This window comes from Bidens hawaiensis, unplaced genomic scaffold (genome assembly GCF_021521415.1).
Source record: "Bidens hawaiensis isolate Kalapana, Puna unplaced genomic scaffold, B.hawaiensis_p1.1 tig00032912_1, whole genome shotgun sequence".
In the NCBI taxonomy this organism is placed as follows: Eukaryota; Viridiplantae; Streptophyta; class Magnoliopsida; order Asterales; family Asteraceae; genus Bidens; species Bidens hawaiensis.
In genome coordinates, this window is record NW_027495640.1 from 77,028 (window position 1) to 149,116 (window position 72,089).

At 36.9% G+C, this 72,089-nt stretch overlaps 4 protein-coding genes across 4 annotated transcripts; 3 read left to right on the forward strand and 1 right to left on the reverse strand.

Annotated features, from left to right (window-relative positions):
• Positions 1 to 12,359: 12,359 nt before the first annotated feature.
• LOC143584320 (lignin-forming anionic peroxidase-like) lies at positions 12,360 to 14,201 on the reverse strand. The gene is made up of 4 exons (XM_077066401.1): positions 13,939 to 14,201; positions 13,511 to 13,693; positions 13,241 to 13,406; positions 12,360 to 12,773 (listed from the first exon to the last, which is right to left on the reverse strand). The coding sequence occupies exons 1-4, from the start codon at positions 14,161 to 14,163 to the stop codon at positions 12,379 to 12,381; spliced, it is 969 nt and encodes a 322-aa protein (XP_076922516.1). The 5' UTR covers positions 14,164 to 14,201; the 3' UTR covers positions 12,360 to 12,378.
• A 2,460-nt stretch (positions 14,202 to 16,661) lies between these two features.
• Positions 16,662 to 20,543, forward strand: LOC143584324 (plant UBX domain-containing protein 7-like). Its single transcript, XM_077066406.1, has 11 exons — positions 16,662 to 16,766; positions 18,195 to 18,207; positions 18,343 to 18,445; positions 18,515 to 18,616; positions 18,694 to 18,889; positions 18,957 to 19,034; positions 19,129 to 19,197; positions 19,449 to 19,592; positions 19,689 to 19,812; positions 19,873 to 20,144; positions 20,220 to 20,543. Exons 1-11 carry the CDS (start codon positions 16,662 to 16,664, stop codon positions 20,319 to 20,321), a joined length of 1,308 nt encoding a protein of 435 aa, XP_076922521.1. The 3' UTR covers positions 20,322 to 20,543.
• Positions 20,544 to 29,988: 9,445 nt separating this feature from the next.
• Positions 29,989 to 33,700, forward strand: LOC143584321 (uncharacterized). The gene is made up of 7 exons (XM_077066403.1): positions 29,989 to 30,314; positions 31,189 to 31,783; positions 32,748 to 32,897; positions 32,993 to 33,064; positions 33,153 to 33,218; positions 33,282 to 33,320; positions 33,418 to 33,700. The coding sequence occupies exons 1-7, from the start codon at positions 29,989 to 29,991 to the stop codon at positions 33,580 to 33,582; spliced, it is 1,413 nt and encodes a 470-aa protein (XP_076922518.1). The 3' UTR covers positions 33,583 to 33,700.
• A 2,834-nt stretch (positions 33,701 to 36,534) lies between these two features.
• On the forward strand, positions 36,535 to 41,186 carry LOC143584317 (uncharacterized protein At4g15970-like). Its single transcript, XM_077066398.1, has 4 exons — positions 36,535 to 36,814; positions 39,288 to 39,656; positions 39,731 to 40,215; positions 40,901 to 41,186. The coding sequence occupies exons 1-4, from the start codon at positions 36,614 to 36,616 to the stop codon at positions 40,974 to 40,976; spliced, it is 1,131 nt and encodes a 376-aa protein (XP_076922513.1). The 5' UTR covers positions 36,535 to 36,613; the 3' UTR covers positions 40,977 to 41,186.
• Positions 41,187 to 72,089: the final 30,903 nt, after the last annotated feature.

Consider the following 72,089-nt stretch of genomic DNA (forward strand, 5'->3'; position numbering starts at 1 on the left):
CAACCCAGCTACCAACCTCCAGTTTACGCGCCTAACCCTCTGACAGCCTACCCAACACCTCCTGTAGTCCATAACTATGCCTTAACCAATCCCGCACTCCCTGCCCCGCCACCTAAGAAACCTTACACAGGAAATCAACCCTTTTGCCCAACCTGTAGACTTCACCACCCAACCCAAACCCCGTGTCGGCAATGTAACCGATGTGGCCGCGTTGGTCACTCTGCCGAATACTGTAGAGTCCCTCTCGCCAACCCAATTGCGCCAATACCACCAGTCTACCCGCAGAACCCACAACCAACCTACCAAAACCCACGACCCAGATCGTGCTTTAACTGCGGTGATCCCAGTCATTTCCGGAACGCGTGCCCGAGACTACAAGTGCAAATTACGCAAGCGAATCCGGTGAACCAGATTTCAAACCAAGTGACGCTGTGGACGAGCTTTTAACATAACCGCGCACCAAGCGCAAGCGAATAATGACGTAGTTAATGGTACATTTTTGCTTAACGGATTTTATGCTTCTGTACTTTTTGATACTGGCGCCGATCGAAGTTTTATTTCTCGCGCGTTTGAACAGAAGCTTGCGCGACCGCGCAACGATTTAAAAGAGAATTTTTCGGTTGAATTGGCTAATGGCGAAACTGTTTTAATTAACTCTGTGATTAAAAATTGCACGCTTAACCTTAACGGAAACGATTTTCTGATCGACCTCCTCCCCATGCCTCTTGGAAGCTTTGATGTTATCATTGGTATGGACTGGCTTACGCATAATCGCGCCGAAGTTATTTGCGCCAAGAAGTTGATTCGCATACCTCGAGAAAATGGTGATCTTCACATCTACGGCGAAAAACCCTCCCGCGGTCTTAAGCTTATGTCTTGCGCCGAAGCCCGAAGACTCATGCGAAAAAGGTGTATTGCATTCTTAGCTCATGTGGTTAAACCTGCTGAAGAAAAGAAGCTTCGCGATATCCCTGTTGTGCGTGATTTTCCTGAAGTTTTTCCTGATGATCTTCCTGGTATCCCTCCCGCTCGTGAAGTCGAGTTCCGTATTGATCTTGTCCCTGGTGCTTCCCCCGTAGCTAAATCTCCTTACCGTCTTGCGCCCGCTGAGATGCAAGAATTGGCAAGCCAACTTCAAGAGTTGACTGCTAAAGGATTCATTCGCCCTAGCTCTTCGCCCTGGGGTGCTCCGGTGTTGTTCGTTAAAAAGAAAGATGGATCGTTTCGCATGTGTATTGATTACCGCGAGTTGAACAAACTCACCATTAAAAACCGGTATCCCTTACCGCGTATTGACGACCTCTTTGATCAACTCCAAGGTGCCTCTTGTTTCTCGAAGATTGATCTCCGCTCTGGCTATCACCAGTTGCGCATCCGCGATGAAGATGTTCCGAAGACTGCTTTTCGAACTCGTTATGGCCATTTTGAATTCTTGGTCATGTCCTTCGGTTTAACCAACGCACCCGCCGTTTTCATGGATCTAATGAATCGGGTGTGTAGGCCTTTCTTGGATAAATTCGTGATCGTGTTTATCGATGATGTTCTGGTGTATTCTAAGACCAAGGCCGAGCATGAGCAACATCTTCGGTTGGTGTTGCAAAAGCTTCGAACCGAGCAGCTCTATGCTAAGCTTTCCAAGTGTGAATTCTGGTCTGATGAAGTACAGTTTCTTGGTCATGTTGTTAACAAGATGGGTATTCATGTCGACCCATCCAAAATTGAAGCAATCAAGAACTGGATTACGCCATCCTCTCCTACCGAGATCCGTTCCTTTTTGGGCTTAGCTGGTTATTACCGGCGCTTCATTTCGAACTTCTCGAAGATCGCTTTGCCTTTAACAGCTCTAACGCACAAGGGTAAACCGTATATTTGGGGCTCGAAGCAAGAAGAAGCCTTTCTGACGCTCAAGCGTTTGTTGTGTGAAGCTCCTGTTCTTGCGCTACCTGAGGGTAATGATGATTTTGTCGTGTATTGCGATGCATCCAACCAAGGTCTCGGTTGTGTTCTTATGCAACGAGGCAAGGTTATCGCTTACGCATCAAGGCAACTTAAGGTTCACGAAAAGAATTATACAACTCACGACCTCGAACTAGGTGCAGTTGTTTTTGCCTTGAAGATCTGGAGACACTACCTTTATGTACTAAGTGCATCCTCTACACTGACCATAAAAGCCTTCAGCATATCTTTGATCAAAAGGAACTCAACATGAGGCAACGCCGATGGAACGAACTCATCAGCGATTACGATTGTGAGATCCGGTATCATCCTGGTAAGGCTAATGTGGTAGCTGATGCGCTCAGCCGAAAACCCTGCCAACTTAACTGTATCTTGCCGCGCACCCAGCTTCACTTCGCGCCGATTCAAAGCAACCTTGAATCGCGTATTCGTGACGCGCAGCGCGCATCCATCAGTAATGGTAACCTTCGCGCCGAGTTAGCGTGTGGCGCGGAAGCGCATTTTGTGCCCAATCTGAGTGGAATTCTCTGCTATCTTAATCGCATCTGGATTCCCTGTGATGAGAATCTTCGCGCTGATATCCTGAGTGAAGCGCACAAATCTCGGTATTCTATTCATCCTGGCGCTGATAAGATGTACAAGGATTTGCGCATTACTTATTGGTGGCCCGGTATGAAAAAGGATATTGCTGTGTTCGTAGCTAAATGTCTGACTTGTTCTAAAGTGAAAGCTGAACACCAACGCCCATCTGGTTGCTCGAACAACCAGAAATTCCTACGTGGAAATGGGAATGTGTAGCGATGGACTTTATTACCAAGTTACCTTTGACAGCAAGCAAACATGATAGCATTTGGGTAATAGTGGATCGTTTGACTAAGTCTGCTCACTTTCTGCCCATTCGTGAAAACTACCGTGTTGAGCAGCTCGCGCAGCTTTATGTCAACGAGATTGTCTGCCGCCATGGTACTCCTTTGAGCATCATATCCGATCGCGATGGCCGTTTTATATCTCGCTTTTGGAAATCTCTCCAATCTGCGCTAGGAACTCGCTTGGACATGAGTACGGCATATCATCCTCAGACTGACGGTCAGTCTGAGCGAACTATTCAAACTCTTGAGGATATGCTCCGATCTTGTGTTCTTGATTTTGGAGGTAATTGGGATTCACACCTGCCTTTGATCGAGTTCTCTTATAATAACAGCTATCATTCCAGTATTGGTATGGCCCCATTTGAAGCACTTTACGGTCGTAAGTGCCGCTCCCGATTTGTTGGAACGAAGTGGGAGAAGCTCAAATCACAGGACCCGAACTTGTTCAAGAGACAACCGATAAAATCGCCAAGATCCGTGATCATCTGCTGACTGCCAGAAGCCGACAGAAGAGTTACGCAGATCGTAGGCGGAAGCCTCTCGAATTTCAAGTTGGTGATCTTGTTCTCCTCAAAGTGTCGCCCTGGAAGGGTGTTGTCCGCTTTGGGAAGAAATGTAAGCTTGCTCCTCGTTATGTTGGTCCATTCAAGATTCTCGCGCGTGTAGGAAAAGTTGCCTACAGACTTGACCTGCCGCCCGCGCTCAGTAATGTGCATCCAACGTTCCATGTATCCAATCTCAAGAAGTGTTTAGCCGACGAGAACCTTCACATACCACTTGATGAAGTTCAAGTTGACGAATCCATGCATTTCGTTGAGAAGCCTGTTGAGATTATGGATCGCGAGGTTAAGCAAACCAAGCGCAGTCGCATCCCTATCGTGAAAGTTCGCTGGGAGTCCAAGCGCGGAGCCGAGTTTACATGGGAAAGGGAAGATCAAATGAAGATCAAGTACCCGCACCTGTTCTCTGCGCAACCTACTTCGAGATAAATTTCGGGACGAAATTTCTTAAAGTAGGGGAGACTGTGACATCTGACCCGATCCGACCCGACCCAGGTACCCGTTTCCCTTATCCGATCTCTTTCTTTTGTGATTTAATATTTATTTATACTTATATTTTACTTTTAATAATAATATATAATTTCCTTCCCGCCTCTCCCTCTCTTTCTTTCCGCAGTCCCGTCCCTCTCCTCCTCTCTTTCCGCCTTCTTTTCCCTCTTGTCGCCGTCCCGCCCTTACGCCTTGTTTCCCTCTTTTTCTTCTAACTCTTTGCTTGTCCTTTGTTCCTTCCCGCCTAAGGTTGTCTGCGCAGCTCCACGCGCCAGACCCCTTACAAGGAATCCTGCGTGAAGACCACCTGTTTCAGCGATACGCGAGACGAACTCTTCCCGCAGCGCGCTAAGAATTGTAATTCTTCTCGCAGCGCGCTAAGAACGGTAGTTCTTCCCGCGACGCGCTAAGGATTTGTAGTTCTTCTCGCAGCGCGCTAAGAATCGTAGTTCATCCCTCGACGCGCGAAGAATTATAGTTCTTCCCGCGGCGCGCTAGGAATTTTAGTTCCTCCCGCGGCGCGCTAAGAAATGTGATTCTTCCCGCGGCGCGCTTAGAAATGTAGTTCTTTCCGCGACGCGTTAAGGTTGGTTCTGTCTGCCTTCGCGCTCGCGCTCTCTTGACCTTCTGTGTCTGCCTTCGCGCTCGAGCCTTCTCGCGCTAAACCCTTTGAGTTTTCTTCTGTTTAATCTAGCCGTTGCTTTTGTGTTGTCTTATCTTTTGTGCTGTTGACCTAATCTGCTTTATGTCTGAAAAGCCACTTTTGGCGCAGCATGCGCACCAACCCCATTGGTTGGCAGAAAAAGTGACTGACATTATCTTTTGAGATCTGCTTTCTCCATACTTGACCAGTACCTTTTTCTGAACCGCCCATGCCTTTTTACTGTTAACCTGTCAGCTTTTTCTCTTTTTCCCTGCTGCCATATCTTTTGATATCTTTTGCTTTTGGAATCTTTTACTTTTTGAGATCTTTTCCCCTTTTTCTAGGGATTGTGTCTCCTAGGGTTTCCCTATAAATAATAGTATTATTTTTCCTAACACTACACACACAAAACACTTAATCTCTCCTGTTCTCCTTGCTCTCCCTGCCGCCTCCCTCTCTGCCTCCGTCTTCCTCCCTGTTCTGTCCTGCTTTTCCGGTAATATATATATATTATATATAATAATTTACTTATTAATTATGCTAACTTATATCAAGACTTAAAACAAACCATTAAAACAATAATCTTATTTATAGGTTAACTTGTGCTTGTTTAAAGTTGGTTCTTGCTTTATCTTACACCGCATCGTTTATCATGTGAGTAATCTCGTACCTAATCCCTTTTTGCTTTTAATGTTTTGGGATGTTCATGTGTTCGTACAAACTTAGAGTCTTAAACTTGTTTATGAACTTTAGTCGCGCAGTATCCCATGTGTTGAGGACGTTTACTTGGCTGTTTATTTGTATGTGTGTATCATTAACCGCTTTGTTCGGCCTATTCCGAAGTTTTCATGGATCCATTAGATGAACACGGGAGACCTATCGTTTACGGTTTTCTTTGTTTACACTTGCACAGATGTTTTCTCGTTTTTGTGCTCAATTGGGAGCACGGATTGAACTATGAACTATGAGCTATGATCTATCTAGGCTTGATCACAATCTGATTGCACCCTTGTTAAACACCAGACATACACGTGTTGCGCGCAGATTTATTGTTATCTATGTATTGTATTAAACTTGATTTCTCACCAACACGCAAGTGTTTGACGTTTATTTTAACACATGTTCAGGTTTGCAGTAGCTGTTCTGGAGCTTGTGGACACGTAGGAAGTTTTCTTTATTTTGGACCTAGATTAAAATGTATCAAGACAAGTTTTTGCTGTTCGAATATTATGATTATAATATATTGATTTATGATGTTTTATGTTATCTGTGTTTACTCTGCGCGTGAGCGAATGAATGTATTTATTAAATATTGACACCCAATAGTGTCACGAGTAATGAAACAATATGTGGTGCCCCGATGTATAATCCGCCTTTGGTCGGGGTGTTACATGGATCTGGGAGATCTTGGCGAACCATTCCGCCTCCTGGTAATTGGAGGCGTGAAGGTTAGGAAGTGCCCTCCTGTTCTTGAACGTCATCGCGATGGGGACGACGCGAGCAGAGATGAAGAAAAACTCCCGCTTCCAAGACCGAAGACTGCCCTCGGTAGCGCAGATCTTCAACCCCTTGATCCGAGTGACCAGGGTATACCAACCCTGGATGCACCTCCAGGAGTAGAAGGTCATCAGGCGGTCGACGCGGGGCTCGATGCCCAGAATATGGCACACCCATTCAAAATGGCGAACCTTAGCAATCGCCATTGGGTGCACCTCCGTCAAGTGTACACCGTGTTTCTCCAAAACACGGTATACGAACTTCGTTAATGGGAATCGGAGATTCCAATATATAAAGAACGAGGCGTAGACCCCTATCTTGCCCTTAGGGGCATCGTACACCGTCTGGTGGGGCTCCGGAAACTCAGGCTCATAAGGCTCGAGCATGAACTTCTTGACGATATAGTGGTATAAATCGACAGAAAGAGTACACTGGCACTCGCCAGCAGTACTCTTATCGTCCTTATCAGATGTGGACGTCGGGTTCTCAAGGTATACATCGGACTCCTCGACAGTAACCTCGGGATCATGTGTAGAAGACGACATTTTTTAGATGTTAAAGAGAGCGATTTCAGGAGAATGCTCGACGGAAAAGTTAGAGTATTCGCCGGAAATCGCTTAGAAGAAGAAGAGTGAAGTGAAAGTATGGAATGAGATACACCCTCTCCCCCTTATATACTCATCGCAATGAATGCGATGAATTTAATGCGGAGGAGAGAGAGAGCGCAGGTGCAATGAAACGGCGACACGTGTGGATAAAGCAAGCTGGCAACAGGTGTCAGGATGGCGCGTGACTTGAAACTCGCGCCCACGCGCCTGAAAAAGCGTCCTGATTGACCACATGCTGTCATGTCGTCATAACTTCCTGCACGTCCTGAAACCGTCAGAAGACGCCAACGTCCCTTCAGCCGTTTGGACTGTCCTTACCCTTTCACCAACTCTTCGAATTTCAGAAAGATTCAAAAAGATTCAAAAATAAGAAGGAATATACCCCCTTACCTTGGAAAACAAGAAACCATAAGACAAGTGCGGGTACAGTGTCAAGGTGAAACCCTTCACATACTTAGCACTTGCAGGGAATTGAAGCCAAGATACCTTGGAAAACGAGGAACCGTAAGACAAGTGCGGGTACAGTGTCAAGGCGAAACCCCTCACATACTCAGAACTTGCAGGGAATTGAACCCAAGAAGGATCTTATGAGCCATGCTTGCGGAAAGAGAAATAACACCTCCGCATGGCGGGAACGTTGAGAACTAGATTGTTTGAAGCTTCAAGGTGGAATTGGTGGTTTAACATAACTGATCACTATGTCCAAAACTACCAAAACATCGTGAAGAATCTATACAAGTGAAACTCAACGCTCCCGACTTGCGAAGAGGTTAAACACCTACCCGCATCATAACCAAAGATCAGGCAGAAAAGTCGGGAATTTCTGCAAGTGACATTAGGAAAACCGCGGGAAGAATCCCCACGGAAAACCTTAAAAAACAAAAACCCCTCTTTAAAACCCCTTGCTTAAAGTCCAAAAGTTCACCTCACTTATTAACAATTCATGAGAAGAACAATGGACTGGGGGGACTTGAAGAGGTAGGTCCCCGCAAAGCCCAGTTGGACCCGCAAGACACACCTTAGAGGTACGTCTGCACAAAGATCAACTGGTTCCGCAGGACCCACCATGCTCAGAGAGATGAAGACCTTACACGCAGTAAGTCAGCTGTTCCCGCAGGAAAGCCTCCCAGTGGTACAGTACCCCGCCTGTTCCCGCAGCTGCGGATACAAGCCATGAGGGAAGGCTACCCGCACTAACAGTAAAGCTACACGCATAAGGCACTAACTCAATACTTCAGTAATGTCACCTGAAGAAGGAATGAGCAAGGCGGGAATATTCCCGCCCAAAAGAGCCAGTCCGTACGCTTCCAGAAGATCTTTTGTACTATAACTACCAGGATATGGACAAATAGACAAGATCTGACTAAAGCGACTCATGAACCAATCACAGGGTGACAGCTCACAGACAATAGTACCAGGAGGAGCACGCTCCAGTACAAAATGTTACTATCAGCCGCTGCCTACCCACCAACTCCCATCGTGGCACGAACATAGCCCGTAGTTGGTGGAAAAGAAATATTATACAGCTGGCCGTACCTGCTTGGAAACCTACCTTCGGCTATAAATACTCCAACACCTTGGAACGGTATCATCATCTCATATTATCTTATCTTCTCTCTAGCTATTTCTCTCAATATACACTTATATTTAGAGCAATCTAGTCTGATTCTCACGCCGGAGGGTGGTCACAAGGAGGAACCCCCCCTTCTCAGTGACGAGCTCACGGTGTCTGTTTTGCAGGTCAAGAAGAATAACCATCTTTGCCGGACCTAACCCTCGTGGGAAACATTTACTTAACCCTAAGATTATCCGTAATCTGCCGGGGTCACTTAGTGTTTCTTCAGTGACCCTCTCTCTCCATATATTATTCGGTTTCTCAAGAACTCTAATCCCCATCACTAATATACATCCTAAAGGGGAACTCGACCAAGCTGACAATCTTATCGTCTGGATCTGACTCATCAGCCGTTGCTACTCTCTCTGTTGTAACATGTATGTTTTAGTTATAGGTTTATCATATTATTCATGTTTTTCATTACCAACGTGAAGAACTGATCAACACAAATAATATCAATTATACACGTGATGATTTTTAAAAGCAATTATTTATGTTAAATCTTACTTTAGATTTTATCAAATTTCATCGGATCTTGTCAAAATTCCGTCAGAATTTAGTGTTCAAGTCAATTACTAGTTTAATTTGTAGCAACAATTTTATGTGTATCGATCTCCTTCATTGATCATGATTAATGAAGTACGAACTTTTAGTTAGTGAAATTGCATAATCTAACCATATTGCAACATAGAACAACAACATTAAGATTTGTTGAATATATCACTCCTATTTTTAGTCACATGTGATTAAATAGTGATCGATACCCTTGAATACATAACTCATCGCTCAAGTTTACATCTTTACGCCATTAGCTAACCTTCTTGCCTTGTGCGGGTTCTAAAATCTAACTCCGCTTTGCATTCGTCTTTATCATCATCTTCAATCCCAAGCTCCACCAATTCTATCTTATATATGCCAACTTTGTCATAATGATCTTATAACTGAAAACAAAAATAATATTTTTGATAAACACGGTATAACAGTAGCTACGAGAGGAGTTACGAGACCCATAAATAGTGGACAAAAATATCTTGACAGAATGGATCATGTGACAAACACCAAGGCGGTTTGGTCCAATTGGCACCCTAAATTCCATCATATGGACCAATTGGGTGGTGTTGATCGGTGTTGTTAATCCCGGCATTAAGGCAGCGAGTTTACGCTAAGTTGTTGGTTTCCGTCACGTCCGTTACGATACCGGAAGCCAAGGCTCAATATTATAAAAAAAATATATTTTAGGCCAACATTATTTTAAAGAAATGGACGATTGGCCAATTTTAGCATGCGTAGTACTAGAGATGGTCAAAAAAACCGGTTGGGCAACCGGTTTAAACCGGAAACCGGTTTTTACGAAAACCGGTTTTTTAAAAACCGGTTTGACCGGTTTACAAACCGCCGGTTCGTATTTCGGTTACAAGTTTTAGATCAAAAACCGGTTAATGGAAAAACCGGTTTTTTTTAAAACCGGTTATTATGAAAAAAACCGGTTATTAACCGGTTATTTTAAAAAAAAACCGGTTAACCGGTTATTAACCGGTTCTAACCGGTTTCTAAACCGGTCCTAACCGGTTAGACCGGTTAGGGTTTTGACATACAAAAACCGGTTATTAACCGGTCCGGTTATTAACCGAACCGGTTTTTTTCCGGGCCAAAAAAACCGGTCCGGTTAATAACCGAACCGGTTTTTTTTAAAAAAAAACCGATTTGTGCACCTTTACGTAGTACCCTAACAACATTATTGTAAAGAAACTGGCCTTTTGTGACCCCACAACATTATTGTAAAGAAATTAGCTTTTTATAAACTTGATAAATGTGTGTTGTACTTTAGCATTCAGTGGTCCATCCTAACAACTTATCTTCAAAGAATCAAGTTAGTTATAGAAAATATGATAGAAACTAAAAGCGTAACTTAACATGTTATACAATAAACGATTTTTACTTTTTTTTATGTATTTACCCTTTTATTTTTATATTCTAGAATGACTCATTGTATATTTTTTAGTTTTAACACACTCGCATTAACCACGTATATCTACGACTTAAGTCTATGTATAGAGGAAAGACACATTACTACTACAATGTTTCTTGATACGGTCATACAATATGTGCATACAACATTTGGGACAAACTGTTAACATTTAGAACGTGGGCATTGTGGCGATGAGTCGACAAGAATTTGGTCAGTCTCAGTTATGTTTGCCACGGTACCAGAACTAAAACAAAAAAGACAGGTAAAACCTGAGTGTTGTTAGTCCTGGACATTGTAGTGGTGAGTTGATGCGCATTCGGCCGGTCTCGCTTATGTTTGTTACCATACAGAAACTAAAATAAAAAGGTCGATAAAACCTAGGCGTTGTGACGGTGAGTCGATAAAACCTGAGATTTGTCGGTCTCAGTGTTGTGGCATTGAGTTGACATGAATTCAGTTGGCTTCAATTACGTTCATTACGATACCAAAATAAAAAAAACGAAAAGCGAAAATCCATGACGTTGAAACTGTCCAATGCCAGATCGCCACTTGGCATAATGAGATGCCTTGCGACACCAAGCTTCTATTTTATACATAGTAGATACTATATAACGGATAATAAGTATCCCAGACACAATGGCGTTTCTTGCGGTACCCAACTCTAGGGTTGTAAACGAGTTGAGCTTAACTAGGCTCGTGCTCTTTTCCTAAAGCTTGGGATCGGTTCGTTTATTTTTTTATTGATTCATACACATTTTTAGTTGTTTTTATATATCATTGAAAAAAGTAGCGTTTACAATAATACAAAATGCAAACTGACAACAAGTTGCGCCACAAATCCTTTTGAATAACAAAACTAAGTCGTTTAGAAAAAAACATTAATAGCACCTTAAACGACTCAAAGCAAGTTTCAATATGAATTTGATGCGACTCTGTTTTGAATAATATTTTTGTCGGGCGTAGATTAAAAAGAAAGCACACTCAACGTTATATTCATAATTTTATAAAATTTTATATTTTAAATGTTATAAAAGAAAAACTATTTGAGTTAAATTAATAAAATATCCAAAAACTCAACATTTTACAAAAAATTCGTCTTGGCAAATTTGCTCTTCAAAATACCCATCCCTTACATTTTGTTCTACAAAATACTCGACTCTGTAATTTTGTTCTCCAAAAATACATGTCCCAGACAGTTTAGGTGCTACACGTTAGTATTTTATAAACTACTCGTTGACACTTGACACTAACAATATACGCGTGACGAGTATTGGACATTTTTAGAATTTTCCCTACAAAATGTAAGAGAGTAAAATAGGACTTGCAATATTATATTTCTAAACCCAACTGAAATTAATTGATGGTGGTGGAAAGTCAAGATGGTCAACGACAATTGTTATAACATTGTGTTAAGAATGATGGATCCGTTGGTAGTTATCGTATCGACTTGCTAAACTTAAACTTGTATTATTCGTTTGGTTATAAAAAAGCGAAAAGCACACAAAAACAACCGTTTTACATACGTGAGACGAATATATAATATATTTATAATTTTTAATACATCTCTCATTCGTTACTAGTATCAAGAACCCAATTAATATTATATAAATAACATATATGTAAACCTAACATTAAATTTTACACCATGTTCAGTATCATAGTACTAAGGCTATGCGTAGTGGAAGGGCTATAAATTGGGACGAATTACGGAACGTGGCGCCCAGTCAGCAAAATGTATGAATTTGTTTTTGGGGTGTAATAATGTAAGGGCTACAAATAGTAATATAATATATATATAACACTAGTTATATAATAATAATAAAATCAATCTCCTCCCAGCGACAAATACCCCACGCCCCTGCCCATTTCGCCCAGGGGGCGGTGTTCCACCCCAATGTCGCCTAACTTTGCCCCTCAAATTCGTCCGGTACACATGGCCTAATGGGTTCTTACAATTTGGCATCAAACACTTAAAAATCAATCGTTTGTGACATCATGGTCACTAGCAAATGAATATATGCAAGATATTTGAATCAAAATTTACAGTTATTAAAAAGATCATATGGCAAAACTTATTAAAAAAAAAGACAATCCAAGATTTTTCTTCAACATGGGTTCAAAAAAAATGTGTAAGTAAATAATTAAAGTAATAAACATGTAAAATTTTTTTTCTTAATTGGCAACACTGCATGTAGTTCTTATGCTTCCTCTAGCACCAGTAAGTGGCTCAATCTCTCCCATTTTAACCATGGCTGCAGCAAAATCTGATGCAAATCTTGAAGGGTTGTTACTATATTCCAACACAATGCTATCACTCGAGCCACCGTTAAACAACACTTGATCCGATTGAAGAAGACCTCTTCTTTGAACAAGATTCCTAAAGTAATTATTATCAAATGAGTTTGGTGTCACCAAATCAAGTGGTGCCAAGTTTCCGTCTCCGGCTCCTCTATTCGCTGGGCAGTTGCGTCTACGTGTGCTAGCGAAATTCGCATCTATGTCCGAGCTGTTACTGTATATCCTCGCTCGAAATGCGACACACCGCGATTGACCAATGGTATGAGACCCTGGTTATTTAAAAATTTAGTTCATGTGTCATAAAAGAGAGACATAAAATGATTATAGGGTATAAGTTTATAAGTTCATTTTTATATAACTTTTACTACAAATTTAACATTTAGCTTACACATACTATATATAGCTACAAATTATAGGGTATAAGTTTATGGGGTTGTATCAAATACAAATTAAATTAACATGTTAACTGTTAGAATCAAGTAGTGTAATTATATATACAACATAGTGTTTTTATAGTATAGTGTAATTACACTACGATGTAATTACATAATTAAACTACTTGTATATATAATTACACTACTTGATTTGCACAGTTGACACGCTAATTTAATTTGAACGTTAGCTTTCCTGTAAGTTTATAAGTTCCTTTTTATAATTTTTCCTACAAATTAAACATTTAGCTTACAATTAATTATTTTGCTACAAATTATATAGAGTACAAGTTTAAATTTCTAACCAGATAAAGCAACCATTTCTCTTTCATTTAGACCCTTTGCCTCGAAATCTCTAATGAGCGACGGTAGATCCTGATCGGCTCGTGGAAGATCACTCTCAGCTCGTGCTCGGTTTGCATCAGGAGAATCTCTTCTGCCAAGTCCTACTGACCATGAAGGACCACCAACCTGAATATTTTCAAATAATTCATAATTATTAATACAAATATGCAAGAATCACAAGATACTAACTTTATATTGATGATTATTTATATATTTAAAGCGCATATTACCGCAACAGAAGCATCACGTGCTGCGACTGCTAGTATATCAGCACATGAAACTATCCCTGGACAAATGTTGTCAACTGCGGATTTTGCAGCATCTATAACTTCATAGCCTCCAACTCCAATATTGGACTGTGATGTCCTCTCAGTTGTCGTGGGATCGTTTAGTAAAATGGACGCATCGCAGCCCTGCAAGTTTAATGTTTTTACATAAGTGAAAAAATTCAAAAGAATTGAAAATTGAAAACTATAATGAGTTATACACTAACCAAGATAATGATAAAACTTTAATAACTATATTAATATTTGAAGTATAGATAATAAACTCGACTAACAACTATATTTTAGACGGTTATAAGTCTGAAAAAAATTTGACACAATTGTTGTAGTGGGGCCCGATGGTTAAACATCAAAAGGGAACAAACGAAACGAACCTGAACAAAGCAATCATGAAAATGAAGGCGAATAAGTAAAGCCGCCATGCGACGTTGACGTGACACTGCAGTCCTAATGGAAGTTCTAATGGTGGCGAGTGCATTTGGGCACGCACTATCATAAAAAGTAGGAGACAACTGCGCATTGATCTCCATATTATTTAATGAAAGAATTAAAATGATGACAAAAACAAAAATGGTATGAAGAAATTGATGAGAATCCATGTTATTAAGTAGCTGAAAATGAGCTTTAGCCTTGTGGTGTAAAGGTATATTAATTATTATTAAGCTTGGTTTGTATGAAATGAGTGTCATGACTTGAGATATATATATATATATATAGGTGACATTGTGACAAGTGGTTCAATTATTATTTCATTGTTGAATTGGCTCTTTAGACTAAGCCTAACGTGTGGAGCCATGGCATTTATAACATAGTTCACCTTTCTTGACACTAGAACTCAAATTTGCAATGACCAACTAATAATGCCTATGCATTAAATAGTTTCAAAGCAAGTTGTTGATCAGTGTGCGACGAGGTCCGGGTTGGAGTTTAGGATAGCCGTGCTAAGATATTATTAGAGTTTCGCCAATCGCTTGTCATGTTCACTTATGGTTTACATAGCATTGGACAAGGCACGCCGAGTATATAGGGTCTAAGGTCAACTCACATGTACCTTTTTATATATTAAGTATATTTAATCGTTTTTCGACAGATACTCTACCTACAATAATCCTTAATAGACTTAGACATAAAACCCGATTATGGACCTGACCCGGTGTACCCAACCCACATGTTACAAGCCTGGTTCAAGTTCATTAGAGAAATCGTACTCGGAACCAAACCGGACCCGGATCCAGTTCAATAGAAAAATCGTATACTGAATCGAACCAGTTCCACCTGTATTCGATCAAAACCAGGACCCGACCCAGTCAAAGCCAGATAAAAACCTGGCCAAATCAGTCAAAAACCTGACATATCCGGAACCGGTTTCTACCCGGTTACAATTTTTTAAAAAATTAGGTTTGTGCACTTTTAATCTAACCCCTAAGATTTTGAACCTATCTCTATGAGAAAATGAAAGACCCTTAAGGCCTATATCCAAACACATTTTATAAACCAGTAGCCCATCATCTAATAAACTAAAGCCCATTATTGTTAAAACAATAAGCCCAAAATCCATGAAGTCCACTTAAGAATCTCATTTTATTAGTTGTAAGCGTTATTTTTATTAAACTTTCCAATTGCTCATGAAGAATGACTAGATGATTCATGAATGTTTGATTGCGTATTTAGTTATTTGGTTGAGTCAACTCTTGATTAAAACTTAAATTGGTAATTGAAACTTGATTTTTCAATTATACTAATTGAAGCTTAATTGAAACTTGCAAGTTGATTTGAAATATAATGTTTGGTTATAAGTAACATGGAGATGTTTTTCAAAAGAAAGTAAATGAGAGTTTATTTCACTTAATCTACAGGGGTGGGATCAAATACAAATAAATTTTATCATTCGAAGCACATGGGTAATTACACTATAACAAAATACAAAACATAGTAATAATAATTAAGTTACTTGTGAAACATAGATATGAACACACGCCACCAGTCACCACCATGTCTAAAACCATTTCACCATCTTCCCCATCCATGGGTTGTCTCGACACACCACCAAGACACATCCGCCCACTATCAAGAAACCCTATTTTTTGGTCGGCGACGACCTTTCATGGTTAGTCGTGGTGTGTTGAACCACGAAGACAACATAGATGAATTAGAGAGAGAAAATATTAAGTGGGGTTAAAATTAAAAGATAGTGTAGTATGTGCATTAATGCTTGTACTTTAGATAAATAAAAGGACTAAAATACCCCTATAACTAACGGAAATATTTATTGAGTTAAATAAGTGGTGTTGCCTAAGACAAAAAACAAAAGCAAAATATTAAAAAGCCAAAAAATATACAACTATTGAACTACAATGGTTATTTAGACCAAATCATATGAAGTAAAACCGCATTTAACTCTTAATTTTAATCATTTCGGTTCTTACCTCAACCCTGTCTAAGCTCCTATCAATCATTCTTCCGTTTTAACGAAGACGTGATTCTTGAATCTTGAGAAAGAGATTCCGGTTTTAAGTTTCATACTCTTTAAAATAGACAAGACAGATGCTAAAGATTTAGAGCTTAAACGGTGAGTGTTAACCCTCAACAAACAATTTGTATTTATTTACTTTTATTATTCTATAGCTTAAACATAAAACCATAAACCTTGCCCATATATTATTTTTATTTTTGAAAAACAAATTCATGTCATAGACTTAAACTAATGACCTCCCAACTCGTTAGTTATTTAAAGGGTTTGTCTTTATACATTTTTTAAAGTCTAATAACTAAATGAAATATTTTAGGAATACAAATTTTAATTCCAAAATTCATTATCTAAATATATAATAGTAATAACTAATCTTAATTAACAACAAAATAATAATTTACATTTACATACAATAATAATACTTTGGGATCAAGTAACCCTGTTTCTTGTTTCCTTATAACTTCTCTATACTCTTTAATTTTTTTTTTTTCAGTTTTTCATCATTATAACTTAACTTCAATTCCGATCCAATATCCCATCAGGGTTTTGGCTAATTTATTAACTCTGATTGATTAATATAATATAATACATTGTTGAGCGAATAATAATAAATAATAATAATCGAAGATGAACGGTGGTGATGGTGTTGAAATTGATCAGCAGATGATGGTTTCTTCGTTTCTTGAAATTGCCGTTGGCCAGACTCCAGATATTGCTAGACAGTTCCTACAGGTGTTTGTTTGATTAATAATATAATATTATTTGTTGATTGATTATTAATTGATTAATTAAGAAGACTTTTTTCTTAGATTAGGGTTTTGAGGGGATGTGGGAAACATTGATTATGTGTCTGAGATTGTAGGTTGGTGTTTAAGAGTTTTTTATTTATTTTTGTTTATTATGGGTTGAATGGTATTATAATATTAGGGCTGAAGGTGTGTTTGAGTAATGAAGATTAGGGCTTTGCATTTGGGTATTTTGGTAATTTTTTAAGGAATTAGAACTTGTCTTGTTTAAATCACATAGGTAGTTAGTATCTTAAAAACAGGTTTTTTTTTTAAATTTTTATTTTAATTTTGAAGATTAGGGGTTTGAGCTGATATCGGTATGGGTGTGCGTGATGCAGTTCGGTGCAGTTTTAGGCTAAAACCAAAACTTCGGTTTTTGGAGTTTTTGAAACCGTTCGGTTTCAGTTTTCGTTTTGGTTTCGGTTCGGTTTCGGTTTTTGCCATTTGAGCTTGAAAATTTTAGGCCGAAAAAAAAGTTGACAAAAAATAATGAATTTAGGTATAAATAATTTTGTTAATTGTAAAATAATAGACTATTATACATTTGATAAAAAATATTGGAGTTACATATTTATTAAATTCTTATAAATTACTTAATATGAAATATAAAAAAAATGTAGGAATTTGGTTCGATTATGTTTTTTTTACATGCAAAACCAAAACCGAACCGTTAGTGCGGTTTTTACAAAAACATAAAACCAAACCGTCGGTTTTTGTTTCGGTTCGGTTTATCGGTTTCTTGTACACCCCTAGATATTGGAAACATTAATCTTTTTTTAAGGTTGCAGGTTGATCTCAAGAACCTTTTTTTTTATCATGGTTTGATTGTATTATTATGATATTAGGGCCTGAAGGTTGTATAACTATTATAGATTAGTGCTTTGCAGCATTTTGGTATTTTTGAAGGAATAAAATCTTGATATGTTTAAAGAACATAAGTAGTTACTATCTTCAAAAAGTTTTTTTTTTTTTTTTAAGATTAGTTTGGGCTGATATTGGATAATGGAAACACCAATCTTGTTTTAAGGTTGTAGCTTGATCTTCAAGAACCTTTTTTTTATTATGTTTCGACTGTAATATTATGATATTAAGGCTTGAAGGTGTATCCGTGTATAACTATTAAAGGTTAAGGCTTTGCATTTGGGCATTTTGTTTTTTCTGTTAAGGAATCAAAACTTGATATGTTTAAAGAACATAAGTAGTTAGTATCTTAATCGATTCATCAAGAAAACAGTTATTTGTTTAAATTTGTTATTGTTATTTATGTATTTGAAGATTATGGTTTTGAGCTGATAATGGTAGAACCAACCTTGTTTTAAGGTTGTAGGTTGATTTTGTAAAACCTTTTGTATTCATTTGTTATGGTTTGTAGTATCATGATATCAGTGCTTGAAGTTGTATAAATATTAGAGTTTAGGGCTATGCATATGAGCATTTTGGTTTTTTTAAGGAATTAAAACTTGTTTTGTTTAAAGAATATAAGTTGTCGTATTCATGATTCTGATTCTATGTACATTTAGGCTGGAAGCATGATGAAGCAATTCAGCTTTTTTATGTCGGTAATGACGGTGGAGCACCGACACCGCTAGAAAATGACGGGATTTTACCTGAACAACTTACAGGGTATGTAGATGTCAAATTTGATAATATTTTTGTTTATCTGTATTTTTAATTTTTTTAAATGTTTCATAGAGGCTCAGAGAATCCCGATAATGTCGAAAATGATGGCAGTGACGTTCGTGCACCTCTGCCCGTGAAAAGGGACGTTCTTTACGATGCCCCGTTGCTCTATGGGTATGTCGTGTTTTATATTAATTAGAAGCTTATTATTACACACTTAACACAAATATATATGATATTATTATTCGAAGAGGAAGATTCGGTTACAATCCGCTTGAACCACGTACAGTGGTCCCCTTCCGGAACTTTGATGACGAGTTAAAAAATGCGGGAGTATGGGAAACGAATCAAGGGGCTACTACATCAACACGTCGTAAATCACGAGATAATCTTGCTACATTATACCGCCCTCCTTTTGCTTTGATGTTTCACGGCCAGTTTGAGAAGGTAATTTTTTTATTTTTTTAATATTCATGGTTCGTTAACGGTTATATATTATTTGTTACATTGGCAGGCAAAAGAAGCTGCAAAAGCGCAAGACCGCTGGCTTATAGTGAACTTACAATCTACCAGAGAGTTTAGCTCGCACATGGTATATATTATTATCTACTACACACACAATATTATATTATGTAACACATTATTATTTGTTGTATGCCAATTTTGTTTATTTATTTTTTGTGTAGCTTAACCGTGATACGTGGGCTAATGAAGCAGTTTCTCAAACAATCACTTCCAATTTCATCTTTTGGCAGGTTATTTTCTTTATATGCTTCCTTTTTTTATTAATGTCGAATTAAGCTCTATTAGATTGATTTTAAGAAATAGTACATGTAATTACAAAATATAAAGTTATTTAATGTAGTTTTTTTTTTCTAATTTAAAAATGTGTTAGTTAGTGTTAACTAACTCCTGTGGAACAGTTATAATAATTGACCAATCACTTTCTTCGTTTATTAAAATGCAGAGTTTTGTGAACTTATGAAAATTATTTTTATGCATTTAGGTATATGATGATGCAGAAGAGGGCAGAAAGATAAAAACATACTACAAATTGGAGACTGTCCCTGTAACTCTCGTCATTGACCCTGTTACGGGTCAAAGAATGCGTTCGTGGCGCGGTATGATCCAACCAGAAAGTTTGTTGGAGGTACTTTGTTACTGTAATTAAATTTTTGGAAACTTAAGATGTGAATTTTTATAAATTATGTACTCAAATTTGAAAAAAATATTATTTTTGTGACAGGATTTGTTGCAGTTCATGGATGGTAGCCCGAACAATCATAATATCAGATTGTCCCACAAACGACCACGAGAAGATTCTCAGGCATCTTCTCAGGCCCCGCCTCCCAAAATCCAAACTGTGTCAGGTTGTGACTTTGACTCGAACCCGTTGACTTTGCCACCATTACTGACTTTTGATGATGCAGTGGTTGCAGATGGAACAGATGAAGAAGATGAAGAAGTGCGAGCCGCACGAGCGTTACCGATGGAGACAACGATGGGTAATAGCGTTAAAGAACCGTTAAAAGATTCGGATGTTATAAATGTTAACGAAGAAATTCAAAAATCTGAAAAATATAATTATCCACCGTTGCCTGAAGAACCGAAGGGTGACAGGAATTTGATTTGCAGAGTCGGTGTTCGTCTTCCAGATGGACGCAGGCTTCAGAGGAACTTTTTACGCGCTGATCCGATACAGGTAACATTCTTTTTACCTTTGACTTTTGACTATTGATCAATGATTAGTGATTAATTTGTGTTTTTTTTTTTGCAGCTGTTGTGGTCATTTTGTAATGAGAACTTGGAGGGTAGTGATGAAAAGCGGGTTCCGATTGACTCATGCGATTCCTGGTGCGGTGAAGGATTTGGACTTTGACTGCGAGTTAACATTTGACCAGTTAGGGCTGGCGAATTCCATGATTTCGGTCACTTGGGAATGAAGATGATATGATCGCTTTGCACCGAACAGTTTTGGTTTAGAATTCTGGATTCTTGTTTGACTTTTTTTGGTCATCTCATTGGAATTCTATTTTTTTGTTCATGGTTCTATTTATTCTCTGCTGTTTATGTATACATGATTATATGGTTATATATAATCTTTTTTGATCATTTTGATGTCACTTGTGATGTGATGGCATCATAATCATGAGTTGAATTCTAACAATTTAAGTATATTCTGTTTAACTATATTTCATTTGAATAACATATCAAGTGAAATCTGAATAGTGAAATGATCATTAATCATGCCTTCATTGTAAGAAGTAACTTTTATTAAATAGTAAAATTGAAAGGAATAAAAAGTTAATAAGAAAAAAAATGTAATTAAAGATACATTACATTATTAGAACTTCAAGCTTGATTATTTAAAAAGAGTTTGAGTTTGGATTTAGCTCGTTTAACTTGGAGAACTCAAGCTCGACTTGTTTCGAGCTCTATCCGCTTTGTCTCTACTTGTATATTATTCATTATTTTATTTAATTACTTTTATATGCATGTATAGTTATTTTCTATAATTATTTTTTATATATTTTTGGAAATATACTATTTAATTACTTTTTTTTATCATAATTTACTTATATAACAATATTTGTTATGTAATATATATATATATATATTTTAATTATGAGTACTTTGTATGTTTGTTTAAATTTCCTTGGCTACATTTATAGTTTTTTCTTGAATATATTACTTTAGGTCGTTTAACTTGGAGAACTCAAGCCCAACTTGTTCCGAACTCTATCCACTTTGTCTCTACTTGTATATTATTCATTATTTTATTTAATTACTTTTATATGCATGCATATAAATTTACTACAATTATTTTTTATATAGTTTAGATCTATACTATTTAATTATTTTTTTAATCATAATTTACTTATACAACAATATTTGTTATGTTATATATACATTTTTGTAATTATGAGTGCTTTGTAATTGTGTGTGTGTTTTAATTCCCTTGGCTACATTTATTGTTTTTTCTTGAATATATTACTATACATGTAAAAGAAAAGGGGTTTTAAGCAGGAGTTTAAGTGGAGCTTCTTTAGTTACCGGAAAAGATAAAATGTTTACCCTTATCTCATCTTTCTTAGACCTTATCAATAGTCATGCTATAAATAAAGGTTTGTATTCCATGTTTGTTTGTATATATCATTGGCATGTTTTTGATCACGAGCCTAATCAAGCTTGGTATAAGATACTGATGTCTCAAATCATGGTCGAGCTTAGGCTTGAGTTTGTTTAAACTTGACTCGATCGAAACTTTTAACGAACCAGTCTGAAGTAATTTTCAAACTTTTACACTATTAGTAAGCAAGAAAATATTGGTCAAACTACATCATGTGTAAGACGACCTTGTTCAATATATGCAATAAAATCACATGTTTATGCCCACAAAATTTAGTGGAATTTGGCAATCACAATAACAATTGTCGACAATTCTACACCATGTATAATTCCAATATTAAATTATTTATAATTAGTGCTTCAAAAAGAAATTATAAACAAATTAATAACCATAAAGCCAACACTTTATAATTTAATTAATTAATATTTAGTTAAAAGCGTTATTTACTAAAAAAAACCTAGATTTTGTTTTATATGAAACTTTCTGTTTGACTTGTGTTTACACATGTCTTACACTACCAACTAATTTAATAAATAAAAAATTAGTTTTATATTAGTGTTTTATTGTATCATTAAAACAAACTTAATAAATATTTGACCTATGTCTTATGTCTTGTGTGTTAATATTTATTTTGTTAGTTAAAACAACAAAATCGAGCTGTTTAATTATTTGTTAGTTAAAATAAAAAGGGCGTACCCGATGTACTAGGCTCGCACGTTTGTGCAAGGTCTGAGAAGGGGTTGGATCGTTTATGATTTGATGTACACACCCTTATCCTACATTATTTTGTGCAAAATGTTGTTTCCACGACTTGAACCTGTGATCTCCGGGTCATAAGTTTTAACCTTACCAGCTTCTTCAAGGCCCACCTTAAACTACCCCCTAAGCCCTAGATTAAATGTTTTCGTCTATTTCTCTTATGAGTTTTAATTAGTTTATTACAACTTTAATATGTTCAACGTTTGACGGAAGACAAGATGCAATTTGTCATGTACTACATAAAATGGAAAACAAAATATCATAATAAAACGGAACAAAAGATCAGATACGTTATAGCAAATGCCTAGATAAAACTCAAATATAACAAAGTTTATTATCATATATCAAAACTTGTCTCAAATATGAAAGACAGGCCTTTATCTACAGGCGATTGTAATGATCAAAATATTAGGTTTAAAAAATGTAACTGAATATTAAATTCGACCAAAATGAAATTTTAACATAATTAAAATAGAATAACTACTAATATCTACTGGTATAATTTTTTTTAAGAGTTTGTATTGAGAGAACAGTATTTACTGGTATAGTAAACTATATAAGTGTCGGTTCTGTACCGGTACCTAACGAAATGAAACAAAACCCACATCAATTAGTACGTCATAGTGCCTCTTATAACTTACTAACGACTGTTATTCTACACGTGTGGAGTTTAAAGAAGGCTAAAAAAAATTCAAGACAATGGCGGCCACTAACATTAATGGAATTTTAGATTCTTATCTTGTTACCAATAAATATATAAAAATATTAGGCACCAACGGTTGTCTATGATCTCACCTACTTTCTATACATTATTGTAGTACATAATGTTTTTGAACATGCATGCATTAGAAATATATACATGTACTTAGTAACTTAACATATATGTATGTATAAGCATCATTTATAGGATTTTCATTACATCGCTTGAATCGTATGACATATGGGCCTGCTTACAATAACTTACATGGCATATAATGCATATTAAATCTTTGCATTGGAAGCTTAAGCTTTCAAGTCAATAACTTTTTCTTAATGTCAATTAAGGGTGTGCATAAAACCGAAAACCGATTTGAAACTGAAAAAACCAAACCGAATTGGAAACCAATGGTTCGGTTTTGAGTTTTATTAAACACCGCAATATTGGTTTTGGTGCGGTTTTGTGTTTTGTGAATAACCAAAAAACCGAACCGTACCGAAAAGATAACCAAAAAAACTGAAAATAGCGTAATAACCGAACCAAATCGTAATCATTAAAACCGAACCGACCTATAACTAATTTTTTTAATTCTTCATGTGATTAATAATAATAATAATAACAATAATAATAATAACAAATAATACTCTATTAAATGTGTATCGTTTATGTTGAATTACTTTTTGGTTGAATTGTTTATGTTTTATCCACTTGAATATTTTTTTATATGTAACGTTTACTATTGAATTTATGACATTTTATTTATAATTTTGAATATAGGCATCTTTTTAAGCTATTAAAATTCTATGCACAAATAAACAATATTTTGTTAATCATTATTTTTTTATAATTTTTTTTAAGCCCAATTCAATATCTTGGGTCAAACTTTTTGGCCCAAAATACAAGTAGAAAAACCGAAAAAACCGAATTCAAAACCGAATTGAAATTGAAAACCCAAAAAACCGAAACCGAACGGTTTTGATAATTAAAAAACCGAAAGTTTGGTTTTCAGTTCGATTTTAACCCAAAACCGTACCGAACAACACCATGCACACACATGCCGTCAATTAACATATTTTAACTCCTACTCATGTATTACATATTTTTGTCAATCATAAGATATGAACCCGTAACACTTGAAAATATATAATCTTATTTAACACCTTGTTACCGCAAAATAAAAGGTCCTTGGGTTTCAAGCCAATAATTGGAGTGTCCCTAACCCCGCTTTCAATAAGAAACAAAGTGTTATAAACATTATACCACTTTATGAAAAGTTGTGTTTTCTTCTAAAAGTCAGAATAATTTGTATTCAGAATTATTTAATTCTTTTGTTTTATGATTATAATTTTCAATCTCTATTTAAGTCTTATAAGCTTCTATTATTGTATTTTTGAAATTTAGAAACTTTTAAAATTTTGAACTTTTGTTATGCGTGTTTCCAAAATTTATGAGAAAAAGCTAGCTACAAACTTTTACATTTGAATTTACAAGTTTGTATTTGAACTTATATCAATTTTTGTTAATTTATATAATAGTTACACATTCAACCCTTATTTAAAACTAACTACCTCATGACTTTTTTAGGAGCCATAACTTTTTCACACGTTAATAATTTTTTAAACAAATTACATCATAAAAACGAGCATTTTATTCTCTTTAATTTGAGTATGATATTGCTATACTTCTTTAACTTTAAAAAATTAACACACTACGTGATTATCAGTTAGGATCAGTAAAAAATCGAGTCAGATGAGCTCGAGTCATGTGTAAGACCAAATTAGGAGTCGAGTCAGATGAACTTGAGTCATGTGTAAGACCAAATTAGGGTCAGAACGAGTCGATACAAAAATGGTTAAATTAGTTCGATTCGTGTCGGTACGCTTTTGAGTCGAAAGGGGTCAGGTCAGAACATATTTCAGATTAAAACAGTGCATGTTCAGAAAGGGATTCATATTAAAATATGTTGGTTTAAAAAATTATATATTTGAAAATTACTGTATATTTCAGCTTTGTTTCTTGATTTTCGACATCATTTACAAGCTTACTGCTTTTCCATGAATTACACGTCTACATTTAGGTTATGTATGCACTATCTTCAGGTGAATCATGTACCGACACTGATTATGCGGTTGATGTTAAGTTGTGCGCTCATTCCACCGCACCACGCGGGCACCCAACTAGTTTTATTAAAAGCTTTTGCTACTCTGCCAAACACCTAAATATTTAAAAGTTACAGCTAACAGCTTTCAGCTTCCAGCCTTCAGCTTCCAGCTTACAGCTAACAGCTACCGGCTAGTTTTGCCAAACATACCCATAATGTTTTCATTTCTTAAACTTTTTTATAAATCGGTGATACTCGATTTGAATATTTAGTGACCCGATTTGAGAAAAATATGCATGAGTGACCTAATTGAAATACTTTTGAAAGTTAGTTACTATTTTATAAAATATTCCTTTTTTTATTTGTACAACCTAATATGACATAAGGTAATCACTACAAATTAGAAGATCGAGCCTATTAACATATACATAAGGCGGTGAACGTCTATGGAGAAACCGAGCAACACCGTGCAAAGAATTAAAGAATTTACTTATGGATCAATGGCCGGATATCGCTCATGGAAGGAATATTTATGGCAGGGTGATCATGACTAGATAAACCTATAACGTGTCATTGATTGAAAGATCGACTAGTAATAAATCACTAACATATTAAAGATTAATCAACTATGGGTAAAATTCCATGTCTATTTTTCAAAATTCTTGATCAACTTTGATTATGTTGGTAATTTTACCTTTTTTTGGATTTTAATTTATCAATGAGCAGGGGCGTAGGCTGCTTTAGGGAAACGAGTTCGGCCGAACCTGTACAAAATTTTGTTTTAGTTTTATATATTAGTGTATTTTGACATTGAATCCGTATAAATTTCAACATCGAACCCGTAGAAAACCCAAATCTAAGTGATAAACAATCGGTCGTCCGTCTCTTGAAATTTTCCGAACCCATAAGAAAATTTTTTTGGGCACGCCACTGTCTATAAGTGTAACTAAATTTGTTAGTGAAAGACATTTTCTGCAGTAGTTGACCAAATACACATATTATATACGAAAATGGAGAAATAAATAAATTAAAACGGCTCCAATATTTCTCTACTCATGGTTTCATTCAATATATATAATGTACTCTCCTAAGTTTTGATTTTTTTTTCTTTTTTGGTTTTTTACTAGTATAAGTTTGAGACAACACCTACATTAGAATCTCAGTCATTAATTAATTAAAACATGCCTTTGAATATACAATAAACCAGTGAAATTGTTGTCTTTTTTCTTTTAAACAATTAACAAAGCTCGGTCACTCGGGTATACCCATATTTTCTTAATATAGTTGTCCGCGCATTAAAATCTTTAACACAATGTTTAGTTATAAAATCTTACCGACCATGTATGACGTATGAGAGCCCTAACTCAACGTCCATTGTTTATATCCACAAGATTTATTAGTGGCTAGAAAACTTATATATATATATTTGCTTGAAGGCCTAACAAATTAATACTAGCCAATAACAAAACCCCCAAACTTATGCAACAACATTATACATTTATGGATAACATATGCCTTAGACAACTTATAAAAGTAAGCTTGTTTAATTGGTATATATATATTAAGTCGCCAAGCCAATAACAGCCCATGTTTCTCTTAGCTCGTCCATTCACTACCTAATTAAAGGTTAACATGTCAATCCCATTAATAAAATTCTATATTAAAAAGGTTGTTAAAAAGTGATAAAAACTTGAACTTGGCTGAGACATACCCGTATGCTAGTTCTTCACACAATAAAATAATTTAAAGCCATTTGACCTAACTAGAATTGAGGAGCCATGTGTCTTATATTGGCTCTCAACTAATGAACGGATGTGATTAACTTGGTAGTTACATATGTTGAAGCTTACATAGAATAAACACTAGATCATAAGTTGGAATTCCACCTAGGCTTGGGTCACTACAAGAAACATGTCACTAGCTAGGCCAAGGTTGTTTTGCTAACACCTTTAGGAGAAGTGTAGTAAAATGTCTTAATTTTTTCGAAGCATTTTATTAACACCGTGAAATTGCACTAATTTTTCGAAGCATTTCGAAGCCCTGTTTGCGGTGTGCGCATATAATGTATATATGTGTGAACCCTCGCGTGGGCAAAAGTGAAATTGCACTAATTTTGACGTTATTTTACTAATCTCATGAAAATAACGTTAAAAGTGGCCATAAGTTAATCAGGCATCATGTGGTGGCGTTGATAGCCGAAAGACAAGGGTACATGCACCAATCGGGGTGTCTCGATGGTTGAGTGTTATGCGTCTTATGTCCAAAGCTTGATGCAAAACTACTATCGAGCCGAGGGTCTCACCGGAAGCAACCTCTCTATTCCTAAAGGGTAGAGGTAAGACTGTCTACATCTTACCCTCCTCAGACCCTACCATAGCTTTGCTATTGGTGGGATATACTAAGTACGATGATGATGATAGATGTTTTACTTTGGGGGTTTATCGACTCTTTCAAAATTTTCAATTAATATATATTTTTGGGAATTATAGACTCGTTTCTAGACTCCTTTTACGTATTTCCATCCACATACGAGTCAACTACTTGAGTGTGTTGTTTATCACATCTTGTTTCACGTTTTACGTTTTCATCGGTTATAAAAATTGTTAATTGCCAATGAACTTGTGGAGGAATGGTAAGGAGGAGACTTGGTGTTCCATGTGACCCAAGTTCGATTCCTGCCTCCATCATTTAGTTTCGGCGGCACTAGGTGATGATGAGAAACTAGGCATGTAGGTGACGTTCACTAGTTGGATCCTTGACCGAACGAGTTTTACCTCACCACACTGTCGTGCCTATGGGCGATTATTCATGAACGTTGGCCTTAGGGAGGGTTTTCCTCGGATCAAGAGACGAGTGTGTCCTGATTTGGTAAATTTAGCCACTAGCTCATTTGAAGGATTTGCTAACTGTTAAAAAACAAAAATGAAAGTTATTACCATGCCATCCAGTAAAGAGTACCTTGGCAATTCTCATTTTGTTGGACGGTTAAAAAAACATTGGTTCCTCACCTCCAACATTATAGGTGTGGTTGTCTTACTCTTGTTATCAACATCTTTAACTTGATGTGACTTGACATCATCATTTCAAGATTCAATATTGGTTTTAATTTGGGGTTATATTCAAAGAGTATTCCTTGAAGTCCTTGGTTTATGATGGAATAACCTCTTCGTCTTGATAGGCAATATTCAATAACTACGGCTACTGGTAACCGTAGTAACCAGTAGTAACCAGCCGGTCAGCCACATGATTTTTGTGGACGTTTCCACTACCTAGAATGCGACATGTAGTTCTTTAAGGATAGTAGTGACTTTGTTAACACTAGTCTAAAGGCCATCAAAATGCACAACACAAAGCATCAACCCCACGAATCCACGATATCCACTACAAATCCAACATGACATGTCATCAAGATACTTACGGGTTCTAAACTTCTAATATGAACAGACATACGACAAAATTGCAAATGGCCATATATCACGCGAGATGGAAATGAATAAGACTATGTATTTTCATGAAAACGTTAAAAAAGGCCCAAATGACAGTTTATTATCATATATCAAAAGTTGTACAAAAGTTACAACTGATCTATGATTTGAATAATCAAAACATTATGTTCGAAACCAAAGATTAAGAAATCTTGAATACAGTAGAAGATGTATCTTAAATACTAAATTTGGTCAAAATAAGTGAATAAATAAGACCATGTGTAGTGAAATGGAGCCATATGGGGACATTTTGCGTCATGTGACGCCATGTCAACATCAGTGTTTTTTGTCAAAAATGGGTGTAGTGGTTGGGGAGCCCCTCTAATCATTAGCTAGTTATTATAATTTAAATTAAATATAAAAAATGTATGATTGATTGGAGTTTGTGGGGGTATAAGTCTGATTGGTTGAACCATTTAAGGGATGGACGCTTTCTACAAAAAGCCCAGCCCATGCTTTGGGGCTTTTTCACCCTCCAAAGCACCCCACTACTGGAGGTCTAATATCCTCGACTTAACTAAAGCGTAAAACAAAACCCGACAATCTAAAATAAAACCAATTGTTAAAAATCCTAAATGATGATATTTTTGAGAAGTTATGTACTAGTTTCTTTACTCTCTTTTCTCATTCTTCCCATTATCATACCAGCTAGTATCAGTCCCTCATAGCTTTGTACCAAAATCAAAGATACAAAATCTCTATATATAGTGATGTGTTTTCATTTGGATGAAAAATGATTTATTTGTTGGTTTCTCATGTCTTTTAGTTGCTTGTACATTCGCTTGTAGTTCATTTAACCGCGATCACCCGTACCCTTTGTCCCCTTTGTCCCCTTTCAGGACTAATTAAACATATATCATGTGTGTGCTTACTTATAAGGGAGACACATATAGGTGTATCCTGTATTCCTGTTCTATTTTGTTTTGTTTTGTATGTCTATATATCTTAATGCAATGAAGCCATCCAATTTTCTTGCATTTGACTAATGACCATTAACTTGTAATGATGTTACCCTTTAAAGATAAATCACTTCCTGTCTGCTACATGCATCCTAAATTCAGGACAGATACAATTGATAGGATACAAAATTATTCTTAGTACAATATTCGGTTTCGATCTACTTGTTTAAATTCTCCCTCCATTTGAGTGATGTTTTGAGTATTAAAAACAAGTAGTAATACTTTCCTACACTGCATACTCATGTTGGCCCAGCCATTGGTATATAATAATTGTCCATCATCTAAGTGGAAGAACTAAGGTTGCATATTTTAGTGTATGCACTATGCACTACACATATATATGTCACATATTGTCTTCTCTTTATATTCTAAATACCCCACCCCCATCCCCTAATCAACTTAAGTTCAAAGCTCAATGGATAATTGTATAATGGTTGAACATTGCAATAAAAACTCTATCGCAACATCTTCTTCCGCGGCCAATTGGTGGTCGGATGTCCATGCAAGTTCTATGTGTTCATGGACCGACAATCCTCCATGCAACAGCTCACAAAAACCTAACTCTAATTGTTCTAATGGTGAAGAAGATGTTTCTTTGTCTACTTCTTTTACAACCAATGCTTCAAACACTTCTGGGCTCAGCATGGAGTCCTCTCGACGGCTTGTGGAGAAAGCGACCTCTAATGATCCGTATGGAGAGGCGGTTTCCGATAATCATCACCTATGGAACCAAGTGCTACTGTAAGTTATTACATCAAATATCTTTAATACTTGATATATGAAACTTACATATAACTTTCTTAAATAAGTTATAATTTTCAAATACATATATAGTTACAAACAATCACTAATTAACCATCCCTTGTATTTTCTCACACACAATTACTTTTGACTCTTGATTGGTTGTATAATCGAAAAAATTGGAGGTGGCTAGTATTAAACAAATGCAACACTTGGCGATAAGGGTGGTTCTGACGTTAATCTCAAATGGGTGATTTGCCGGAGATCTAAAATCTAGGGAGTATTAGTTAAAATAGTTTACTATTTTAAAGTTCGATAGAATTAAAGTTTAATCGTGCTTCCTAATTCCTAGTTTTCTTGTTCCTTAAGCATCAAGTGCGCCTTGTATCTTGAATTCACTTGTCGATAAATAAAAGGAAAGAGTTTCTTTCGTGTTGGAAGCAAAAGCCGGTGTTTGTGTTTGGTTCGGACCTATTTCGCTTGTGTAATTTTAATTCTTAAAAACATAAGAGTTAAGACTTTATGCACACCCCCTCTCTTTAAAATTGAAAAAGAAAAAAGTTATAAAAAGGTGGTCATAGATTTACTTCTAAGTTCCTATCTAATATTATTGCAATCTGGTAATGATGAATCCTTGATTAAGAGAGAAAATGAAAAGGTAGATCCTTGTTGAAAAAGTTTTTTCAGTGGATTCATTTTGTTCTTTCCATTATTAATTCCACTATAATTACTTTAACAAAACCTAACATCCCATATATATATTTTATGTTTGTCAACTAGTTTATACATTAGCTTAAACATATATATGTATGTATTTATTATGTTTACATACATCATCCTTGTGCTAACACTGAGGAAACTAATACATATGTAGAGATGTGGGAGCTACCGGAGAACCGCAAAACATTCCAACTCGTTTGTTCGATCAACCGATTGATTACTTGAAGAAACTAGAAAGTGGATGGGAGTTTTCAGGCCAAGCAAATAATATTAATCAGTTTCAAAAGAATAGTCTCATGTATCAAAGCAAGATACCATCAACAGTCAACAGTTGGTCCACAACTCCACCAGAAGATGAAATATGTCCACAGTTTGATCAATACATTGGTCAATTCACAACAATAAAGAATGAACAACCAGATAGTAATTATACTCATCGTGATCCGGGATTCTTTCGAAGGAGATTGAGTAGTCATGCTAGTGATTATGAGGCAGGGATTAATATTAATCAAATGGTGGTTGGAGATACTAATAATAATAATAATAATAATAATAATAATAATAATAATAAGTATTATTACAATGGTATGCCGGATATGGTGTGTACCAATGGAAGAGGTTTTGTTGATTTAGTTACTTTTGGTAGTTGTGAAAACAAACCATCATCAGAAAGCATGTTTAATAAATCCAACATGAATACCATGAATCTACCAGACAGAAGGAAGCCTGACCTCCTCAACTCTCATCAGGTAAATTAATCCTCACTCTACAACTATTTAGAACCATGTAATATTATATTTAAAGAGCATAACAAGTTACTAGCACCAGCAAGAGAAAAACAAAATTACATGCCCCAAGTTTCAAAGCATGGATCACCAAAAGTATATATATGATATATATATGGAGAACCATGTCGCACACTCGCACGATCAAGATAAATATACAACTATATACACATATACACCGTAAAAAAACAAATTTAAATCGTTTTACTTCGGTAAAAATAATTCATGTTTTTTGTAAGATTTTGATTCATGTGGTGATATATGTGTGTAATAATACATAGTACTAGTGTTTTTGAAAAGTTCTTGATGAAAGTCATAAGATTATGCCCCCTTCACCATATAAATGGTACTCAAATTGAAATTGACTTTGAGAACTAACTTTTCATGCATTTAAATATTAAAAATCTAATTAATAAGTGACCCTAACAAATAAATATAGTGGTGCAAATCTCTCTAATTTATGCCTTACAATCCATTTAAAAACATATATATATAGTACTAGTCACATATGCATGTGTGTATATATTGGAAGGATCTTTTGAGAACTTGATGAGTTGCAAGAACTTTAAGAACTAAATATAGACCACACAATCAATTAAATGAGTATTGCATATGTGACTGAGAATAAATCTGATTAAAAATTAATCAGGAGAGAAAATAAAGATTTTTGATAATTACACAAGTTTAAATGTTAGTTACACATGTGTAATAAGTAGATTCGGTGTATAAAAAATGCTGTAATTTTTTTTACGTTACTTACACTTACGTATTACATATGTGTAAAAAGAAATTCGAAAAAAAAATTGTTACGTTGAGTTCTTTCGAGTTCTTAAAACTCAAAGTGGTTTTCAAAAGAAATCAATCATATATATATAAAAGTGTGTGTGATACCCTAATTAGGTTATAAAGTATATATACAAAATTGCAGCCAATAAGATCAAGAGGCAGCACACTTACTAAACTCAATGGAAGGGGAAATGGAGTTGTTAATGAAGGGAAGAAGAGAAAATCCGAAGACCAATCTGGGTCACATTTAAAGAAGACTAAACTTGAGGCTTCTACAGTTTCATCAACTAAGGTATTTATCAACTTGTTTACATAGAAGCAAATATAATCCAATATTAACTTTCTCTAACAGACTAACATTAGTTATTAACATATGATACCTTAAAGGTTCAAATTCCTAAAGCAAAGCTTGGGGATAAAATAACAGCCCTTCAGCAAATCGTGTCACCATTCGGCAAGGTACGTGTACTCAAGAACACATGAAACTCTGTTGTCTAATATTTTTCTTTTGGTACAATTGATAATATAACTTTGGTTAACTTTTCAGACAGATACAGCTTCTGTATTAGGGGAAGCAATTTGTTATATCAAGTGTGTACAAGAGCAAGCACAGGTAAAATTAAAACTATCACTTACTTAATAGTGAATTAACTAACACATATAATATCTTTTGCAGTTATTGAGCAATCCATACTTGAAGACCAATATGATTAAGGTGAGCCTCAGGATTACACACAAAATACAAAATTTTTAGCAATTAGAAATTAATAAAGAAGGTGAACAAACATTTGTTATTTTGGATTTTTGATCAGGACTCGTGGATGCGATACGAAACAAAAGATAGAGGAGATATGAAGCTTGATCTCAAGAGTAGAGGTCTGTGTTTGGTTCCTGTGTCATGTACTCCTCAAGTGTACCACGAAAATATCGGATCGGACTATTGGACTCCAACATATAGAGGATGTTTCTATAGATAGGAGACATGTAAGTGTATAATTTTGGATAGATATGTTCAAGTCAATAACTGGTTCAACTTCTTGCAACAATTATATATATATGCATATCAGCCTCCTTTGTTTATAATCATGATTAACATAGTATAAACTTTTAGTTAGTGAAGTTGTGTAATACTAAAACCCAGTGTTTTAAAATTCGGATTCCAAGGCTGACTAGTCGGCTCCTCAAGCCCTACCTTAGAGACTTTCTTCAAGTCGGCCTGACTTAGTTGGAGGCAGTCAAAGTTGGTCAAAAGTCGGGCGAGGCGGGCTAGGTGGTCAAAAGCCGGGCTAGGAATTTCTAAAAGTCGGTTAAAACTTAAAAGTCAATCAACAGTTGGACAAAAAGTCGGGCTAGGCGGTTATGCTTATTTTGACAAATATATAATATCTAAAAATTAATAATCTTTATATTTACCATGTACCGAGTACTCTCCGAATACTCCCAACTTTCAGTCGGCCGCCTAGCGACTTTTTCAACCTTGCTAAAACCAACTATACTGAAACGAAAATAGCAGTATTAAGATTTGTTGTATCACTCCTATTTTTAGTTACTTACCACCATTATGACATATGATCAAATAGTGATAGATACCATTCAATATGTAACTCATTGCCCATGTTTACGCTTTTACACCATTCTTTAACTCAGTTGTCGCTTGTGTTATTGAATTTCACCCCACGTTGTATTCCTATTCATCATCATCATCATCATCATCATCATCATCATCATCATCATCATCATCATCATCCACCAATTCTATATCATATTCAACTTTGAAATGATGATCTCATAAATGAAAATAGAAATAATATTTCTAATAAGAAGCTATTGGTGGATCATGGATTTTTACTATTTTTACTCTAAAAGTAAAAAAAAAAAACTTCATTAGAGTTCTAAACAATAAACATCATTAAAACATAAATTAGAATTACAGTACATAGATCAAATATTAATATAAGACAACTATATATAGAGATAAAATATGTATCCCATCTACAACTACAATAAACCTTAGGACAAAAAGAAGATATAACGAATATGGTAAATCACAGTCGAATTGTAAACCGACCATGAATCATCTGATGAAAATCTAACAAACCCACGTGGATAGCAAGCCCATAATCGGACCGTCCATCGACCATACTATCCTAGAACAACTTTTGTTAAACAATAACAAGATTGATCAATGCAAAATCAGACATATTCAAGCTCCATGAGTTATGTGCTACAATTACCACCTAACAGTACTCGAACACCACATTGCAGATGTTAGACAAACAGGCACGAAACAAATCAAGAGAGAAAATACGAGAGAAAGAAAATTAATCTGATTGGTTCAAATAAAAAACACCACATCTATAGATGTTGTGTTTTTTTTTTGAAAAGCAAACTTTATATAAAACACTCCAACGCAGCAAATAATTAACTCGGAGCAAAATAAAGAACAACTACGTGAAAAGGATGGGTTTTCTTAACTTATTAGCCATTGTACATGACTTGCGTTGTCGAGTTCTCCTAAAAGTTTTCATTTTTTTTCTCTTTTGTAAACGAAAATTAAATAGTGGCAACCTATAGAACAATTTCAATAAATAAGTGATCTTAATGTAAAAGTTAAATATATATGTACGTAAACATTAAAAAAAATTTGTAAAGAAAACGATTATTTAAATCCAGTTTCAATATATTAAAGTTTATAAGTTGTTTTAAAGTAAAATTACTTGAAGAGCATTATAATAATAGTTTTATATCCCTTAAAACAAGGTATGATCTGTTTGGATGATCTTTCAAATTGGCAAATAAAAAGCTAGCCTCTTTTTATCTTATTGCTTTAAATTTATAAAAAGAAATTTAGGTTGTTTTCAAATTTCTAAATCAACATATGATATAGTTGCAGAATTTTCATACGTAACATATGTATTGATTGTACCTTTTAAGTCACGTTAGTCAATTTCATAGCTTCATGTGTTATATTGTCACACAATCAATTTCACAGCTTCTTGTATTATATTAAAGTTAAGTTGATAAGACTTTTTTACGTAGAGAACGAAAGGATTAAACAATCTGACTACCGAATGTGAGAAAAAATTCTGATCATTAACTAAAAGGGTTTTTATTTATTTTTATACTCCGTAATAATTAAAATTTAACTGTTCTTTTTGGGTTATCACTTGGGTTATGTAAATTTTTTTCTAACAAAAAATGGTCTTAAATAAATTAGTTAAACACATAAGTTTTTCGAAAAAGTAAATATATATTTAATTTTTTTGAAAATTTTCGGGCCTAGCTACTGGGGTGATCGGAACCGTCGCCCTCGTCGTCTCTCCTAAAGCGGCTCGTCTTGTTTATAATTTATCAAGTCATATACATTTTTAATTATTTTTATATATTTTGAAAAAACCCTTAAACAAGCAAGCCCCACTTGTTCTCGGCTTGAGCTCGATAATGCATTCATGTAAAACACTAAAACTAATTCAAAGAGGTCCGAACGTCGAACGATTATACAAGGCTAAAGCTCGGTCTCAATATCTAAACAAGCTTTATTTGAGGTTCGAGTTCGGATTCAGCTAAGCTCGTCAAAGCTCATATCTTTTCAACGAACCAATATCGAGTAACTCGCGAGTGGCTGGGCACGTTTACACCCAGCCAAAATCAGTTCCCAACCAAATCTGTTTGAACTCTGAAGCATTGAAAACCGGTCACCAGTCACCCAACCGACAGAATCACCAATCCCCCACGTCACATCAATACACTTATACTCTACGCATAACAACTTGTACATTAATAACACCAGTCTAATTATTATTATTATTATTATTATTATTATTATTATTATTATTACGCTTTTCTTCTTCGGTAACCGTCTTCCACTTCAATTTCCCACCCTAATTTCGATACGATTGCAACCACCACCACCACCACCACCGCCACCGGATCGGAACCCTAACGCGCCACTTATTCGCCTGAAAACATTATCTCCGGCAACGATTTTGAACTATATTATAGCCGGAAATGCTGCGTCGGCACTTGTTTGAATTGAAACCACTCGCCGTACTCCACCGTGCTCGCACCGCCGCGTTACTGTGCTTCGTGTTCGGCTTTTCGTATATTATATTGTATAGAGCGTTTGATTCGTGCCAGATCCGACTGCCTGAGTACTTAGTAACGTCCACTGAGGTGTTCTCGTCCGCCTTATCGTTCAATTCGTTACCGGTTAGTTACTTATTTAGTTAGTTAGTTAATTATCGTTTTGTTAAATTGAGATGTTGATGTAACTGTTGTTAGGAGCTAGTTTTAATTATTTGTTAGTGATAATGTAGAGCTGGATTTAGGTGTACTCTAAGCAGTTGATGCTGAAAAAAATCGGAATCGGTTATCGCGGTGAGACATCGGTAATTTTAATGTCATATAAAATTCATATATATAGCAATTTAACACTAATAATTCAGTATACTAATAATTCATTAACAAATTAACCTTTTGCAAATTGCAAAACACTAACAATCGTAGCAAGTAGGTACTGATTAAGACTTAAAACACTAACATTGAACATTAAAGATCGATAATTAAGACTTAAATTGGAAATACAGGTGATATATCAGTTAAATATCGGTCCAATATGGCCGATATAATCGGTACCGGTATTCTGACCGATATTTTATCAAGGGAACGATAGCCAATATCGGTGTGTATTAACTAGTGCTGGCAATTTATGACACGGACATTTAACACGACTCGAAAAGACAACATGTTAATGACGTGTTTACAGTTTTTAAAAGAATAAAATATTTGTGTGACTTAGGAGATGTTATGATTTTATTTTAGACTCTTATGGATTTGTGTCTGGTAACTTTTGTTTCACTACATACGTGTTATCGTGTCCCTAAACAGGTCTTGTCGTGTAACCTTTTTCTAAACATGTTCGTGTTTGGGAAAAAATGCCAGTCAGTTGTGTCGTGTTTGATCTGTTATGCCAGCCCTGTTCATGACTTTCCCGCTGTAACAGATTGCATACTTCAGATTTTAAGTCAATCCTGTTTGATTTTGATTTTGAAAATTTTTAACTAGGAGCTAATTTGATGATTAGTGACAATGCAGAGCTAAGGTAGGTGTTTATCATGACTTTCCTGCTGTAATAGATTGCGTACTTTAGAATTTATAGTTCATATTCTGATTTCGTTTTCGCTTTTTATTTTAAATACTTTAGATTATCAGTAACTACTTGTTCTGATTTCGTTGCTGGTTAGTCTCGTTATTTGGTCATTGTTTTGTTAAATTGAGATGGACGTAACTGTTGGTTATTAGTGATTACTTGTTCTGATTTTGATTTTGAGAGTTGTTTATTAGGAGCTGATTTGATGATTAGTGAGATTGCAGAGGTAAGTTAGGTTTTATTATGAGTTTTCTGCTGTTTCAGATTGCATACTTTAGATTTTATTTGTTATAGAATTAAGATGTTGCTGTAACTGTTGATTTTTAGTGATTACTTGTTCTGATTTTGATTTTGAGAATTGTTTGTTAGGAGCTAATTTGATCATGAGTGATAATGCAGAGCTAGTTTAGGTGTTTATTATGAGTTACTGCTTTAACAGAATGTGTATAGATTTTATTGTTCTTGTTCTGATTTCGATTTTGAAAATTGTTATTTAGGAGCTGATTTGATGATTAGTAACTATGCAGAGCTAAGTTAGGGTTCATTATGAGTTTCCTGCTGTAATAGTTTGCCTACGTTAGATATTATTGTTCATGTGTTCTGATTTCGATTTTGAATGCTTTAGATTTTTCAGTAAGTACATGTTCTGATTTCAGTATTGAAAATTGTTCATTAGGAGCTAATTTGATATTAAGTTAGGGTTAATTATGAGTTTTCTGCTGTAGCAAATTGCATGGGTTAGATTTTCTTCATTATAGGTTTAATAATTGTTATTCTATTAAGTTTATGGTGTTTGCAGATTAGATACACCAAACATGTAAAACTACATTCAATAATGTTTGTAAACAAATAAGTTTAATTGAGATTTTAAGGCGATACGAATGTGTATGAACTATGAAGAGATATTTATGCAATTTGTTGAAAACAAATTGGAATTCAAATGCTGATTCTAGCATGCTTTACTTGATTATAAACCATAAAGTGTTGTTATGTTGTTATTGTGCGTTAGCATTAATGTGGCAATATGAATGTGTATGGACATACCTGATTTAGCTGTTTTGAGAATTGCTCATTAGGAGTTTATTTTATCGTTGTGAAAATCTGGTTAGTAGTGACAGTGCAGGTCTAATTTAGATGTTTATCATGACTTTCCTGCTGTAACAGATTGCATACTTCAGATTTTATTCATTATTATACTATGTTCAATAATCATTCTCCCATCAAGTTTATGGTTTTTGCAGATTAGACGCACCAACATGTAAAACAACATCAATAATGTTTCTAAAAAACTAAAATTTGATTGAGATTTAGGGAAATATGAACTTGTATGAAGAGATTTATATGCAATTTGTTGAGTGCTTGTTCTAACATGCTTCAGTTGATTATAAACTACTGTTTGTTATTGTGCATTATTAATTTGGCAATATGAATGTGTATGAACTATGAAGTGATCTTTATGCAATAATGTGGCTTCTAGCATCTTTCACTTGATTATATAACAAACTCTCATGACAGCTTTTGTACCAATTGTAGGACAGTGATGATACTAGTCTGGAAACAGTTCTAAAGGCGGCTGCTATGCATGACAACACGGTTATCGTAACAACTTTGAATGAGGCTTGGGCAGACCCAAACAATTCAATTTTGGATCTCTTTCTAACAAGCTTTAGGCTTGGTTTCCACACCAGTAGACTTTTGAATCATTTGGTGATTATTACTTTAGATCAGAAGGCTTTCGCAACTTGTAAACGAGTACATAAACATTGCTTTGCGTTAACTACTGAGGGAGTTGATTTCTCTCAAGAGGCCTACTTTATGACCCCTGATTACTTGAAGATGATGTGGCGACGGATCGATTTCTTGCGTTCTGTACTTGAAATGGGCTATAACTTTCTTTTTACAGTTATCCTCTCTCTCTCTCTCTCACACACACACGCACACACACACTAATATATTCATTGGCCGAATGTTTACAGGATGCTGATATCATGTGGTTCAGGGATCCGTTCCCGCACTTCTATCCAGATGCCGATTTTCAGATTGCATGTGACCATTACTCTGGAAACTCAACAGATGTTTTCACCAATATACCCAACGGAGGGTTTAGTTTTGTGCGGTCAAACATCCGGTCAATAGAGTTTTACAAATACTGGTATTCTTCAAGAATGGTGTATCCAGATATGCATGATCAGGATGTCCTTAATAACATCAAAAAAGATGCTATAGTTACAGACCTTAACTTGAATTTAAGGTTTCTGGATACAACATATTTCGGTGGATTTTGTGAACCTAGTAAAGATATGGAAAAAGTATGCACGATGCACGCAAATTGCTGTGTTGGTCTTGAAAACAAAGTTCATGATCTTAAAATCATGCTTCAAGATTGGAAAAACTTCATGGCTCTTCCGTCTAATATGAAGTCTTCTTTAAGTCCAACTTGGAGTCCTCCTAAAAACTGCAGGTACCCCCCCCCCCCCGTTTTCTATTTAGTTATTCCTAGAGGTGTTCAAGAAATCCGAAAAAACCGAAATCCAAACCGAAACCCAAATAAACCGATCCGAATTCCTATTAGGATATTCGGATCGGATCAATCCCAATATCCGAATAACTAATTCGGATCGGATTCGGATATGGAATTTTAAAAAATTCAGATTGTTCGGATTATTCGGATATCCGTTTAATCCGAATAAGAAACATGTTTTTAGTGGTATTTTCCGGTCTGGTATATTTATTAGACTATTATTTGAAGTTTGAACTTAAATTTGTGTTAAGAGTAATTCGTATTTTCCGTTTGTATTTTTATTGTTATTCACTTATTCTAATCTATTAAATGTTTGGAACAAAAGATTAGGTAATTTTTTTAGGTTTATTTCGGATTATTCTGATAATTTCGGATTATTCGGATATTATCCGAATCCGATCCGAATTGAATTCGGATTGGGTCCAATTTTTTTTTTCAAATCCGAATAAACCGAACTAAATAAACCGATAATCCGTTATCCGATCCGATGAACACCCCTAGTTATTCCATGTCAAATGACTATTATACCCTTGAAGAAAGGGTATGATAGTCATGTCACATGAACATTTACCAAAAATAGTAAAGTGACTCTTATCGTGGTTTCTATTTAACTTTGATATTACAGTCATGCCTTGCTTCGGCACCTTGGTTTGCCCGACGAAGATGAATTGAGGGATGAAAATCATGAAACATTCAGTTAACATATTGTATTACGTGTTAGGTCTACAACCAGCGCTCGTGTAGTAATTTTTTTTGTAAAGAAAAGAAATGATAAGATGAAATGTGCTAGTTCCATTGCATTATAGTGCAGTGAGATAGATGAGTTATTTAAAACTAACCAACATATGAACAGTTGGTATATTAATAGGAGATATGCTAGCTAGGCCTCTAGCCTCGAAATATCATAGTTTTGTGTTGTATATATTTCCCTTTGGTGATCTTTCCTACGCTTTTGCGGTTATCATACCTAACGAAAACTGGATTTTGAATCAGAATTCAGTTTTCAGTTTTGGGTCGGTTTTGGTTTAATTCAACTTTTGTGTTTCGGGTACGAGTGATCCCAAATCAAAGAGAGGCGTGTAAGGATACACGTCTAGGTGTCTAGAGAAGCGACCAAAGCCCGATTATTTTTTTAGACCCAAATGTTTGCTTTGTTTACACCAAATGCTGTATTTTCAGACCTTAAGTCTTAAGATAATCTTAATTACTGTGTGGCTCATCATCAGGATCATTGTGACATTGACACACATGCTTTGCATAATTAACGTATCTTTCATCAAAACATTCTTTACACAATCAATATGACAAAGTCTTTCCTTTGCACACTAATATAAGGAGGCATTGTTGAGAGCACTTCAAAGGTTTGTGCCTTTGTGGTATGATATATTGGTTATTCGGGTACAAATTTATAAAATTAACTTCATATTATGTATAAAGTTTAAAACAGAATAAAATGGGAACTTGCAATATTGTTTTTCTAAATTGACAATTTGTTTACAAATTGTGTGATCTATATGAAGTCAAAGAATGATGGATCTGTTGATAGTTGGATTTGGCTGTCTTACAACTGGTGGATTTTGGATCAATAGGTGTATAATCTGAAGTTATGGTGTAATTTGAATGAGAAATGGATTCACATAATTGTGTAAATATATGTGGGGATTGTATTCTAGACTGGGCCAAGTTTGGGCCCAATTTGGGAAATATGTTTGTGTTGAATTTTTATTTGGGCTGTATTATGTAGAGGTGCACAATCGGGGTTTTCTAATACAGGTTTTATATATGAAATCATGTTCGGGTATGATCGAGTATTGAAAAATCAGGTATTGGCCATACTTGGGTCGGGTTCGAGTCCGGGTTGTCTTTAAATATCATACCCTATGCATCGGGTTCGGGTCTGGTATAAAACTAGGTATTCTAACTAATGTTGCAACTTGCAAGATATATAAATGATTAGTTGGGCCCTCAACTTCAATTCAAAATAAATGATAATGTGGATAGTGGCCCACATAAGAGCCCACACAACACTATAGTTTGACTCGATGTTTCTAACTAATCGATTTGGGTTTTTGTTGAAGGATATCTTGGGTACTTAACGAATGATCAACTATTTATCTAACTTTGTGTGAGACTCACTAGATTTAAATATGAAACAAAGTAAGTGTCACAAATACTGAAAATCATATTATTAATCCCCAAATCATAAACGTTTAACCAAGAATTGTACAAGGAAAAATAAATGCAATGTAGAACAAAACAGATTATCAAACTTCGATCAACGACTTTTTACAAATATTGAGAATCACGAAACTAGATAGGAACCATCAGAGAGAGGAAACATAAACTAGACGAAAACGAAGATCAATGGTGAATCAATGAAACAAGAATAATATGAGAGATAATAAGGTATGAGACGCTATTGCATACCAGCCTCCATCGACCCAATCCAATATAGTGTACAAAACATGCACGAACACGAATATTGTCTTAGAATTATATTATTACTAACAACAAACAAATTGGATACCAACAATTATAATAAATAATGGCATTAATATTTTTAATAATATTTGCTACTAAATTGAAATAACCATATATTTTAACAGTAAGATAAACCTAATTTGATATCGAAATATTAGGTTTGATAACCTAGTACCTATTATTGATTCATCTTCCACTTTGGGTAAATTCAAAGATAATCACTCGGCTTAGGAAGAAATTAGAAAAATTAGACACCCTATACGTTGATGCCACAAATTCTATCCCTAAAATCCATATTTTACATACATTAATTGCGCTTCCATTATATTTATATTTACTAGAATGTTTTTTATGAGGGGGTAAAAGGATGTGGCTTTAATATTTGATATCGTGTGTTTTATTTATTTATATATATTGAACACGAGTACTTTGATTTATTCTACGCTTATAGGTGAAAGGAGCTTAAACGAGCTAGTGGACGTGTTAATGTCGAAGATTAAGTGAGAACTTGAGAAGCTGGAAGCACACGGAGTACTAGAAAGTTAATCTATAGTAAAGAGAAAAAAATAACAATTGGGTTAGGGCGTAGCCTACGACCCTACGACATAGTGTTACGTGGGTATACTTTTCAGATTGTTGAGGCGAAGCGTAATGCTACGCCCTTATGGCATAGCCTTAGATGGTGTGATTTTTCCAACATAAGCGTAAACGAGTTTTGGAAGAGAGGACGTGACGCTACTCCCTCTCAACATAGCTTACGCGGAGTCTTTTAATCTAACGGGACACTCGATTTTTCTTAGAGAATATAAATAGGTAAAACCCTAGATCAACAAGAACTTTTTATCTCAACCGTTTTTATGGTAATTCCAGAGCTTTTCCACCGTCTCCAACACATTCTAATCAAGCAATCATCCATGGTGAATCATCCAACATCAGATTTATTGTTTCCATCATGTTTCTAGACTAAAACCTCTTTGTAACCATCTATGAGTGTAGGATTCATGTAAGAAACTTTTTATTTCAGTTTTTTTTTTTTGGCATTTGGGATTAAGTTTTTATGTAATCTTCTTATCACGTGAAACTTAACTTGTGTTTTGGAAGTTAAATAGTATGGTTGTCACACCCAACCTCAGGGGACTAGACGTGTCCAATAGTTAGTACCCGGTTTTGTAAATATATCAGAGTTGCGTTCTTTTAGCGTAAGTCTTTTAATAAAATATTCTTTTATAAAATATTGAGATTTAAATACCCGTTGATATTACAAAACATGTTTGTAAAAGTATAATTTACATTTATTCTACATTCAAATATTTATATTTGAGCCATCAGATAACGGGTATGTTTGGAAAAACTAGCTGGTAGCTGGAAGCTGAAGGCTGTTAGCTGTAGCTTTTTAAATATTTAGGTGTTTGGCAGACTAGCATAAGCTTTTAATAAAACTAGTTGAAACATGTTTTTAATAAAACTAGCAGAAGCTTTTTAAATATTCTGACCTGACCCCTTTCGACTCAAAAGCGTACCGACACGAATCGAACTAATTTAAACCTTTTTGTATCGACTTGTTTTGACCCTAATTTGGTCTTACACATGACTCAAGTTCATCTGACTCGACTCCTAATTTGGTCTTACACATGACTCGAGCTCACCTGACTCGATTTTTTACCGATCCTAACCGATAATCACGTAGTATGTTAATTTTTTAAAGTTAAAGAAGTATAACAATATCATACTCAAAATAAAGAGAATAAAATGCTCGTTTTTATGATGTAATTTGTTTAAAAAATTATTAACGTGTGAAAAAGTTATGGCTCCTAAAAAAGTCTTGGGGGTTGTTAGTTTTGAATAATGGTTGAACGTGTAACTATTATATAAATTAACAAAAGTTGATATAAGTTCAAGTACCAAACTTGTAATTTCAAATGCAAAAGCTTGTAGCTAGCTTTTTCTCAAACGCTACCAAAACTAGCGTTCAAATTTGGAGCTTTTGCTACCAATCTAAAAGCTTGAAGCTACTTCAACCAAACAAAGTTTTTTATTAAATATGAGTTTTTTCTTAAAAGCTTAAAGCTTGAAGCTCTTAAAAGCTCCTTGCCAAACATACCCAACATCTAATGACTATATTTCAAATCTTCTATCACGTTTTTATTTTTTGATCTAACCTTACTGAAAACAGTTACTGAAAATACGGCACCGATAATCATTGATTGACTCTAATTCACTTTCAAACTATTCCTCAAAGCACAAATATATTTTTATGTACAGCTCAGCAGGGCATCGCTCTGGGGCACATCACTAATACACACACAAGCCAACAGTATCTTCGGGGTTGTATCCATTAAAGATATGGTTTAAGACTGACGCATGCCTGCTACTAGTCAGTTATAAAATTAATCCAAACACATGTGCATTTGTCAATTATAAAATTAATCCAAAAACATGTAAATTTAGCCTTTGTGTTTTATTCTATCTTGTGTTATAACGTATAAACGTTTTCGGACTTTTAAGATAAACAATATGTTTGTCTTTTGAAGCTTTAGACAAACATGTTTGTCATTTCAAAGTAAATTAGCTTATTTAACAGAACGTATTCACCTTTCTGCTTAGTCGTATCTGTTTAAAGGTTATTATATAGGGTTAACATATTCACGTTTGTAAATGTTTTCTAACTCTACTGAGACAAACAACCGGTTTGTCCCATAGGAGTAAATATATTTAATAAACGTTTACGTATTCAAGTTTTATAAAAATCTTGAATGTATTGACATTTGTAAATGTTTTCTGACTCTTCAGAGACAAATAACCGATTTGTCCCATAGGGTAAATCCGTTTAATAAAAGTTTACGTATTCACTTCTCGGTTATGTTTTGGTGATTCCATTGACCTCTATTTATGATGCTCGACCTCTCATTAATAGGCATGTATAAATATCTATATCTTATGTTGATCTAGCTGCCGACCGCCGTTGATTTGGTTTTATAGTTTCAAAGTTTTTAAATAAAATATTCGTTTGTTTTATACTTTAAAACTACTTTTCTTAAAATCGTATTTTTGTTCTTCGGTTTTAAGAAATGTTATCATTATATTATGTTTCTTTTCTGAAACGATGTTTCATCGTTTCTCCTTATGAAGAAACCTTTGATCTAGCTGTTTGGTTTTATAGTTTCAAAACTTTAAAATAAAATATTTGTTTGTTTTATATAATAAAACTATTTTCTAAAAATCATGTATTTCTGTTTATTCGGCTTTAAGAACGTTATCAATATATTATGTTTCTTTTCTAAAACAATGTTTCTCCTTAGGAAGAAACAAAATTTAATCAAAACCTTTGATTAAAAAATGTCGTACTATTTCAATTCACGTATAGAGTATTCGTTAAGGATGTTCCAATGAACAAGACTAGGTTATTAGTTAATAACTAAATATAATGCCCGGGGTGATCACTCCTTTATTATTGTTACTCTTACAATCAAATCACTTTTAAAGCGCCTGGCAATGTTTGTTCACCTTTAGTCAATTATTTAGTAAGCAATGAATCTTATTAGCACTTTCCATTAATTTCATATGGAAAAACTTACTTAACCTTACTAGTAAAGGTAGCTAAAACCTGGTTTTATATATATATATATATATATATATATATATATATACTTATTGACTATTTCACATCGATCATTTTCTATTTAACTTGTCGATCACATATACATACTCATGATCACATATGTTTGGTTGTTAAAAGATATTTATGTGTTTTTTTATATTATTATTTATTTTAGTTTTCACATACAATTTCACAAAGGGCTAGTGGCGTTACTTTTATTGTATGTTTATCTTATATTTTGATGCTATATATATATAGGTGAGATGAAATGAAAACTCCTTTTAAATAGAAAACTTCAAAACTCTTAAGAAATTATTTTTAACTTTAAAAAAAATATTTATAGTTTATCTTTCTTATATGTAGATATTGTTCAAAAAAAAAAAAACTTGCCGCTGTAGTGCAAATGTGCAACAGTGTGTGTTGCATATATGCAAGAGTGTTGTATTGTATAATATACAACACGATTACACATATTTATATTTAATACACACTATTGTATATATGCAATATAAAACTAATGCACACATTGATACATACTAGTACATATGTCTAATACAACCTAATGCACATATACACTACATTGTTTTTTTGTTTTTTTTTCGCATATAATACAACATTACTACACATATACAATACACAATATTGAATATTTGCAATCAAACACTATTGAACCTATAAAATACAGATTATTGCACATGTGTAATACAAGAATATTGCACAGTATTACATATGTGCACAACATCGACTTATGTTGTGACATCTGCCCCGATCCGACCCGACCCAGGTACCCGTTTCCCTTATCCGATCTCTTTCTTTTATGATTTAATATTTATTTATACTTATATTTTACTAATATATTTTCCTTCCCGCCTCTTTCTCTCTCTTTCTTTCCGCCTTCCTTTTCTCTTGTCGCCGTCCCGCCCTCCTGTTTAACCCCTCAGCCTTGTTTCCCTCTTTTTCTCCTAACTCTCCTTGTCCTTTGTTTCTTCCCGCCTAAGGTTGTCTGCGCAGCTCCACGCGCCAGACTCCTTACAAGGAAGCCTGCGTGATGACCAGCTGTTCCAGCGATACGCGAGACGAACTCTTCTCGCAGCGCGCTAAGAATCGTAGTTCATCCCACGACGCGCGAAGAATTATAGTTCTTCCCGCGGCGCGCTAGGAATTGTAGTTCCTCCCGCGCCGCGCTAAGAAATGTGATTCTTCCCGCGGCGCGCCTTAGCCTTCTCGCGCGCAGCTTTCTCGCGCTAGACTTATCTTTTCTTCTGTTTTATCCAGCCTGTTTGCTTTTGTGTTGTCTTATCCTCTGTGTTGTTGACCTGACCTATTTTATGTCTGAAAAGCCACTTTTGGCGCAGCATGCGCACCAACCCCATTGGTTGACAGAAAAAGTGACTGACATTATCTTTTGAGATCTGCTTTTTCCATGCTTGACCAGTACCTTTATCTGACCCGCCCATGCCTGTTTTCTGTTACCTGTCAGCTTTTCCTTTGTCCCCTGCAGCTGCCATATCTTTTAATATCTTTTGCTTTTGGAATCTTTTGCTTTTTGAGATCTTTTCCCCTTTTCTAGGGATTGTGTTCCCTAGGGTTTCCCTATAAATAATAATCTTATTTTTTCCTAACACATCACACACAAACACTTAATTTAACCTCCTTCTTGCTCTCTCTGCCGTCTCCTCTCTCTCTGCCTCCGTCTTCCTCCCTGTTCTGCCCTGCTTTTCCGGTAATATATATTATATATAATAATTTACTTATTAATTATGCTAACTTATAATCAAGACTTAAAACCAATCATTAAAACAATAATCTTATTTATAGGTTAACTTGTGCTTGTTTAAAGTTGGTTCTTGCTTTATCTTACACCGCATCGTTTATCAAGTGAGTAATCTCGTACCTAATCCCTTTTTATTTTTAATGTTTTGGGATGTTCATGTGTTCATACAAACTTAGAGTCTTAAACTTGTTTATGAACTTTAGTCGCGCAGTATCCCATGTGTTGAGGACGTAGACTTGGCTGTTTATTTGTATGTGTGGATCATTAACCGTCTTGTCGGTCTATTCCGCAGTTCTCATGGTACCATTAGATGAACACGGGAGAACTATCGTTTATGATTTTCTCTTTTGTTTACACTTGCACAGTCTTTCTGGTTTGTGAGCTCAATTGTGAGCACTGGCAGTCTATGAATCTTAGAGTTGGTCCCGATCGGATTACACCCTTGTTGAAAACCAGACATACACATGTTGCGCGCAGATTTATTGTTATCTATTATCTATTAAACTTGATTTCTCACCAACACGCAAGTGTTTGACGTTTTATTTTAACACATGTTCAGGTTTGCAGTAGCGGCTTTGGAGCTTGTGGACACGTAGGATGTTTTCTTTATTTTGGACCTAGATTAAAATGTATCAAGACAAGTTATTGCTGTTCGATTATTATGATTTATAATATATTGATTTATGATGATTTATGTTATCTTATGTCTACATTGCGCGTGCGCGAATGAATGTATTTATTAAATATTGACACCCAATAGTGTCACGAGTAATGAAACAATATGTGGCGCCCCGATGTATAATCCGCCTTTGGTCGGGGTGTTACAGATTGGTATCAGAGCTCGTTGACTTTAGGATAGGTGGTTAGACGTAACGGCCTAGAATACCTAAGAGTCCCTTCTCGCGCATGAGAGAAATCTCATGTTTGCGCGCTTATTGTTAATTACTCGTTATTTATAAATATGCTTGCGCAGACGCAGTATATGATTTTATGTTTTATTCCGCGATATTTCGATTTTTGTTGAATTTCGATTTTTATTGATTTTTCTTACATATTCGTTTGTTGGATTTGAAAATCCGAAAAGTCATGGTGATACATGAATAGTTGATTTTCAATTTCCATTTACGATTATGTTCTGAGGTTGGAGACTTGAAAAGTCATGGTGATACATGAATTGTCAACCTCCAATACTCATTTTCTTGTATATTTTATATTGAGGATTGAAAAGTTATGGTGATACATGAATCGTCAATCTCCAATACTCGTTTACTCGTCATTTTAAATTGAGAAATTCGGAAAGTCATGGTGATACATGAATTGTCGATTCTCGATTCGAATTTGTTATCTGTATTAAGTTTGCATTCAAATTCATGTTTTACTTTAAACTGTTGATGGTATCTAACCCCGCGAAACTAAGCTTTATAAGATTATACTTTGCGCTAAGATATTAACTAAAATTAAAACTTTTATAGAATGCCTCCGCTATCTCGCCGTCATCAGAGGAGAGAAGCCTCGCGCAGATGTTCGCTGCAACGTTCCCAGGAAATGGCCGCCGCGATAGCCCAAGCTTTGAGCCAAAACAATGCTAACACCTCTGGTTACAACATTAAGTCCTTTAACGCGGGTAACCCTCCAAAGTTCACAGGTCTTGAAGGAGCCACCGTGATGCTCCAATGGCTTGAGAAAATAGAAAACACTTTCCTCCATACCCAATACCCTCCTGACAGACGAACCCTATATGCTTCCAGTGTCCTGGAATCTAGAGCGCTTACATGGTGGAATGGAGTAGCTCATGCGCGTGGCGCAGAAACTGCTTCTAGCATGACATGGGAGGAATTCAAGGAAATTCTGACGCGAGAATTCTGCCCTCCCAACGAAGTTAAGCGCCTGGAGGAAGAATTTTGAAACTTGAAGCAATACAGTGGCGAAGCGCGCGAGTACGCGACGCGCTTCCATGAACTAAGCCTGCTTGTCCCTCACCTTGTTACCCCTTCCCGCCGAGCCATCGAGAAATTCCTTGGGGGCCTCCCCATGGAAATTCAAGATTCTGTATGGGCCAGAAACCCAGTAACCCTCTCTGACGCCATTGAGTTGGCCGCTGTGCTCAGCGACAACCATGTCAGAGCAGGAACCCTGTTCCTGCGGGGAACTGAGAAAACCAAACTCACCAAAACTGTCCCTGAACCCGCAGAAACCAAACCAGAACCCTCAAACCATAACCAGAAGCGTAGGCGCAGACAAGTTTATGCGCTTACCAGCCCGCCCATTGTCCAGCAACCCACCTACCAACCTCCAGTATACGCTCATAACCCACTATCAGCCTACCCAACTCCCCCTACAGTCCACAACTATGCCCTAACCAATCCCGCACTCCCTGCCCCGCCAACTAAGAAACCTTACACAGGAAACCACCCCTTCTGCCCAACCTGTAGACTTCACCACCCACCTCAAGTCCCATGTCGACTTTGTAACCGATGTGGCCGCGCTGGTCACCTTGCAGAAAACTGTAGAGTCCTTCCCGCCAATCCAATTGCGCCAACACCACCAGTCTACCCGCAGAACCCACAACCAACCTACCAAAACCCACGACCCAGATCGTGCTTTAACTGCGGTGATCCCAGTCATTTCCGGAACGCATGCCCGAGGCTACAAGTTCAGATTACGCAAGCGAATCCGGTGAACCAGATTTCGAACCAAGTGACGCGCGGACGAGCTTTTAACATAACCGCGCACCAAGCGCAAGCGAATAATGACGTAGTTAATGGTACATTTTTGCTTAACGGATTTTATGCTTCTGTACTTTTTGATACTGGCGCCGATCGAAGTTTTATTTCTCGCGCGTTTGAGCAGAAGCTTGCGCGACCGCGCAACGATTTAAAAGAAAATTTTTCAGTTGAATTGGCTAATGGCGAAACTGTTTTAATTAACTCAGTGATTAAAGATTGCACGCTTAACCTTAACGAAAACGATTTTCTGATCGACCTCATCCCCATGCCTCTTGGAAGCTTTGATGTTATCATTGGTATGGACTGGCTTACGCATAATCGCGCCGAAGTTATTTGCGCCAAGAAGTTGATTCGCATTCCTCGAGAAAACGGTGATCTTCATATCTACGGCGAGAAACCCTCCAGTGGTCTTAAACTTATGTCTTGCGCCGAAGCCCAAAGACTCATGCGGAAAAGGTGTATTGCATTCTTAGCCCATGTGGTCAAACCCGATGAAGGAAAGATGAAGCTTCGCGATATCCCCGTTGTGCGTGATTTCCCTGAAGTTTTTCCTGATGATCTTCCTGGTATCCCTCCCGCTCGTGAAGTCGAGTTTCGTATTGATCTTGTCCCTGGTGCTTCCCCCGTGGCTAAATCTCCTTACCGTCTTGCGCCCGCTGAGATGCAAGAATTGGCAAGCCAACTTCAAGAGTTGACCGCTAAAGGATTCATTCGCCCTAGCTCTTCGCCCTGGGGTGCTCCGGTGTTGTTCGTTAAAAAGAAAGATGGATCGTTTCGCATGTGTATTGATTACCGCGAGTTGAACAAACTCACCATTAAGAACCGATATCCCTTACCGCGTATTGACGACCTCTTTGATCAACTCCAAGGTGCCTCTTGTTTCTCCAAGATTGATCTCCGCTCTGGCTATCACCAGTTGCGCATCCGCGATGAAGATGTTCCGAAGACTGCTTTTCGAACTCGTTATGGCCATTTTGAATTCTTGGTCATGTCCTTCGGTTTAACCAACGCACCCGCCGTTTTCATGGATCTAATGAATCGGGTGTGTAGGCCTTTCTTGGATAAATTCGTGATTGTGTTTATCGATGACGTTCTGATTTATTCTAAAACCAAGGCCGAGCATGAGCAACATCTTCGGTTGGTGTTGCAAAAGCTTAGAGCCGAGCAGCTCTTTGCCAAGCTCTCCAAGTGTGAATTTTGGTCGGATGAAGTACAGTTTCTTGGCCATGTTGTTAACAAGATGGGTATCCATGTCGACCCATCCAAGATTGAAGCAATCAAGAACTGGATCACGCCATCCACTCCTACCGAAATCCGTTCCTTCTTGGGCTTAGCTGGTTACTACCGGCGATTTATTTCGAACTTCTCGAAGATCGCTTTGCCTTTAACAGCTCTAACGCACAAAGGTAAACCGTATATTTGGGGCTCGAAGCAAGAAGAAGCCTTTCTGACGCTCAAGCGTTTGTTGTGTGAAGCTCCTGTCCTTGCGTTACCTGAGGGTAATGAAGATTTTGTCGTGTATTGCGATGCATCCAACCAAGGTCTCGGTTGTGTTCTTATGCAACGAGGCAAGGTTATCGCTTACGCATCAAGGCAACTTAAGGTTCATGAAAAGAATTATACGACTCACGATCTCGAACTTGGTGCAGTCGTATTTGCCTTGAAGATCTGGAGACACTACCTTTATGGTACTAAGTGTATCCTCTACACTGACCATAAAAGCCTTCAGCATATCTTTGATCAAAAGGAACTCAACATGAGGCAACGCCGATGGAACGAACTCATCAGCGATTACGATTGTGAGATCCGGTATCATCCTGGTAAGGCTAATGTGGTAGCCGATGCGCTCAGCCGAAAACCCTGCCAGCTTAACTGTATTTTGCCGCGCACGCAGCTTCACTTCGCGCCGATCCAAAGCAACCTTGAATCGCGCATTCGTGATGCGCAGCGCGCATCCATCAGTAATGGTAACCTTCGCGCCGAGTTAGCGTGTGGCGCGGAAGCGCATTTTGTGCCCAATCTGAGTGGAATTCTCTGCTATCTCAATCGCATCTGGATTCCCTTTGATGAGAATCTTCGCGCTGATATCCTGAGTGAAGCGCATAAATCTCGGTATTCCGTTCATCCTGGCGCTGATAAGATGTACAAGGATTTGCGCATTACTTATTGGTGGCCCGGTATGAAGAAGGATATTGCTGTGTTCGTAGCTAAATGCCTGACTTGTTCTAAGGTAAAAGCTGAACACCAACGCCCATCTGGTTTGCTCGAACAACCAGAAATTCCTACGTGGAAATGGGAAGGTATAGCGATGGACTTTATTACCAAGTTAACTTTGACAGCAAGCAAACATGATAGCATTTGGGTAATAGTGGATCGTTTGACTAAGTCTGCTCACTTTCTGCCCATTCGTGAAAACTACCGTGTTGAGCAACTCGCGCAGCTTTATGTCAAAGAGATTGTCTGCCGTCATGGTACTCCTTTGAGCATCATATCCGATCGCGATGGCCGTTTTATATCTCGCTTTTGGAAATCTCTCCAATCTGCGCTAGGAACTCGCTTGGACATGAGTACGGCATATCATCCTCAGACTGACGGTCAGTCTGAGCGAACTATTCAAACTCTTGAGGATATGCTCCGATCTTGTGTTCTTGATTTTGGAGGTAATTGGGATTCACACCTGCCTTTGATCGAGTTCTCTTATAATAACAGCTATCATTCCAGTATCGGTATGGCCCCATTTGAAGCACTTTACGGTCGTAAGTGCCGCTCCCCGATTTGTTGGAGCGAAGTGGGTGAAACTCAAATCACAGGACCCGAACTTGTTCAAGAGACAACCGATAAAATCGCCAAGATCCGTGATCATCTGCTGACTGCTAGAAGCCGACAGAAGAGTTACGCAGATCGCAGGCGAAAGCCTCTCGAATTTCAAGTTGGTGATCTTGTTCTCCTCAAAGTGTCGCCCTGGAGGGGTGTTGTCCGCTTTGGGAAGAAAGGTAAGCTTGCTCCTCGATATGTTGGACCATTTAAGATTCTCGCGCGTGTAGGAAAAGTTGCCTACAGACTTGACCTGCCGCCCGCGCTCAGTAATGTGCATCCAACGTTCCATGTATCCAATCTCAAGAAGTGTTTAGCCGACGAGAACCTTCACATTCCACTTGATGAAGTTCAAGTTGATGAATCTATGCATTTCGTTGAGAAGCCTGTTGAGATTATGGATCGCGAGGTTAAGCAAACCAAGCGCAGTCGCATCCCTATCGTGAAAATTCGCTGGGAGTCCAAGCGCGGAGCCGAGTTTACATGGGAAAGGGAAGATCAGATGAAGATCAAGTACCCGCACCTGTTCTCTGCGCAACCTACTTCGAGATAAATTTCGGGACGAAATTTCTTAAAGTAGGGGAGACTGTGACATCTGCCCCGATCCGACCCGACCCAGGTACCCGTTTCCCTTATCCGATCTCTTTCTTTTATGATTTAATATTTATTTATACTTATATTTTACTAATATATTTTCCTTCCCGCCTCTTTCTCTCTCTTTCTTTCCGCCTTCCTTTTCTCTTGTCGCCGTCCCGCCCTCCTGTTTAACCCCTCAGCCTTGTTTCCCTCTTTTTCTCCTAACTCTCCTTGTCCTTTGTTTCTTCCCGCCTAAGGTTGTCTGCGCAGCTCCACGCGCCAGACTCCTTACAAGGAAGCCTGCGTGATGACCAGCTGTTCCAGCGATACGCGAGACGAACTCTTCTCGCAGCGCGCTAAGAATCGTAGTTCATCCCACGACGCGCGAAGAATTATAGTTCTTCCCGCGGCGCGCTAGGAATTGTAGTTCCTCCCGCGCCGCGCTAAGAAATGTGATTCTTCCCGCGGCGCGCCTTAGCCTTCTCGCGCGCAGCTTTCTCGCGCTAGACTTATCTTTTCTTCTGTTTTATCCAGCCTGTTTGCTTTTGTGTTGTCTTATCCTCTGTGGTGTTGACCTGACCTATTTTATGTCTGAAAAGCCACTTTTGGCGCAGCATGCGCACCAACCCCATTGGTTGACAGAAAAAGTGACTGACATTATCTTTTGAGATCTGCTTTTTCCATGCTTGACCAGTACCTTTATCTGACCCGCCCATGCCTGTTTTCTGTTACCTGTCAGCTTTTCCTTTGTCCCCTGCAGCTGCCATATCTTTTAATATCTTTTGCTTTTGGAATCTTTTGCTTTTTGAGATCTTTTCCCCTTTTCTAGGGATTGTGTTCCCTAGGGTTTCCCTATAAATAATAATCTTATTTTTTCCTAACACATCACACACAAACACTTAATTTAACCTCCTTCTTGCTCTCTCTGCCGTCTCCTCTCTCTCTGCCTCCGTCTTCCTCCCTGTTCTGCCCTGCTTTTCCGGTAATATATATTATATATAATAATTTACTTATTAATTATGCTAACTTATAATCAAGACTTAAAACCAATCATTAAAACAATAATCTTATTTATAGGTTAACTTGTGCTTGTTTAAAGTTGGTTCTTGCTTTATCTTACACCGCATCGTTTATCAAGTGAGTAATCTCGTACCTAATCCCTTTTTATTTTTAATGTTTTGGGATGTTCATGTGTTCATACAAACTTAGAGTCTTAAACTTGTTTATGAACTTTAGTCGCGAAGTATCCCATGTGTTGAGGACGTAGACTTGGCTGTTTATTTGTATGTGTGGATCATTAACCGTCTTGTCGGTCTATTCCGCAGTTCTCATGGTACCATTAGATGAACACGGGAGAACTATCGTTTATGATTTTCTCTTTTGTTTACACTTGCACAGTCTTTCTGGTTTGTGAGCTCAATTGTGAGCACTGGCAGTCTATGAATCTTAGAGTTGGTCCCGATCGGATTACACCCTTGTTGAAAACCAGACATACACATGTTGCGCGCAGATTTATTGTTATCTATTATCTATTAAACTTGATTTCTCACCAACACGCAAGTGTTTGACGTTTTATTTTAACACATGTTCAGGTTTGCAGTAGCGGCTTTGGAGCTTGTGGACACGTATGATGTTTTCTTTATTTTGGACCTAGATTAAAATGTATCAAGACAAGTTATTGCTGTTCGATTATTATGATTTATAATATATTGATTTATGATGATTTATGTTATCTTATGTCTACATTGCGCGTGCGCGAATGAATGTATTTATTAAATATTGACACCCAATAGTGTCACGAGTAATGAAACAATATGTGGCGCCCCGATGTATAATCCGCCTTTGGTCGGGGTGTTACATATGTTATTAATTTTTATTATTTACATATAATATAACATTACTGCACATATACAATACACACTATTGAATATATGTAATTAAACACGACTAAACCTATAAAATACACAAGTGTAATACAATAGTATTGCCCAATATTACATATGTGCACTATAACCACCTTTTTTAATTTCTTTTTATTTTTTTCTCTGGTGAAGAGTAATAAAATATAAGAATGATGGAAGAAACAAAATTTTAAAAATATTTTTTTTATTTTTAATAAAAAATAGTTCTTTAAGAGTTTTAAGTTTCTCTACAAGGAGTTTTCTCTTATTCTTCCCTTTCAAATATCACTAACCTCTCTCAACTAACCTCTCTAACCTCTCTCAACTAAATCCATAAACTTTCTCAACTAAATTTATTCTAATAAAAAATATCACTAACCTCTCTCAACTAAATCCATAAACTTTCTTATATTATACAAAATTGTCTTTAATTAATTTCAAGCATAGCTAAGGCAACTTAAATAAATGTGATAGCTAAGGCAACTAAATCCATAAACTTTCTTATATTATACAAAATTGTCTTTAATTAATTTCAAGCATAGCTAAGGCAAGATAAATAAATGTGATTTGAACTCATGATTTCAACTTAACGGCACTTACTTCATGACATAAAACTTATGTCTCAAGCAAATATGAGTTGTAATAGAGAGAGGAAAAAACATGATTTCTATGTCATTGCTCACATTATTCGTACCCCTCGTGAAAGTTATGATATTTTAATGAATAATCAAAAAACATGTCTGATAAAAGAATCCAAAGTGAAAAGCAAACATGTCATGTTTTTTATAGGAATGTGTACACAAGGATTTTACATGTGAGATGAAGATCACATGAGTCACACTAAACATAATGAATATGTATTAAAAGGTACCTACTACTACTACTAATAATAATAATAATAATAATAATAATTATTATTATATAAGCTAAAAAATGAAATTTGGTGTCGCAACGTGTCTATTAATCTACATGGCGGCGCCAAATGGGTCGACTCAATTTTTTAACTTTTAAACATATTTTTATTTGAAACATTTTGATTTTTAAGATTTTGTACCGATATCGTTGATTCTGGATGCTTTTTACCATTTTCCACTGTTATTTTTTTGGTTTCAAATTTGTTATATTTTGGCGTGGACAAATTTTTTATGCTTTAATTTCAATGTCGTAATATGATACCGACAAAATTCACGTAAGTTCTCCAGAGCAACGTGCGGTTTTCATTAACGGTTTACTACCGACATCATCAAGTCTGGCCCAATTCACGTTAGTTCACAGTCGTAACGCGCAAAAAAAAGTTTTATGTTTATCGATTCTGGCTATTCGTAGACGCAACCCGTAGTTTATTTTTTTTTCGCTAAGGGGTTTTTAAATATATTAATTTTTGTACTTTCGTATGACAAGTTTATTTTTTGCTTTACTTTTGATAGTGTAACCTGATACCGACTTAATTCGCGTAAGTTCGTCACCGCAAGCGTGGTGCTTGTTATGTTAAGTTTGTTGTATTGAGGCATGAACGGACTTATTTGTTGGCTTATTTTCGGTGTCATACCGCAATACTGACTAAATTCACGTTGACTCGTAGCCTTCACTCACAACTACTTTCAAAATATATTAAAAAATTTATAGGGTGCTATAGAAACCTTTCAAATATACGAAAAAATCAGTGCATATTCTTTACCATACACTCACAACACCCTAGACCATTGTGACACCCCGGACTTTCACGCTAACTCCGTCAACACAAACGCCTTTATCTTACACGTCATGCATAAAATTTACACGAGTCAGTAACAAGTCACACACATGAGTTCGTCTATACGCGTTGGTAATTAATGTCGAACTTAATACGTTAATAACTTGTATGATTTAATTATTTCACGATAAGTGATTAAGTGTACATGTTGTTCTATATTATAATTCTAGTTAAAAAAATGAAACGATCACAGACGTTTGCGCGGCTCAGGGTCGTCCATATTTGGGAAAAAAAATTTAATTTTTTTTACAAACCCTAATCATCTGATAACTCTTTCCAATCGTCTTTGGATAAACAACTTGAGTTCTTGTGTAATTTTGGGAGCTTGTGGGTGATTAGGAAGATTAGAGTTCATCAACATCATTGTTTGATCATTAATTGTAATAACTAACGAGTCGAGTGCACTCAGTTGGTTTGAGAAAAGTATTTTACACGCGTCACCATGTGAGTTCATGCTTTTCTTATTTGTTTTCTGGATAAAAAACACAAATGATTTGTAGTACTATTGGTTTTAGCACACAGGTACAATGTCGTAAAATGGGTGTATTATGGACCTAACATTTACGCCAATGTTGGTGATAGACCTGGTGGGAAGGCATACATTTTGTCAGCTTTGGTTCAACCGTCTAGTAGCTTGTAAATGAGCTAGCTACCTTGGTATATTTGAAAAGTGCTAAATCTATTTATACATACACTACTTACACTACGTATACTACATATACTATATATACTACAACTTGCGAACTCACCAACCTCGTGTTGACCCTTGAGTATTTATACTTGCACATGTTGCTAGATTTGCTAAGGAGCGGGTTGCATTGCGTATGTCTGGAATCAAATTTGTCGCATGAACTTTTATTTCACATTGTTTACTAGGGCTGGCAATTTATACACGAGACATGAATACACGACACGTACCTACACGACTTTAACAGGTAACAGGTAAGACCTTAACAGGTTTCGTGTACTAAACAGGTAGACACGAAATTACTTGTTAATTTTCGTGTCTAAACAGGTATAATACCTGTTTACCTGTTAGGTACCTGTTAATACCTTGTTATTTTTAAAATTAAATATATATATAAAAAATATATAGTTATAACTCATTAAATCTCATCCCTAACCCTAAATGTTTACAGCCGTCACTCACCAGTCACCAAAATCCCTAAGACCCTAACCCTAACCAAAAACCATCGCAGGCCGTTCCACTCACGCCGGACATAACCCATTAACCCGTCCCCGCCACGCATTGCGTCCAGCCGTCCGGTAACTTGTGTTTACAAATTATTATAATATCACGCCGGACATAACCCGCTGTTGGACACTCTCTTGGTAAGTTATTCGGTTATTGTTTTGTTCTGTTAATCATTCATTCAGGCTATTACTAAATCGATTCCGTTCACACCAAATTTTTCAGTTCATTCTTCGGTTCCGTTCACACCAATTTTTCAGCAGCCGCCGCTTCCAGTTCTGTCCATCATTCATTCTTGGTAAGTTATTGTTTTGTACCAAAGGGTTTGTCGTTTGGGTAAAAATATAAAATCCATCTTTAGGGCTGTTTTAGATTAATTATTTTACTTATTTGGTTTTGAACTTTTGATTATAAAATCCATCTTTAGGGCTGTTTTAGTTTAATTATTTCACTTATTTGGTTTTGAACTTTTGATTGCTCACATTTGTTAGTATGTAATTATGAGTGATCCACAAAAGGTGGAAAAGGCGAAGGATAAGAAACCAAAACAACAGTATGTTTGTTGATTCAACTAAACTTATTTTGGTTCAAGTTTGGTTTTATTTTTGTGTAACTTTTATGTATTTTTTTCTTTAATCATTCTAGACGGGGAGTGATTCTATCCAAATTGATTTAGAAGATGACTTCTCGATGGATATGGATGTGGATGATGAGGTTCACTTGGTGGATGAAGAAGATATAACGATAGCAAATCAGGGTCAAAGAGAAAACAATAAGAAAGAGCTCACTGAAGATATAATGTCGCTTGACATTAGTTGTGAATCAAATGCTTCAAACTCGGTGAACAATCCTAAGGTATCAACTCCAAATGCTTCAAGTAGTGTTGCTCGTTAAAAACAATGAACAATCCTAAGGTACCTCACTCTAAAACTTTCTAATAATGTTACTTGATAAAACTATATGAATATGTCCAATTGTCCATGATTAATATGACTAATTGACTATACTTATTTTGTGTGTAGGTTTGATTGCTTGGAATTGAAGATTTGAGAAGAAAGACCAATTGGAACTTGGAAGCTTGGAACTTGATATTGTTTTCAATATATGTTTTGATTAGAATTCTAATAATGTTAAGGAGTATGGATTATGTTTTATTTTAAGACTTTTATGAACTTTTCGTTGACTTTTGTTTCGCTAAAAGGTTGTCAAATATGTGTTTCTAATAAGCTATTATCGTGTATACCAGGTATTAACAGGTTCGTGTTCGTGTTTGGGTTACGAGTACACGATAAGTTTTCGTGTCGTGTACAGGTATACCCATTTCGTGTCTGTGTCTTATCGTGTTCGTGTCTTATCATGTACGGGTATACACGAATTGTCAGCCCTATTGTTTACATTTGATGGGTTGTGCGTGTTTGAGCCATGTTTTTTAATTTTAAACAGTTTACTTTTATGCTTCCGCTAAACCTTAAACTATTGATTTGATTTTTTTATCTCATGTTTGGATGAGACTTAAATGGCGTTTTAATTACTTTTAAATGGTTGTTTTGTATAACGAATGAGCTAGATCCTGGTATGTCACGTCTCTCGTGGTAAAACCGTTTTAGTCGAAACATAAGGGTGTGACAACCATTCCCTATATTATAAAACCTCACTCACAAAATATAATGGTTGGATTATGGATGCTCTTACATAACAAAATGAAACTTCTACATAACATAATGAAACTTCTAGGATGATGAACTGCTAACATTTAAACTTGATTGCGGTTGTGACCTCTAAGCTTAATTCTATCCATTGTCTCAATGGAAGATAATGGATGGAGTTAACCTAACTGGTCAAAATAACAAACAACTGTAAGCGTCAACGCTAAAAAAATATTAAGTCGATTTTTTCAAATAAATTTTATTACTTTTAAATATATTTAATATGTTTTTATTCTTTTAGTTAGAGTTAAAAGATTGAAAAAATAAAGTAAATAAATTTTAAAAGTAACAAAGTATAAGGAAAAGCAAATCAAAAACAAAAAAATGGGAGTAAATTACCTTTATTTCCGGGCATTTAAACTTTTTTGCGGTTGTGAGCAATTAGCTAAGTTCATCTATTATTTAAACATGGGATAATGGGTGAAGTTAGTATAAGATGCCAAAACCATAATCAAATTTAAGCATTAGTGGTTCATTCGTTCAAATTTTCATTTAGTGGTGAAATTACTATGAGACGTAAACCACATGAGATAAAAAATCAATTTACTCCATTAAATAGTATATGTATAGAGATGTGTATATATGAGAATTACAAAAATGCTTTTAAACGAGTTCTTTTGAATAACTAGGGGGCTTTCTCCATTAGAAAAAAAAAATTTACTCCATTAAATAGTGTTGGGAAAAGAAATTTTCAAACTTTATCTAACCTTAGCATTTTGATAATGACTTACTAAGTCTAATGTGACATAAAAAAAATATTAGTTTATCAAATATATTATATGTCACGCACGTCCCTTAACGCTTGATTGATCATCATTAGTCACACTTTAGTATGTTCAAGCACTTAATGAAGACTACATACTTAAGATCAAAGACGGTGGAATTAACAAGTTTTAATCCACAAAGTGTTATATAAAGATTTCTACATTAACAATGAAGATGAAGAAACTACAAGATTAATCCATTGAAGATTATAGAACAACTTAATCACACTAAGTTGTTACTTTTATAAACTTAGGGAAAGTTAATGAAAATGCATTTAATCATATTTGTTTAAATGCTTATTATTTGAAAATCAAATACTACCTGAAAGAATCCTTCATCTTTAAGAATGTCTTTTATTCAAACCTTGCATTGATCATAAAAGGGTAAGTCAAATCCATAGAAAGAAATATTTGAAGCTTTGGTTGAACAAACCAAAGTATTCATTAAGTGAAATGCTTGCGTTTTGCTACAAGGATAAGTAGGAAGTGATAGGGACAGTCTCCCACAAGTGAAGAACCCGCAAATAAAGTTAAAAGGCAAGACAAAGACTTCACATAACGTTCACATTGTTAAAACCAATGTGAAGTGGACTAGATGTCAACAGTCGTTTGAAGCGTTCGTGGTGGGATCATTATTTTGTTGATTAATATTTGAGAGGTGAACATACTATCTTTGATATAGTTTTGCTATTCCATTGGGTTGGGAACTCTATTTTGATATAGAGTTAATAAATGATTGAGTGAAGAATCACTATCTTGACATAGTGAGAATTAGAAGAAATTCCAAGGTTAATCACTTTGTGTGTCTAATGAAGAAGGTGACCACTCCCTTTTAAGAGTCTGACAATTGTATCAGTCATCCCTACCATTTATGGAGACGACCAGTGAAAAAAACTCTCCATCACGGTATCATGGAGAGTATGTAGAGTGAATTACTTAACATTCACTTAAACCTATATAAATAACATCTCTATCCCTATACTCTTTACTTTATATGAATTTATTTTTATAAGTTGTGAAAATAGTTTAACAAAGTCATAGCTCATTAAAACCGAAATGAAATCTATTCACCCCTCTGGTTCTACAAATAGTAGCGGATTCGGTATTAATATAAAACATAACAAAACGTTTATGCTAGTATTAGGCCTAATCACATAAAAATTACAAACATAAAGTTGCCATTCACCGCTTCGATATCGTTGGTGAAAAAATAATGACGTGTATTACAAAATTAAAGTTTGGTTACACAAAAGTTGGCTCACGTAAAACATAAAATGAAGTTGTGACATGACTAAAAGGATATAGACACGCGTTTCAAATCGATCCAAAACCATGAATACGAATACGGATTTGGTTTCGAAAATGCCGACATAGACATGGGTTCTTATGTTGTTCGGTCAAGATAGGTTTAGTTCGCCACAATATTGTACCAAACCAACACTTGGTATAGTCTACGATACTGTAAAGATACTTTATTTTGAATAGTACTCTATTTTTAATGTAACATCTTTCGATCCAAATTTGACAATTTATTAAAGCTGAAGGATCAAAATTATTCTTGAAAATAAGTAATGAAAAAATTTAAATAAGAAAATAAGGAAATAAAAATATTCCATAAAGAAGTCTATCCCATATTAATAAAATGAGAAAAAAAATCCATCCCACATGGAAAGATGGAAGAAAGTCGAAGCATTACACATACGTATAAATAAATAAAATAAAACCCATCCCACATGGAAAGTAAGAAAGATTTGGAAGCTCTTTACAAAAAGAGGAGTTTCCATAGTAATATTATTTTATGCCTAGCATGCACCCAGTGCTCCTAGAGGAGGGGCACGGGCCCGTGCACAGGCACCAACGAAGGGCGATGGACGCAATGTGGCACTTTGATGGCGCACTTTTCACACTTGCATCGTCGCGAGCCACTTGAGAGCCGCCTTATTGTTTTTGGAAAATGGAAGCAAGACCAAGAAATGACAAGTTACCAACTAGAAGTTAAATTTTGAATCCAGGAACCTATCGCGATACGCAATGAGCTCAAAACATAGCCATCGCGATATGCTCGCGATGGTTCAATATGACTCAGCAACACGTGTCGCATCAGAGTGACACGTGGCGGACGCTTGGGCTGAGTCATCTTGCCACGCGTCTTTCCCCTGCCATTACGATACGCGGCGGGATAAAAGAAAGGTCCATCCAATTTCAGCTATAGGGGGGGGGGGTGTCACGACATAATCTTCCTCACACCCAAACACACTCTCTAACACACACTATCTCGTTTTGTGTGCCTTCCTCAAAGTGCATGCCGAGCTCCGAGGTTCCGACGTTTTAAGCTCTCGTACGCGATATAGAGTAGAAGTGCTACTCGTACAAGCTTAGGTGTATTAACTCCGAATAACCGTGTAAGGTAGGGGTTCTGCCTAAGTTATTATTTTATTATTATGGCTTAGACCCTAGTCAGGGGTATAGCGCATACCTTGATCAAGATTTCTAGATACAAAAGTTAAGTAAAAATAATGTTTTTTAAAATTAAGAAATATAGAATTTTATATACATGAGGATATAGTTAAAATATTATTTCTTCATGATTAAGAAAGATAAGCTTTTACCTACAAAGGCTATAGTCAAAGTAGTGTTTCTTCATGATTAAGAAACATAAGATTTTATATATACAAATGTTATAGACAAATGAAGTTTCTTTTTGAAGAAAGAACCTATATTATAGATGTTTCTTCATGAAGAAGAAACTCAATACATGACGGGCAAATAAAGAGAGATTTCATATCTAAATATTTTTTATTCAAACAAATGATCACCAAGGTTTAAATCTATCAAAACCAGACTAAAGGTCTGCAGCCGGATTAAGATACGATCCGGGTATTTATAAACCTATTTGATTATAGGTTAATCATCAATCATTCATAAAGGTTTTCAAACAAGATCACCACATCATTCAGAACAGACAATCATAGGTAAATACGTTATGAGATTATGTGATTCCTAATTTACAAGATAGAATATAAAAATAACTCATACCGTATACATATGTGTCTGGATCCAAACATAATTTGTATAGTCTATCAATCAAGGCTACGTGACCGCAAACTAGAGATCATAATAAAAGTTCTCCAATGGGCGTCAGTTCCCAGAGAACCGAAATTGTGTGTGTATGGCAAGTGGTACAAATCCGAGACATTTATGCTAAGATTGTTCAAGAAAACTATATTGTCAGTCAAAGAAAGATTTATTAAATGTTTTTAGAGTTAACGATTCACCAACATATCGCTGATGTATTTTCTCCCCACACTTCAGGGAACAGATTAGCACTGATAGCAAGGAATTATAACCATTTATGGAGTTAGATGCTCGCAAGGTAGATATGACTCAACTTTAAAGTTTAAATCATCAAAAAAGTGTAAACAGTATTTAAACATGATTTGTATAATCAAACAAGGTTTATAAATCAAACACTCGAGTATTTATTATCCGAGAAGCCATTCAAATAAATTAATATTTTAGTGATTTTTCAAAGTATATTAATATTTTATTATTATAGAATAAAGACTTCCGCTAAATCTCCCATAAACTCTGATATATTTACAAAACATGTACCAACTATTGGTTAGCCCTAAGTAGATGTAACACCCCGACCAAAGGCGGATTATACATCGGGGCGCCACATATTGTTTCATTACTCGTGACACTATTGGGTGTCAATATTTAATAAATACATTCATTCGCGCACGCGCAAGGTAAACACAAGATAACATAAATCAATATAAATCAATATATTATAAATCATAATATTCGAACAGCAAAAACTTGTCTTGATACATTTTAATCTAGGTCCAAAATAAAGAAAACTTCCTATGTGTCCACAAGCTCCAAAACAGCTACTGCAAACCTGAACATGTGTTAAAATAAACGTCAAACACTTGCGTGTTGGTGAGAAATCAAGTTTAATACAATACATAGGTAACAATAAATCTGCGCGCAACACGTGTATGTCTGGTGTTTAACAAGGGTGCAATCAGATTGTGATCAAGCCTAGATAGATCATAGCTCATAGTTCATAGTTCAATCCGTGCTCCCAATTGAGCACAAAAACGAGAAAACATCTGTGCAAGTGTAAACAAAGAAAACCGTAAACGATAGGTCTCCCGTGTTCATCTAATGGATCCATGAAAACTTCGGAATAGGCCGAACAAAGCGGTTAATGATACACACATACAAATAAACAGCCAAGTAAACGTCCTCAACACATGGGATACTGCGCGACTAAAGTTCATAAACAAGTTTAAGACTCTAAGTTTGTATGAACACATGAACATCCCAAAACGTTAAAAGCAAAAAGGGATTAGGTACGAGATTACTCACATGATAAACGATGCGGTGTAAGATAAAGCAAGAACCAACTTTAAACAAGCACAAGTTAACCTATAAACAAGATTATTGTTTTAATGATTTGTTTTAAGTCTTGATTATAAGTTAGCATAATTAATAAGTAAATTATTATATATAATATATATTACCGGAAAAGCAGGGTAGAACAGGGAGGAAGACGGAGGCAGAGAGGAGACGGCAGAGAGAGCAAGGAGGAAGAGAGAATAGGAGAGATTAAGGGTTTGTGTGTGATGTGTTAGGAAAATAATATTATTATTTATAGAGAAACCCTAGGGAACACAATCCCTAGAAAAGGGGAAAAGATCTCCAAAAAGTAAAAGATTCCAAAAGCAAAAGATATCAAAAGATATGGCAGCAGGGAAAAAGAGAAAAAGGCTGACAGGTAACAGTAAAAGCATGGGCGGTTCAGATAAAGGCACTGGTCAAGCATGGAAAAAGCAGATCTCAAAAGATAATGTCAGTCACTTTTTCTGTCAACCAATGGGGTTGGTGCGCATGCTGCGCCGAAAGTAACTTGTCAGACATAAGGCAGGTTAGGTCAACAGCACAGAAGATAAGACATCACAAGAGCAAACGGCTAGATTAAACAGAAGAAAACTCAAAGGGTTTAGCGCGAGAAGGCTCGAGCGCGAAGGCAGACACAGAAGGTCAAGAGAGCGCGAGCGCGAAGGCAGACAGAACCAACCTTAACGCGTCGCGGAAAGAACTACATTTCTAAGCGCGCCGCGGGAAGAATCACATTTCTTAGCGCGCCGCGGGAGGAACTAAAATTCCTAGCGCGCCGCGGGAAGAACTATAATTCTTCGCGCGTCGAGGGATGAACTACGATTCTTAGCGCGCTGCGAGAAGAACTACAAATCCTTAGCGCGTCGCGGGAAGAACTACCGTTCTTAGCGCGCTGCGAGAAGAATTACAATTCTTAGCGCGCTGCGAGAAGAGTTCGTCTCGCGTATCGCTGAAACAGGTGGTCTTCACGCAGGATTCCTTGTAAGGGGTCTGGCGCGTGGAGCTGCGCAGACAACCTTAGGCGGGAAGGAACAAAGGACAAGCAAAGAGTTAGAAGAAAAAGAGGGAAACAAGGCGGAAAGAGAGGAGGGACGGGACGGCGGAAAGAAAGAGAGAGAAAGAGGCGGGAAGGAAAATATATTATTATTAAAAGTAAAATATAAGTATAAATAAATATTAAATCATAAAAGAAAGAGATCGGGTCAGAGAAACGGGTACCTGGGTCGGGTCGGATCGGGGCAGATGTCACAGTCTCCCATACTTTAAGAAATTTCGTCCCGAAATTTATCTCGAAGTAGGTTGCGCAGAGAACAGGTGCTGGTACTTGATCTTCATTTGATCTTCCATTTCCCATGTATACTCGGCTCCGCGCTTGGACTCCCAGCGAACTTTCACGATAGGGATACGACTGCGCTTGGTTTGCTTTACCTCGCGATCCATAATCTCAACAGGCTTCTCAACGAAATGCATAATTTCATCAACTTGAACTTCATCAAGTGGAATGTGAAGGTTCTCGTCAGCTAAACACTTCTTGAGATTGGATACATGGAACGTTGGATGCACATTACTGAGCGCGGGCGGCAGGTCAAGTCTGTAGGCAACTTTTCCTACACGCGCGAGAATCTTGAATGGACCAACATAACGAGGAGCAAGCTTACCTTTCTTCCCGAAGCGGACAACACCCTTCCAGGGCGACACTTTGAGGAGAACAAGATCACCAACTTGAAATTCGAGAGGCTTCCGCCTACGATCTGCGTAACTCTTCTGTCGGCTTCTGGCAGTCAGCAGATGATCACGGATCTTGGCGATTTTATCGGTTGTCTCTTGAACAAGTTCGGGTCCTGTGATTTGAGCTTCTCCCACTTCGCTCCAACAAATCGGGGAGCGGCACTTACGACCGTAAAGTGCTTCAAATGGGGCCATATCAATACTGGAATGATAGCTGTTATTATAAGAGAACTCGATCAAAGGTAGGTGCGAATCCCAATTACCTCCAAAATCAAGAACACAAGATCGGAGCATATCCTCAAGAGTTTGAATAGTTCGCTCAGACTGACCGTCAGTCTGGGGATGATATGCCGTACTCATGTCCAAGCGAGTTCCTAGCGCAGATTGGAGAGATTTCCAAAAGCGAGATATAAAACGGCCATCGCGATCGGATATGATGCTCAAAGGAGTACCATGGCGGCAGACAATTTCCTTGACATAAAGCTGCGCGAGTTGCTCAACACGGTAGTTTTCACGAATGGGCAGAAAGTGAGCAGACTTAGTCAAACGATCCACTATTACCCAAATGCTATCATGTTTGCTTGTTGTCAAAGGTAACTTGGTAATAAAGTCCATCGCTACACATTCCCATTTCCACGTAGGAATTTCTGGTTGTTCGAGCAAACCAGATGGGCGTTGGTGTTCAGCTTTCACTTTAGAACAAGTCAGACATTTAGCTACGAACACAGCAATATCCTTTTTCATACCGGGCCACCAATAAGTAATGCGCAAATCCTTGTACATCTTATCAGCGCCAGGATGAATAGAATACCGAGATTTGTGCGCTTCACTCAGGATATCAGCGCGAAGATTCTCATCACAGGGAATCCAGATGCGATTAAGATAGCAGAGAATTCCACTCAGATTGGGCACAAAATGCGCTTCCGCGCCACACGCTAACTCGGCGCGAAGGTTACCATTACTGATGGATGCGCGCTGCGCGTCACGAATACGCGATTCAAGGTTGCTTTGAATCGGCGCGAAGTGAAGCTGGGTGCGCGGCAAGATACAGTTAAGTTGGCAGGGTTTTCGGCTGAGCGCATCGGCTACCACATTAGCCTTACCAGGATGATACCGGATCTCACAATCGTAATCGCTGATGAGTTCGTTCCATCGGCGTTGTCTCATGTTGAGTTCCTTTTGATCAAAGATATGCTGAAGGCTTTTATGGTCAGTGTAGAGGATGCGCTTAGTACCATAAAGGTAGTGTCTCCAGATCTTCAAGGCAAAAACAACTGCACCAAGTTCGAGGTCGTGAGTTGTATAATTCTTTTCATGAACCTTGAGTTGCCTTGATGCGTAAGCGATAACCTTGCCTCGTTGCATAAGAACACAACCGAGACCTTGGTTGGAGGCATCGCAGTACACGACAAATTCATCATTACCCTCAGGTAGCGCAAGAACAGGAGCTTCACACAACAAACGCTTGAGCGTCAGAAAGGCTTCTTCTTGCTTCGAGCCCCAAATATATGGTTTACCTTTGTGCGTTAGAGCTGTTAAAGGCAAAGCGATCTTTGAGAAGTTCGAAATAAATCGCCGGTAGTAACCAGCTAAGCCCAGAAAGGAACGGATCTCAGAAGGAGTGGATGGCGTAATCCAGTTCTTGATTGCTTCAATCTTGGATGGGTCGACATGAATACCCATCTTGTTAACAACATGACCAAGAAACTGTACTTCATCAGACCAGAATTCACACTTGGAAAGCTTAGCATAGAGCTGCTCGGTTCGAAGCTTTTGCAACACCAACCGAAGATGTTGCTCATGCTCGGCCTTGGTCTTAGAATACACCAGAACATCATCGATAAACACAATCACGAATTTATCCAAGAAAGGCCTACACACCCGATTCATTAGATCCATGAAAACGGCGGGTGCGTTGGTTAGACCGAAGGACATGACCAAGAATTCAAAATGGCCATAACGAGTTCGAAAAGCAGTCTTCGGAACATCTTCATCGCGGATGCGCAACTGGTGATAGCCAGAGCGGAGATCAATCTTAGAAAAACAAGAGGCACCTTGGAGTTGATCAAAGAGGTCGTCAATACGCGGTAAGGGATACCGGTTTTTAATAGTGAGTTTGTTCAACTCGCGGTAATCAATACACATGCGAAACGATCCATCTTTCTTTTTAACGAACAACACCGGAGCACCCCAGGGCGAAGAGCTAGGGCGAATGAATCCTTTAGCAGTCAACTCTTGAAGTTGGCTTGCCAATTCTTGCATCTCAGCGGGTGCAAGACGATAAGGAGATTTAGCTACGGGGGAAGCACCAGGGACAAGATCAATACGGAACTCGACTTCACGAGCGGGAGGGATACCAGGAAGATCGTCAGGAAAAACTTCAGGAAAATCACGCACAACAGGGATATCGCGAAGCTTCTTCTTTTCTTCAGCAGGTTTAACCACATGAGCTAAGAATGCAATACACCTTTTTCGCATGAGTCTTCGGGCTTCGGCGCAAGACATAAGTTTAAGACCGCGGGAGGGTTTTTCGCCGTAGATGTGAAGATCACCATTTTCTCGAGGTATGCGAATCAACTTCTTGGCGCAAATAACTTCGGCGCGATTCTTCGAGAGCCAGTCCATACCAATGATAACATCAAAGCTTCCAAGAGGCATGGGGATGAGGTCGATCAGAAAATCGTTTTCGTTAAGGTTAAGCGTGCAATCTTTAATCACCGAGTTAATTAAAACAGTTTCGCCATTAGCCAATTCAACTGAAAAATCTTCTTTTAAGTTATCGCGCGGTCGCGCAAACTTCTGCTCGAAGGCGCAAGAAATAAAACTTCGATCGGCGCCAGTATCAAAAAGTACAGAAGCATAAAATCCGTTAAGCAAAAATGTACCATTAACTACGTCATTATTCGCTTGCGCTTGGTGCGCGGTTATGTTAAAAGCTCGTCCACGCGTCACTTGGTTTGAAATCTGGTTCACCGGATTCGCTTGCGTAATCTGAACTTGTAGCCTTGGGCACGCGTTCCGGAAATGACTGGGATCACCGCAGTTAAAGCACGATCTGGGTCGTGGGTTTTGGTAGGTTGGTTGTGGGTTCTGCGGGTAGACTGGTGGTGTTGGTGCAATTGGATTGACGGGAGGGACTCTACAGTATTCGGCAGAGTGACCAACGCGGCCACATCGGTTGCATTGTCGACACGGGGTTTGGGTTGGGTGGTGAAGTCTACAGGTTGGGCAAAAGGGTTGATTTCCTGTGTAAGGTTTCTTAGGTGGCGGGGCAGGGAGTGCGGGATTGGTTAAGGCATAGTTATGGACTACAGGAGGTGTTGGGTAGGCTGTCAGTGGGTTAGGCGCGTAAACTGGAGGTTGGTAGATGGGTTGCTGGACAATGGGCGGGTTGGTAAGCGCATAGGCCTTGCGCCTGCGCTTGAGGTTGTTACGGTTTGAGGGTTCAGGTTTGGTTTCTGTTGGTTCAGGGGCAGTCTTGGTGAGTTTGGTCTTTTCTGTTCCCCGCAGGAACAGGGTTCCTGCTCTGACATGGTTGTCGCTGAGCACAGCGGCCAACTCGATGGCGTCAGAGAGGGTTACTGGGTTTCTGGCCCATACAGAATCTTGAATTTCCATGGGGAGACCCCCAAGGAATTTCTCTATGGCTCGGCGGGAAGGGGTAACAAGGTGAGGGACCAGCAAACTTAGTTCATGGAAACGCGTCGCGTACTCGCGCGCTTCGCCACTGTATTGCTTAAGATTCCAAAATTCTTCTTCCAGGCGCTTAACTTCGTTGGGAGGGCAGAATTCTCGCGTCAGAATTTCTTTGAATTCCTCCCAGGGCATGCTAGAAGCAGTTTCTGCGCCACGCGCATGAGCTACTCCATTCCACCATGTAAGCGCTCTAGATTCCAGGACACTGGAAGCATATAGGGTTCGTCTGTCTGAGGGGCATTGGGTGTGGAGGAAAGTGTTTTCTATTTTCTCAAGCCACTGGAGCATCACGGTGGCTCCTTCAAGACATGTGAACTTTGGAGGGTTACCCGCGTTAAAGGACTTAATGTTATAACTGGAGGTATTGTTTTGGCTCAAAGCTTGGGCTATTGCGGCGGCCATTTCCTGGGAACGTTGCTGTCTACGCCTGCGCGAGGCTTCTCTCCTCTGATGACGGCGAGATAGCGGAGGCATTCTATAAAAGTTTTAATTTTTGTTAATGTCTTGGTTTTAACGCAAAGTATAACCTCGAAAAGCTTGGTTTCACGGAGTCAGTTACTGTCAAAAGTTAAAGTAAAATAAATGACCCTAAATGCAGACTTAATAAAGGTAACAAATTCGAATCAAGAATCGACAATTCATGTATCACCATGACTTTCCGAATTCCCAATTTAAAATATACGAGCAAACGAGTA

Excerpts from the sequence above, each read along its gene's own strand:
- LOC143584321 (XM_077066403.1), top strand. The coding sequence starts at position 29,989 with ATGGATAATTGTATAATGGTTGAACATTGCAATAAAAACTCTATCGCA. Across the intron at positions 31,784-32,747 it reads ACCTCCTCAACTCTCATCAG|CCAATAAGATCAAGAGGCAG; the intron begins GTAAATTAATCC and ends ACAAAATTGCAG. Across the intron at positions 32,898-32,992 it reads CTACAGTTTCATCAACTAAG|GTTCAAATTCCTAAAGCAAA; the intron begins GTATTTATCAAC and ends GATACCTTAAAG.
- LOC143584324 (XM_077066406.1), top strand. The coding sequence starts at position 16,662 with ATGAACGGTGGTGATGGTGTTGAAATTGATCAGCAGATGATGGTTTCT. Across the intron at positions 18,617-18,693 it reads GATGCCCCGTTGCTCTATGG|AGGAAGATTCGGTTACAATC; the intron begins GTATGTCGTGTT and ends TATTATTCGAAG. Across the intron at positions 20,145-20,219 it reads TACGCGCTGATCCGATACAG|CTGTTGTGGTCATTTTGTAA; the intron begins GTAACATTCTTT and ends TTTTTTTTGCAG.
- LOC143584317 (XM_077066398.1), top strand. The coding sequence starts at position 36,614 with ATGCTGCGTCGGCACTTGTTTGAATTGAAACCACTCGCCGTACTCCAC. Across the intron at positions 36,815-39,287 it reads TATCGTTCAATTCGTTACCG|GACAGTGATGATACTAGTCT; the intron begins GTTAGTTACTTA and ends TACCAATTGTAG. Across the intron at positions 40,216-40,900 it reads AGTCCTCCTAAAAACTGCAG|TCATGCCTTGCTTCGGCACC; the intron begins GTACCCCCCCCC and ends TTGATATTACAG.
- LOC143584320 (XM_077066401.1), bottom strand. The coding sequence starts at position 14,163 with ATGGATTCTCATCAATTTCTTCATACCATTTTTGTTTTTGTCATCATT. Across the intron at positions 13,407-13,510 it reads CACGTGATGCTTCTGTTGCG|GTTGGTGGTCCTTCATGGTC; the intron begins GTAATATGCGCT and ends GAAAATATTCAG. Across the intron at positions 12,774-13,240 it reads AGAAATGGTTGCTTTATCTG|GGTCTCATACCATTGGTCAA; the intron begins GTTAGAAATTTA and ends TTAAATAACCAG.